Here is a 72,089-nt window from a genome sequence, read left to right on the forward strand (position 1 = left end):
GCTCGGATTGGCCGAGGACAACAAGGTAAATTTGCTCCGCTTCCTGGACGAGCTGACTAGGAGGATTTGAGGTGTGGTCGGCGAGGTAGAGTCGAGGCCGAGGGCTGGTGTTGTCTGAAGAAGGTTGAGGCCGAGGATCGGTGTTGTTCGAAGAAGGCCGAGGCCGAGGACCAGTGGGATCTGTGGAGTATCGAGAACCTGTGAAAGAAGGAATGCCAGAGGCCCTAGGTGAAGACCCAGGGCGAGGACTCTGATGGTCAAGTTAGTAGGGCGTAGTAGGGAGGGCGGAGGAGGTCCAAAGGGTTTGGACGAGGTCGCTTGGAAATTGGGGAGGTAGAGTGCAAGTTTTGGGTCTGGATCCTAAAAAATTGTTGCAAAGAAAGATCCCTTACCTTGGGAGATTGATGCCCTATTTATATTTGAGGTCGCATGATGGCGGACGTTGCGGACAATCAGGATGTGATCCATCCTTGAGCGGACGGCCATTCGAACTTGCCATATGTAGTCGTGGCATTGGTCCCTAGTTGGGCACTGACCCCTACCTTGTTCGACGTGCTGATTCGCTCCGAATCCAGCCATATGTCGACACGCGAAAGGCCCGCCAAATGCGCCTATATCAGGCCCCAACAGCCAAAGTTAACCCCGTTGCCATTACTACCAAAAAGCGTATAATCTCATTCTAGAGTATGTAATTAGGGTAACAAGTAGTTGTTAACCCGATCACCTGAATTCCATCCCACAGTAACACAGTTACCCAAACACGGTTTTTTCTCTTCCTTCCGAGTTCTTTCTTTCTTTTTTCTATCTTTTCCTGGGCAGCCGTTCAGTCCAGAAGTCATCCACGCATCCCGTTCCATTTTATTCCTGCATCATTCTTTTGCCACAAATCATTAACTTGGTCAACAATCTGGTTGAATCATCAACCTATTCAACTCGGATGACATTTTTTAACCATTTTTATTTTAATTATATTTTTTAAATTACAACAGGCCAATTAAACAGTTAAATTCCAGAAATCAGCGGCCAGAGCTATTCTCGTATCCGGTTGGTTTCTAAAACATTGTCGTTACCAACCAATCAACCTGTATCGATTAACGTTCTAAAACCTAACAAGCGCGTTGACCCAAAAAGCTTCTTGGTGGAAACTTGAAGTTGAACGGCTCAACAAATCCCAGGGCTAAGTCAGCTGTCCGGGTCTCCGGTTTGACTGCCAGAGTCAAAACCGGTTTGAAAGGAAAAACTAATAATAAGCTGCCGGGGTGCCAGACTTTTCTAAGCACAAATGATTCCAACCTGTCCAAATCGTTAGGTCTTAAGTCTGCACTTCCCAAGTTCCCAACCCCAACCAACCTTTGACTTGTTGCTATCCTGCGTATGCATTTTGGGCAGCTAAAAAACCTATAACATTTGTACACCCATAAATATACGTTTGTGGTTCTTCCTTCTTTCATATTAAATAAAAAATTCAGTGAAACAGTTACGACTATCCTATTTAAATTTACGGACAGGCCCTGTGGATTTGTGAATCCTACTACAGAATTATAAACAGTTAAAATGTCAAATGCATCAATGTACGAATTGGCATCAATTCCGAGGTAACACCTGTCCAAATGTACTTTGTGACTAAAAATTCTGATTCTGGACTGAACCGTCATTCTTTCTTAAATTTATGTCATCTACATAAACACTAAAAGATCATTTAGGCTGTGTTTGTTTTGAAAGAAAAGGCAAGGAAAGGAAATAAAACACAGGAAAGCCTATACAAAGTTTATACATATTTTCCTTTCCTTTCTTTTTCATACATTTTCCTTCAAACCAAACATGGCCTTAAAGAATCAGGATTGAACAATTAATGGACCCATAATGGGCTTTATTAACTAATTAACCAACCGATCGATAAAAATAAAAAGAAAAAAACAAAACTGACACGTGGGCTGAAAACCATCTGGTGATGCTAGTTTTCGGTGTAGGTTCTCTATATATTATTAATATATAATGACTGTTAATTCATTTTTTATTTATTTTTTGTATAAAGCACATGCAGTCCACAAACCTCTCCATAATTTAAGATTTAATTGGATAATAGTTTACCTCAAAGCAGGTGGATGGCAGTGCTTAGAGAGAAAAAGGGACAAAATAATAATATTTAAAGGAGACAAGGAAAAAATAGGAATTTTAACTGATTTATTTATTTGCAAAATAATACAATGTTCTTTAAGCTTTAGCACTCCACACGCTTTGTAACTATATTTTATAGAGTGGTTGTTGGCTCGAGACTTGTGTTGTTTAAAATTAATTAGGCTGCATGCGCATGACGTGAAACCCTAGCAATGGAATTTCCTTTTTTTTATTTTTATTTCATGATTTTCAAAATTTAAATAAGACTTGGGGGGACCAGACAGTGAATTTAGTGAAATCTCTTTGGGAGCAGAATTATAAGAATAAATTAGCAGGGCCCCGTTGAAAAACCCGAATTGCAATATGACATAGCTGGAAGGGATTAAAAAGAAATGTAAGCATTCCATCAGTTTTACTTGGGAAAAATAATAAATTAATGTAAGTAAATAATAATGTATTTTAAACTTTATTTTATTAATGATAATTAAATTGGTTAACAAAAATTATTAATAATTTAATAGTAATTTGTTAAATCATTCGTCCCATTCAATGATTTTTGGCCATTTTTAAAATTTTAATTATTTTTTTAATTTATTTTGTCAGAATAAGCTATCCATTTGGACTGAACGATTGAACCATTGACCCAAAAATCAATAGACAAAACATTAGATGGGCCAATCTACACTGACCTGACTCAATCAGGGTAAGGTTGGGCCAATCTTAATTGGGTTTTGGGTCAAGGTCGGGTTGGGATGAATCACACTGAACACACCCCATTATCCTTACAACCTTGAAATATATGAATTGAGTATATATACCTATAGTATATATATGAGGTGTGGATGCGGGGCGAGGCGGGTTTAGTACCCTATCTGCATTTAGTCAGGTTGTGTCAGGTTTAGGTTGCTTTAGATCGGATTGGATTGAGTTAAAACCACACTAAACCGGACTTGTTGACATCCTAAATACAGTCCAACTCAAACATTGCTTTTTTCAACATTTTTATCCACTGAGAGTGGGCAATTTCTTATAATTATTTATTTTTATTATCTTGAATAGTTTTTAAAAGAAAATTCTAGATTAATATAACTCAATTTAAAATTAGAATAGAGCATAAATAAGAGAGGGAAATTGATAACGACTGAACTTGCTCAACCAAAAGACTTGTTGTTGCTTCATTCTTTTAGTTGTTAAATAATCAAGTAAATAAAATTTTCGAGGGATATAACGATATACTTATCTGCTATTAAGACTTCATAACCTCCTTAAAAACTTATTTGTTGAAAGTAAAAGCAATAAGATTTTCAGTTGAGCATTTCAGCTGTTATTTGTCTTTCTTTTTTATTAAGCGTCAATATAATGCATTTGCTCATGAACTAGCTGTATGGTGTCACCGGTCGGTCAGAACATATTTTAATGAAGTATTGTCTTTTTACTGCAAAAAAAAGTTGGGTTAGGATTATATTCAAATTTGAGGTCTTAATTAACTTGGGGTTGGGTTAAAATTGAGGTTTTGATTAATTATATTCGGCCCAGCTTGAACCCAATTTAGCTTTAGACTTGTATGTATGTGCATATAGCACATATGTATATGTGTAACTATGTATATATAAATGTATGTATGTATGTATGTCAATTATTTTATGTTTAAAGATAAAGTTTTTAAAAAACATGATCCTATGCATATGCATACGTATATAGCAGGTATCCTTTACACCAGTATATAATAATGCTGAAACTAAATTTGTCTCGACTCTTCATTTTAGAAAATAAGAGAAATAGCAAAGGTAAAAAAATCGGACCAATCTAACACAAAAGTTTCAGGTGGGGTTAGGGTTGACCTCAACCTGACCTTATTTGAACTGATTTAAACCCATAATTTTAACTGTTTAATTTGTAAATTATCTCTAGGTTATATTTGATTTGAAGTAAAAGATAAGAAAATCCATACAATATTTGTTTTATTAAGTTTTCTAACTTTATGTGTCTTTAATTGTTTTGTAATTTTTAGTCCGAATGCCATTGAACATAGTTGGAGTTTGGTTTGTTGGTTTGAAAGTATCTCTCAAGTAGTCAAGCTGGGCCCATTTGATGATGTTGGTGGTTGGCTCATTAAGTTGTCTTTTGTTTTGGTTTCTAATTTCTGCCAAATCCAAGTGATTGTCTTAAAAAGACAAATCTAGGTCCTTCTAAGTTCTAACTTCACTTGGTGAAGGTAACACCCTGTGTACTTTTGTACATATCTTGATAGGACAAGGAAAATGTAGACAAGATCAATTATTGGGTGGTAAGCCAACAAAGATGGCATTTAGATAGGTGGAAATTCAGGGCAGAAAAGGCTTCCCCCCACTACACACAGAATTTTAGGGTGCATTTGGTTTGCAATTAGAGGTGAATAGAATTGGAATCAAAATCCCTCATAATCAAAATTAGAATTGAGTGTCTGTTTGTTTCATAGGAACAAGGGTTTGGAACCGGAATCGGAATGGCCTATTCTGGTTCCAACTATTTGGTTGGGTGGAATTACAATTCTATTCTCATTCTTGATGGAATAGCATTTTCTAATTTGAGGAAAATCCCATTCCAGCTGATTCTAATTTCCATTTTGCTTCCTGTTTGAACCATGCGGTTCTATTTCTAATTCGATCTGTTTGTGAACCAAATGGATCTTGATTGGAACGGGATTCTCATTTTCAAGAGGGGAAGGCAATGGCCATTCCGTCAAATTAGAGAATGCTATTCCACCAAAAATGGGAATTGGATTCTAATCCTATCCAACCAAACAGTTCCAATTCTGATTCTATATTTTAGTGTTTTAACTGAATTTAAAATCCCTCAATAAAAAAATTGGAAAACCATGATAAGGTCGCAGTCATTGAAAATCCATCTTTTCAAAGGAATTAAAATATATATGGAATTTAATTCCTATGTCTACATCATAACCCAAACAAAAGGCTGAGAGATCCGAATCAACCGAAGAGAATTTCTGCTTCATAAGCTAAACTGTTAAACAGAAAATTTTCAAATCATTGTTTAAGTCTTCTATCAATATTTTCAATTATCTTCTTCATCTTCATATTTTAGGGTTGGGTCGAGTTGATGCTCGGGTTAGGGTTAGGGTTGAAATTCATGAACCCAATTTTACTTCGAGTTGGGTTAGGGTTGACCCCTCAAGCAACCCGACTCACTCAACCCAAACCTGACTCTATAGTACATGTCATACATAAATATATGTTATACATATGATATATCATACATTGAATTGTTTAGATTCATGATAGTTGTATAGCCCCCACCACATACTCTTATGTCTTTCTTTTAAGATAATCACTTCACTTAATCCTTATCGGAAAGACAAAACCTTCTTAACATATTTTATGTTTTATTGAATATTTTATTCTTTATCTCTTCTATATTATTAACTACCCACCAAAGATCTATCATAAGTCATATTCATAATAAACTATAGTCATATCAAACATTATTTTTCTGAATTTTGTACTAAAAGAACCAATAAAAATATCAACACACAAATACTAATAATACATAAGATTAATATATGTAGTGAAAATTGAGTTAAGATCTTAGATTGAGAAGTCTTACAAGGTTTTAAGGGATGGAAAGAAGGTTAGGTTGGGTTAAGGTTAAAGCTTAGGATTGGCCTCAACCCAACCTAACCCAACCCGACCCGACTTGTAGCCCTACTTTGAACTGTCTAAAATAATAAGAATCAGACCTCTAGAAAAAAATAATTATTATTTATTTCTTGGGCAAACCATTTGATTCATATATTTACTAGTTAAGCCCTCCATATTATGATCATTATAATCATCCATGCATCATCCCAACTATATAAGTTCCGCTACGTAAATTTTGTTTCAATAATATGTTTTATTTAAATCCATATCCACCATTAAATTATTAGAATCCAAAGAGAAGAGAGGTGGGCTGATGGTCTAGTAGTTGAGATGGTAAGTTGGCATCCCGCCAAATATGGAGGCACACGATCAAACCCACATAGATATAGCGTTTCTATTGGTAAGGTCAATGTGCCTCAAGTGCACCCCTACTCTGACCCCACTTCCTTCCTAAAAAGTGGTATAAAAGAGGTTTGGTTTTTGCCATTTAAATGTAACTGAAATTGAAGTTAATTAGTAAATGACATCAGGCTGGTGATATTAAAAAGAGAAAATTTCACTTTACTATACTAAACTTTGGGGTAGTGTCAATTTAGTACCTGGGCTTTCAAATATGTCACTGTGGTATCTAAATTTTCAAAAAGTGTTAAGTTGGTCGTCCCTGTTGTTAACCGACTATCAGCTATTTATTGAAAATGTCAAAATTACCCTTCAAAAGAAGACATTGTTCATTGTTTTCTACCTTGAGATTGAACCAATTATCTTTAAAGAAAAAGAGAGAAAAACATGAAATATGATGGAGGGAAATAATAACTGAAAGAAAAGAAGTAACTAGACAAGAATGTGTTTCAGACCTAAAGGTAGAAGACAATGACTTCATTAGTTTAGAATCTCAAACACCTCAATCGGTTCAGTCTCAAGGTAGAAGACAATTGATGGTGCGTGATCTGGCTACTCCTAGTTGGAGGGCGATTTGAACTCCAAATGGGCGGCAAGCTGGATCAATATGCAAAATAGTGAATCAGAACTCGGGGTAGCTAACCCGACGAGGTCGCTCCAATGCTTAAGTCAGTACTTATGCTGTGAATGCGAGTTGAATGCTTGAGAGCTTGAGTGCTAGTGAGTAGAATAATCACGCATACCTTTGCCTTGAGATTTCAAGTCTTTATATACTGGAGTAGTCGTGGGCCTTAAGAAAGAGCTCCGGGATCTCTGGGTTGTGGAGATAAGGTTGGTTCTGTTTTTGAAGGAGAGCAGTACATTATTGAGGTTTATCATCTACCTTCGATTCAGGCAGAATCGTGATGAGTTCTTATCGTGATCTCGAGAAATTTGGGATCTATTGGCTCATCATGACCTCAAGAGATTTGGGACCTGTCGGAGAGGCCTTTGGAGTCGGTTATGCGGCATTTCGGCTCATTAGCTCTGAGCTGGAACTTTGATTATTTAGTCCCAAATTGGATTGGGTGTCGAGGTGCCTATACACCGAGGTGGGTTTTGGGTCGAGGTGGTTGAATACTTGAACTTCGAATGTTGCGAACTAGCCTTGCCTGGATGAACTATCATCCTTCGATCAGATCGTGCCTACATGTCCCCTTCTTGCTAGGTCGTGCCAAATCACCCTTCATCAATTGCCCCCACTCCTTGTGCCAGGGGTCCTAATCCGGTGCGGGGAGTTCATGAAGAGTCCATGTGGATTTGACATTTCAACCGGTTCATGAAGAGTTCTAATTGGAAGCAAAGAAGTAACTAGACATGAATGTGTTTCAGATATAAAGGTAGAAGACAATGACTTCATTAATCTAGAATCTCAAACACCTCAACCGGTTCAGTTTCAAGGTAGAAGACAATGAACAATGTCTTCTTTTGAAGGGTAGTTTTGACATTTTCAACAGATAACTAATGGTCAGTTAACAAGACAGGGACCAACTTGACACTTTTTGAAAGTTTAGGTACTACAGAGACATTTGAAAGTTCAAGTACTAACTTGACTCTACCCCCAAAGTTCAGGGTACTAAAATGGAATTTCCCTGTTAAAAAAGGCCCCAAATGCTATAACTTTTCCATAGAAGTTTCTGAAGTGAAAGGTTTTCAGAAAATCACTTCATATCAAGCAACATAGGTGAAAGCATTACTTAGCTCTTACCATGGTTCCAACCACCTACTGTTTTTTACATTTAAACCTTAAATCCGAAACCCTAAACTCTAAATTCCTAAGCCTCAAACCCTAAAGCCCTAAATTCCTCGACCCTGACCCTAAACCTTAAAATTAACATGTAAAATGCATTTGATTGGATGCTTGTCCTCCAACCAGGTAGGAGGCAAATATTTCTCCATTGGTTATACATGTATTTTTCATCTTCAATAATATTTATTTTATTTATTCTAGGTCCATTAGTATTGTCTTACTTGTGGGGCCTCTGATGCCTTCACAGGTGCTTTCCCTGTTTGCATGCTAGATGAAGGCAATTCATCTGATGGTGGACCTTTTGGGTTATTAGCCAACATTGTAGCATCTGTCTTTCTCCCAAGGTAAAAAAAAAAGGTTCTTGAGCTATATGTGCTTAATTGGTTATAGGCGTTAGTGTTTGTCTTTGGACTTGTCCTCTTTTTTCTGAATGAATGAATCTTTTTCCATAAAAAAGGGTCATAGTAGGTGGAAAATTACTGCTTTATGGAAGTATTATGACAGCATAAATGTGGATCACTTGGGTTGCCATTCATTTTTCCTATGTCAAAATTTTGAATAAATAGGATTCTAGACCTCTCCAATGACTGTTGGTTTAGTAGTCTCTTTTGTTGTTAGAATAAGGTTTTGCTAAATGAGGCATTTAGATAGAGAACCCAAACAATCCTAAACAATTGTCAAATCTTAATTTGGTAACATAGTTTGAGGTGGGGTGTGATTTCCACTTCAGTCTCCACCCACAATTCAATGGAGAAGTTTCAGCCTAGCAGCCCCTTTCACATGGACAAACCAGTCCTCTTCCTTGAGCAATTTTTAAGTTAAACAAGATATTGAAATTTTCAGAAAGTGATTTAGGGAAAGCTCTAAAAATGGTGGCATACTACTGGCATTTTACTGTGGATTAGGGAAAATATTCACTTAAAATCTAGGGGGATTCCTATTTAATGGATGGATTGATATTGCCTCCCATGTATAGATCAATGGTTTCGTGTAGAGAGGCAATACAAGTGCACATGAGCACATTTCATGCCTCATCATGTGATTTTTCTTAAGTTGTGTTTGGTTGCAGTATAAATTTTATTTGCACTGGTGTAAATGCATAATGGATGAGTGTAAATTTTGGTTTGCTTTTGTCTTGGATTTGACTGTCTGCAGAAAGTAAAGCATGAAGAAAATGAAGTGATCTCCACTTTAAATGAGCCAGAATGGAGAGAGGAAGAGGACTATGATGCAAGGTGATGTGGTCTCCACTTTATATGAAAAAGATTTGAGGTAGGAGGAAAGTGGTGCAAAATTTACTGCCAGTGAGTGTAAGAGACATAATATAAATTTTGTATCAAATAGAAATGCAAATCATAATTACAAACAAATGAAAGCAAAACTGGACCTAATACAAAATTTCCACCTGATCAAGATTTACACTACACCCAATATTCTAGTTCATGAGTAATAAAGTGTAAGTACGGGAAATGTTCCCAATGCATGGTGGGATGTTCCTGTGAAATCGATGTGAGGAGAAGATCCAATCTCCTAATTACAGTCCACAAGCTAGGGATTGTGAACCAAGGATTGAAAAATTGTGACTATCGGGCATATCAGCTGATACGTATTGTATCAGCGACCCCCCATATGTCTATTACAGTTGTTTTGGGGTCTGACCTGGTTTAAGGGGTAGATATGCCTTATTACCCCTATCCCGAGTCAATTTAAGAAAAGAAAAATTAAGAAAAAAAAAACATAAAATGCAGCATAACATAGGCCAATATGCTCCTAATAATCAATGTATCAGCCTATATCGATATTTAGAACTAACTTGGAACCAGACCAGATATATAAATTGGGTTTTGGGTTTAATAATCCCAACTCAAAAACAGTGTCTTAAAGCAGACCTGAAAATATAATTACCCTTTTTTTTCCTAAACAATATATCAATGATTTAATTATCTGAATTAAATGGGTCAAATAAAATGATGCATCGATAAGATGAACACGTTACGAAATGCCACTTTAATTCTGTCACAGACTCACTGATCATAAAGGACGAGACCCTACGCTCATTTATTTACGGTTATAATGGTTGTAATGTCCGCTACAAATCAATTACCCTTTTTCTTTCGACTGATTCATCAAACATAATTAATATACTTTACAAATATTAAACTGAGGAATGGATTGTGACCCACACTGAATGGTTGTAATGTCACAGACACATCTCTTGGGTCTAGAGCTCTAAAACCCAGAATCTGGGGCTTCAATCATCACAAGTTTTCTCCTATTTAATGGATTGTGACCCACACTGAATGTTTCTGGCTAACAAATTGCCTGCACCAAAAACCATCATCACCAGATCAATTATAACCATGTGGACTGTAATCTCTACATTTTTATGGGGCTGTGTTTTGAGCAGTATTAGTAGTAGTCTTTGTCCATTGTTCCAAGAGAATTTTAGCCTCTAGCTGATTCTTAGACTTAGAGTACATTTGGTTCATATATTTGGATTCGGAATTGAAATTCTTCGAATTGGAATCAGAATTGTCTAAAAGGGATTTCATTTTCAAGAGAGGAGGAGGAATAGCCGGATAAGAAGAGAAGGGGAATGGTCATTCCTTCAAATGAGAGAATGACATTCCATTTAATTCTGTCCTACCAAACAGTTGAAATGGGATTCCAATTCCAAACTCCCTTTTTTTTTTCTGTAAATTAAACGGGGTCCTTAATTTAACTAATCTTTTAGGACCTATTTGTAATGGCTGAAGCTTTGGTTAAACTGATTTGGAGAAGCCACTAAAAAAAGCTGCAATAGAAAATTTTCTTTCAGAAAGAAAATCAAATTTGGATGTTAAAACTGATACCCAACTCAACATCCGATCCGATCATATTGGATGTTAAAACTTGCATCCATTTGATAAATTGATCTGCTCCAATAAAAATCGGAGTCTGATTAATATAATATATAGGAGCTACTCACCATGAAATACACGGCGATTTGTTAAGGTATAAATCATTTAATTGATGAACAGCCATTGATAAAGAAATTGCTTTTTATAACAAAATGAAGAAACAGTACAAATAGGTAGGCTAGGCCCCTTGAATCAAGCTCATAGAGTCATGTTGAATTTGGACCACGAACATCTCTCTTGGTGTTAGGTGAAGATCCACAGAAGAGGCAATTCATTGACTTTCCCTGGTGTCCCACATGACTCTTCTCCCCATTCATAGTACCATCCATTATTAGCTTTGGTAAAACTCCATTCAACCCTATAAAAACACATACAAAAAAAAAAAAAAAGTTGCAGAGAACCTATTAGCTGTTTGTTTCAAATTTATTGTGATCTGTGTGCCTTAAGAACACAATTGAATCCGCTTTTGAAATATTGTGGTGTAATGCACTAATCGTTTTAAAAATCAGACGGGAAATGAAACCGTTTTGTAGAGGTGGGAATGAGTCAAGCTTTTCATGAGCTGTTCGATTTTGGCTCAGTTCGGTTTTAATCGAGTTTCGAGTCAAGTTCAAATATATATATAAAATAAAATTACAGAAAATAATATATATAATAAAAATATTATAATTCATATTTTTTAAATATCAAATAAAAAATATTATATATATATATATTTTAATTTTATAAAATATTTTTCCGCAAATCAAGCTCGAGCCTCATACTATTCGGTTCGGCTCGGCTCAAATCCACCCCTACCGTTTTGGCCACTGGTTCCCGGGTCAAACAGTCTGAACATCTAGTTTGAACAAACAGTTTGTTCTGATTTAAAAAAAACTAAAAAGTTAAAATGAAAAACAGCCAAAAACTGTCATCCGGGTCAATCCGCCTAGATCAGTGGGTCACTGATGAAATCAACAGTTTTTGGCCCCAAAACAGTTTAAGGTGAAACCAAACCGATTGCATAATCGGTTCCTGGGTCAACCGGTCCGACCGTCCAGTTTTCAAAACCATGGCACTAAGACCAGGTTATTCTCTCTCTACCTGGGATGCCAGCCTTCTCCTTTATTGCTTATTATTCAACTCTTGACTCATTCAAAGGAGACGGGGATCCCCACGACTAGGGAAGAGCTTCCATTGATTGAGACTCACATAAAGGGCCCTTCCCTTGTTTCCCAAGGGTCCTACACCTTCCATCATGTGCTCTCAACCTCAAGCTTTGCCCCAACAAGGGACAACCTAAGCTAGTGAATGGCTTTGATTGAAAGCATTCTTTATCTTAGTACATGACCAATTATATTTGGATAATGTGTGGCCCCACACCCACAATGAATTTAACTTCTGAACATACTGCTACCCTCTGATTTCTATCAGATGGTAATCAGTCTACACTGGCAATTAATCAAAGATTGTTGGGCCCCATTCCATGTATGGCCTCATGGGTCATCATGATTTAGAATGGGTCAGGACTGATCCAAATCGGACTGCATTTCTGCATCATGGAATGGTCTCTTTTGGTGGCTTTCGTTCCATTTCCATTTGGAAGGGAACCGGGGAAGGGCCCCACACATGGAAAGAATTGGATTTGGGATCAATGATTTCAAAACGCCATTGACCCGGATGGCTGAACCATTCCACCCGAGAGCCCGTCACCTTGTCAGATCTATTTATTGCAAACCGTTGATTTGGTAAACAAACCATTAACGCAGACAGTTACACCGTAGAACCATTTCATTCGGGTAAGGGCAACGGTTTATGAGCTGATAATGATAACTGTTTTTATATTTTAAATATTTCATTATGTTTGTAATGATCCCACGGTCAGACCCGTTTGAACCAGACAATTGAACCACTGGCCCAACCCAGAGGCATAAAAGGGGGTCGATTTTTAAAACATTGCTCGGAAGTTGGAAGTTGGAACCCACTTTGAGAATTGTCGATAAAAAAAGAATGTGATCGAATGCTCGTGGGCTCTTGATGATACCATATAGAACAATACACACCCTCTGATCAACGGTTTTAGAAGAAAGTATTTTGATCAGATGGTTATAAATAAATTGACTTTGTTCATAAGATCTCCTTTTAGTGAAGTCCAAGTCAGAGAGCGAAGGCGGAAGGGGTCAGGTTGGGTGGATTTTGAAGCGGAATTTTACCAAACAAAGAAAACGAGTAGAATTCAGAATTCCATCTCTCGGGTTAATTGTGAATTTGTTATGAGAAGAAAGCGAAGACGATTGGAAGGCTTCGTTCGATAATAACTTAAATTTCTCGGGAATAAACTTACATACACTTCATACCATCTGACCATCAGCGTCACATGGGAGAAGAGCCACCTCCACCGTTACACAACTTTTTCCTCCACGCCTTCCTCTCTTCCCACTCCTTCAGAATCCTTCTCCAGAGCTCAATTTAGGGTTCTTGTTGCTCCTCTGGTGCCATCTTGCTCTTCTTTTGCACTTGCAGAGCCGTTCTAATTGTTTCCGTTTGTCCCCTTCTTTGCGCGCTCATGTTATTTCTCTCAGAGTCGGGCAGAGCAGCATTCATGTGGGCTTCTTTGACGCCATCGTCGTTGTCCTCGTGTCACTGATCTTTTTTTTTTTTTTTTTTTTTTTTTCATTTCCATTGTTTTATTTTGAGTTTTTGATTTGGTGGGTCTTTGTGGATCGATGGAGGAAAGTAGATTGTGTCAGTGGAGCGTGTTTCGGTCTCTTCTTGCTATTGTTCAATGGTGGGCTTTCAATGTTACAGTGATTATCATGAACAAATGGATCTTTCAGGTGAGTAGTCGCCCTTAGTGATTGCTAAATTTCGCTCCTTTTCCAATCCTGTTAAATGGGTATGATTAAATTTCTGTAAATATTTCTGGGTGTATTTAGTTTCTCCGTTTGATGAATTTTTTCTTGTTTGGTGATTTTGAGTGTTGAAGAATGTTTTTCTTTTTTCTTTTTCCATTTTTAGTTCGTCCTTGTTTTTATCTGATTTTCTGGATGTAATTATGTTTTCTTTATCAGATTTCTATAACGAGGAACAATTATGGATTTTTATATAAAGCTCGATTATTTATGATATGAATAATGGTCACTGTATAGACCTGATAAAAGAGCGCCAATTGTTCAATTATTCTAGTTCTCAACATTTTCCTTATCCCCTTTTTTAACTATCCAGTGTTTTATGTAGAATGTAAAGCGGAACTTTCAATATTTTGTTGATTTTTAATAGTAATTACGTAGTTTAGATCAGGAAGTCCGTCCAGGTGTGCTGCTTTCTGATTGTTTTGATCTAACTCCTTTGTTTCTCTTGGATTTGGATTGCACTTGCCTTATGCAGCAGATTTGCATTCATCATGGTTTCTGCAACAAGGGTTTAATGTCTCGGAATCTTGAAAAATTAATTCTAAATAGGAGATTTCCTGATGTGCCAATTCATTGTGTTAGGGTTTACTTTGGAATTTTGGATTATAATTTTGAGATGGAATGATGTTCCATGGACCTCATTGAGTAAAATTCTCTATTGGTTGTGTGCTAAACCATTAACCTGGTAGTATATGTGCAGAAATTCTGGTGCGTCTTTAATTTTATTGTTAGATTTCTCTGGTTTTATTCATCTCAAAAGATTCTTCTGATATTTAAACAGCATGGATCTTGTCTGGGACTGTTATATCCAGAGAAGCTCATCATCTAGAATATCAGTGCATAGATTTTCTTTTAATGTTCAGCAAATGATGTTCCGGGTAAAGGAGTGCATAGATACCAATAACAAGGGGCCTCTATAAAGAATAATCTTAGCCTACCATGTCAATGTAATCTGCTCCTTGTGCTACAATGAAGATTCCATTGGTCAGCACTCCTTGATGGAAAACCTCTACTGAGAGGCCACTGAATCACAGCCTCAACCTGCTTGCTGCCAGTATTTCCTTGGTATGTGGTTCAAAGGCCCATTTAGGTGTATATAGGTGTCCAATACATCAATCTCCAAAAATCATAGAACAGGAACATCTTACATAGACATTTCAAATATATATATCAAAATAAGAAATTTAAAGTTTACTCTGACTTCACTTGGTGCATCTCTGAGATGCTAGAAAAAGTATCATGTTCATGCATAAAAGCATAATGCACATGCTTCACACTTTCAGGTATATTATGTCAAGAACATAAAAAGACCATTACCCAATTTTAGTTCCAGCTATATGGGGTCTTGGGAGGACTAGACTGGATGCTACCCTAACCTTTATTTTATTTTTCTTTTTTCTTTTCTTTTCTTTTTTTTGACAAAGTGGCCACTCTCAGACTTGAACCTGCATTTTCATCATAGTTGTCAAGGTGACGCCTAGGCAACAAGGCACCCTTTGAGGCTCGCCTCGCCTCGCCTAATCGCCTAACAGTTTTCTACTTCCTACTATAAAAAACATTTTTATTCGTTCTTTTTTGAGATTATAGTTATAAAATAGACATTATTAGTAGAAGTCACTAATTGCAGATTTAGTTGAGTTTCTTGTGAAAGGAAAGAGGGGGTAGATGAAGATTTCAGCAGTAGAGAGGAAAGGAGAAGAAGAAAAGAGTAGGAAGTCAACCAGGATCATAAATTAACCCTAGCCGCCTACTTCTAATTATATTTATATTTAACTTAAAGGATGAGGTATTACAAGGATGCCCTTAGTAGGGCGGCTACTAATATAGCTGAACAGTCACAACTTAAAAAAACATAAACTAATGGGCCTAAAGTCCAACAACTTCCTAACTAAATAAAAAACAAATTGGACCAACTCAAACTCCCCCTCAAGTTAGGAGTAAATGTCACAATTCCCAACTTGCGTAGATTGCTCCAGCTTGTTCTTTGCAACACCTTTTGTGAGAACATCAACGAGCTGCAGATCAGAAGCAATGTATGGAAGACAAACTTCTCTAGAAGTTTCCATTTCTTTGATAAAATGTCTATCTACTTCAATGTGCTTAGTTCGGTCATGTTGGACTGGGTTATAGGCAATGTTAATTGCTGCCTGGTTATCACAATATAGCATCATAGGTTTTTCTGCCTGTACACCAATTTCTTCTAATAGGGAACGGATTCAGAGAAGTTCTGAAACTTCATGTGCCATGGCCCTGTATTCGGCTTCAGCACTTGATCTTGCCACCACTGTTTGTTTCTAACTCTTCCATGAGACAAGGTTATCCCCAACAAGGGTGCACATTCCTGAAGTTGATCTCTTATCATCAAGGCATCCTGCCCAATCTGCATCTGTATAAGCCTCTAGTTTCAACTGTCCATGATCAGTAAACAATATGCCTTTCCTAGGTGTCCCTTCAGATAAGCAAGAATCTTGTCAACTACCTCCCAATGCTGGACTCGTGGAGCATGCATGTATTGACTTACTACACTTACTGCATAGGAAATGTCTGGTCTTGTCATACACAAGTATAGCAGCCGACCCACAAGTCTCTGGTATCTCCCAATGTCCTTTACTGGTTCACCTTCTGATGCATTGATTTTATGGTTATGATCAATAGGGGTGCTGATTGCCTTTGTTCCAAGCTTCCCTGTGTCTTGAAGAAGATCCAAGACATACTTCCTTTGAGAGATAAAAATTCCATGTTTTGATCTTGCAACTTCAATGCCTAAGAAGTATCTCAGTTCTCCAAGATCCTTAATTTCAAATTCTTTATGTAGGTTCTAATGGGGATGATTTGGCCCGACCTACGAAATGGTGACACGTGAACCTGACTCAGCACGAGCAACAACTCAACATCGTGGCCTATTACGACCAAGTAACGAGCCCATAAAGTAGCTCGCAAAAGGAGCTTGCAACAACGCGAGCTTTGGGTTCCCTGAGCTACCCCGAAAGGGATATTCCGAGGCAACTTTAGCTCACGAGCTAGGGAAACCAGCTCGCCCGAGCCCCCAAGCAGATAAGTCATCCCAGGGACCAATTCTACTAAGGGTAACCCTGAAGCATTCCGAGCTCGCTACAAAGTAGCTCGTGAATGAGCAGCACGAGCGTTCCTCAGGAAGCTTCTATCTGACAGGCCGTACCGATCAAACTGTGCCACATCCCTTAACTGACGGTGCAGTCCTTGTCCTTTCGACAGTTTGCACCCACGTCTCTCAGCAGGTGGAGGCGCGCTTGCCCTTTGGAGACGTGTCACTCACCTGGGCAAGGAGTACGTTGCAATGGCCACCTGCACAGCACTGGCAGGTAACGGCTGTGGCAGGGGCCCAGTGGCGGTTACGCCCGATCTGACAAGAACGCCCCTATAAAAGCCCCTAGGGCAGAAGAGAAACTTATTCTTCAGACTTTTAATCTGTCAAGCATAGTGAAAAATCGCGACCTACACTCTTAGCTACCGCACACTTCTTTTCTCTTTCCTATGCGTTCTAACTTAAGCATCGGAGTATTCTCACCGGTTAAAATCCCCAGGAATCCTTCCTTTCCATCTTCTCAGGTGCCGTCCGTCGCCAACAAGGAGCCAGTTAGCAGCCAACTAGGAGTGCCCGGATCTTGCCGCATCAGTGGTCTCTGTGAAAGCTACAAAACAAATTTTTATTTCTTTCATTGGGATTCCCCCTCAGGCGGGGTGGCCCACTTCATGTACGGGGCAAGTCGGCAAGGGGAGCACGGTAAGGATGCTCCCGAGTCCAGTAGCAGGTCGGCTGAGCAGTCACAGAGGCAGCCTCCGGAAGAGAGGCCAGTTCGGGGCACCATCCACATGATAGTGGGAGGTTCGATCGTTGCAGGTTGTACCTCAGCGGCAGCTCGGACGTCAGTTCGCGAAGCTGCTAGAGAGGAACAAAATCCTCCAAAGCGGTCAAAGACGGAGGAATCGATCTTCTTCACGAAGGACGATGCGCGCGGGGTCCACTACCCCCACGACGACGCGCTTGTCATAAAAGTAAGGATCAATGATTTCGAGGTCAGGCGCGTCCTTGTTGACTCAGGTAGCTCGGCGGACATCCTCTTCAAAGCCGCATTCGACCAGCTTCAGCTGTAGGGAAGTGACTTGAGGCCCGCAAACACTCCCTTGGTGGGCTTCAGCGGAGAAGAAGTCAGGCCCCTCAGGAAAATAACAGTACCTGTGGAAGTCGGCACATGACCCAGCATAGTCAGACTCAACCAAGACTTCCTAGTGGTCGTGACCCCCTCCCCATACAACGTCGTAATAGGCCGGCCGATCACCCATGTTCTACGGGCAGTGGTCTCCACTTACCATTTGGCGATGAAGTTCCCTACAAACTTCGGTGTGGGGGTAGCACGGGGTGACTAGCTTGAGTCCCGCAAGTGCTATGTCGCCGCCCTTAAGGGGAAGACCAAGGCAGCTGACAACCTCGAATTGGAGCGGCCTACGGAGCAGAGCGAAAAGCGAGCTGCACTCATGGAAGAAACAGTTGCTGTTCCGACTTTAGCAGCGGACCTAGCTTGGACACTTCAGATCGGTGCTTCAGTCCAAGAATATCACGCCAAAGCCTCAAGGATCCGCCTCCTCGTCTTCGTCCTCCGGAGAGTCAGGCTCCTCTTCCTCCGCCTGGTCCGCCGTCTCGGGAGACAGTCCCTTCATAGTGATGCCGTCAAGGTTGAGCCCGGAGAATTCTTCCGAACCAACCACCGACAGAGGCTTAAACCCAGAGCAATACGAACTCGAGTCGTATTCCACCTGGAGGTCGTGATATTCCTGGGAGTCCGATCCAGAAGAGTAGACTCCAAGTCTGGTCAAAATTCCGAGTCCGATCCAGAAGAGTAGACTCCAAGTCTCGCACCTGCTGTTGGAGGAGTTTCCTCTCCGCCACCACCCTCGACTCCTCCCTATAACGCGCGCTCTCTTCAGAAAGCCGGGCAATCTGTGCCTCCTGGTCGCGGACGAGCAACTCCTGAGATTCACTCCCCTTGCGAGTGTGATGGAGCTCGCCTCGAGTCTGGTCGAGCTCGCCCTAGAGCTTCTGATTGGTAGCCCGCTAGTCGATGGCATTGCTGAGGTGGATGCGCGTCTGGAGGGCCACTTGGTGACGAGGTTGTCGGGCTTCATTTTCCCCCACTTGGTGACCTCGTCGTTACAGATCGCCCTCCGGCTCTTCCGTCGAGCCACGACGTTATCATTCACCCCCTCCCAGTTCCCCACTGGGAACTGTAGATAAGGGAATGGCTGGAGAGGATTACGGGGAATCACCCCCTGCCGTGGGAGTTCCCCCTTTGAAGCCAGTCCCACTAACTCCTTCTTCGGGGGGAGGTGGTGGGATTTCAGGTGGTGGAATCTTAGGCGGCGGAGAGGATAAGACCGGCTCGGCCGATCCGAACTCGGTGCCCCCTGAGGGGGGAGTCCGATCGGAGCGCAACCTCTTCTCTCCGCGCCTCTGGTTGCTTGAAAGGAGGCGGCGCGAGTCGATACCAGACATGATGGCTGCCAAGAAGAAACCACAAAGTGTTAGTTCGGTAAGAACAAAGTATATGTATATAAACACAACGTTATGACAAGTACTATGCGACCTAAAAAGGCAACCTACCCGGGCTCAGGCCGGCCTGCACAAGCTTCTCCTCGGTCATTTTGTCCGAATAGGGGAAGCCTACTGATGCCCAGGACAACATCGTTTTCTGAGTATCGGGGTCTAGCTCGACCCCAGAGTCCTGGATGGCGCCCCTCCAGGAAGTAGGGAAGGGCCACCCTTCAGGGCTACGGACCAAAAAATAATCCCGCTTCCAAGCAGGAATCTTTTTCGGGAGCTCATGCAAGAGCTTGTAGCCATGGCGGGGAGAGAAGTAATAGAGACACCTCTTCGGTGGAGCCTCGGGGGTGGCATTCTTTATACAGAGGATGGCGGAAAAAATATCGAGATTCAAGGGAAGACAGTATTCCTAACACAAGGATATAGTCCCAACCATGTTCCGAACGACATTGGGATGGAGTTGATCGATAGTGACATTAAAGTGGTTTAGCACCTCCACTATCAAGGGGTGCAGGGGGAGACGTAGGCCAGCTTCGAGCTGCTCCTGGTAAATGACTATCTCATTGGGACCATGTTCCCACGGAAAGTTACCGGTGGGAAGGCAATAGAGGAGGCAGGGAGGTGGAAATAACTAATTAGAGACCTAAGTCTCCCCTCTGTTATGGAGGAAGGGCCAAAAGTGTCGGGCTCCCTTCCCCGGGAGGTGGAGGCTCCTTTGCCGAAGGCCTCCCTGGCCCCCGGAACTTGCTCCCAAGCTCTCCCCGAGCTCGAGGGAGCATCATCGTCCTGGTCACCGCCCTGGTGACGAATATGGTACGGATACCCCGACATGACTGACAGTAATCGAGACTCACCGGAAAGGACGGGGTGAAGTGAGTTGAGGAACTCGAGTAGACTTGACAGATGCATGACCTCAGAATCCGAAGACAGCAAGATGGCGTGAGGGAAAATGAGACCCAGAGGGCCCTCCTATTTATAGCCCCCACGTCTCCGAATCAATGGCCCAGATTAAAGCAGATCCAACGGTTCGCAGGCGTACTGACCGCATGCCTTCTGAAAACCGAAAGCGATTGGCTGCATGTCTTCCATGATTAAGGTAATGACGGCTGCACGATGTCCGGAGTTAAGAGCCACTTCAACACGTTTTCGGAATTCGAAAAGTCAGAAGATTTTATTACCATGAATGCATTTAATGTGAGTAGTCAATCAAGTTTGAATTTCGGTCAAATCAGTCCATCATACTTCATGAACTCCTCGCGCTAAGGCAATGCTCTCAGCTCGAGGAGTGGGGGGCAATTGATGGAGGATGATTTGGCCCGACCTACGAAATGGTGGCACGTGGACCTGACTCAGCACGAGCAACAACTCAACATCGTGGCCTAGTACGACCAAGTAACGAGCCCATAAAGTAGCTCGCTACATTGTAGCTCGCAAAAGGAGCTTGCCACAACGCGAGCTCCGGGTTCCCTGAGCTACCCTGAAAGGGATATTCCGAGGCAACTTTAGCTCGTGAGCTAGGGAAACCAGCTCGCCCAAGCCCCCAAGCAGATAAGTCATCACAGGGACCAATTCTACTAAGGGTAACCCTGAAGCATTCAGAGCTCGCTACAAAGTAGCTCGTGAGTGAGCAACACGAGCATTCCTCAGGAAGCTTCCATCTGACAGGCCGTACCGATCAAACTGCGCCACGTCCCTTAACTGACGGTGCAGTCCCTGTCCTTTCAACAGTCTGCACTCACGTCTCTCAACAAGAGGAGACGCGCCTGCCCTTTGGAGACGTGTCACTCACCCGGGCAAGGAGTACATTGCAATGGCTACCTGCGTATCACTGGCAAGTAACGGCTGTGGCAGGGGTCCAGTGGCAGTTACGCCCGATCTGACAAGAACGCCCCTATAAAAGCCCTCAGGGAAGAAGAGAAACTTCTTCAGACTTCTAATCTGTCAAGCATAGTGAAAAAGCACGACCTAAACTCTTAGCTACCGCACACTTCTTTTCTCTTTCCCCTGCATTCTAACTTAAGCATTGGAGTATTCCCACTGGGTAAAATCCTCGGGAATCCTTCATTTCCATCTTCTCAAGTGCCATCTGTCGCCAACAAGGAGCCAGTCAGCAACCAACTAGGAGTGCCTGGATTGTGCCGCATCAGGTTCCTTTTCAGACCATCAATCTCACTCAAATCATTCCCGGTTACAACAATATCATCCACATAAACAATTAGGACTGACACCAAAGATCCCCTTCGCTTCACAAACAAGGTGTGATCGGATTGAGTCCGAGTGTAGCCAAAAGCAATCAAGGTCTTTCTGAATCTATCAAACCATGCTTTGGGAGATTGTTTCAAGCCATAAAGTGATTTCTTAAGCCTGCATACCTTTCCCTTTTCAGTATCATTGTAAAAGCCAGCAGGAAGATCCATATACATTCTTCTTGCAGATCCCCATTTAGGAAAGCATTCTTCACAACAAGTTGAAACAAGGGCTAAGAGTATGAGGCAACAAGAGAAAGAAGTATCCGAACAGAGGTCATCTTTGCAACTGGTGCAAAGGTCTCTAAGTAATCAATGCCATAGGTCTGTGTGTACCCTTTTGCAACAAGTCTTGTCTTGTACCTTTCTATACTTCCCATCTGCCTTATATTTTACCGTGTAAACCCATCTGCATCCAACTGTCTCCTTGCCTTCTGGTAGATCCACAATGTCGCATGTCTGATTCTTAATCAAAGCTGCCATCTCTTCCTGCATAGCTATCTCCCACTCAGGTTTGGAGAGAGCCTCACTAACACCCTTGGGTATAGACACTGAATCAAGAGAGGAAAGAAAAGCACGGTAGGAAGGAGAAAGTCCATTGTAGGATAAGTACTGTGAAATACAATGAGCAGTACACTTTCTCTTCCCTTTTCTGAGAACAATAGGGAGATTAAGGTTATCTGTAACAATGTTAGTAGGATCAATGGAAATTGAAGCAGTAGCGGGACCAAGAGGAATACTTGAATCCATGTCAGCCGAATCTGGAGTTTCCAAGGAATCGACAGGAAGTGATGTGAGTTCTATTGTAGTGGAATCCACCTCCTTGTGAAGTCCCTGTCGTAAGTAATGTTGAGAAGCAGAACACAAAGGAGGTGGCAAGGTAGGTGGCACAGTGTGGTGGTCAAGCACAGGAGTAGACACAGGGACTGGAACTGGGAGAGGAATAGACTGTTGACTCACTTCCCCAAAACACTCCCCCTGAGAAGGATTCTTTGAGAAGAAGTACATGGATTCAAAAAAGGTGACATCCATGGTAACATACTGGCTTCCAGAGACTGGATAATAGTAGTAGTATCCTTTCTGATTCTCTGCATATCCAAGGAAGACACACTTCTTTGCCTTGGGATCAAGCTTCGAGCAATGAGGACCAAGGATATGTGCAAAGCAGACACACCCAAACACCCTGAGAGGAATATGAAACATCTCCCCCTGAGGAAAAAGGAGACTGAATGGAGTGCTGAATCCAAGTATACGAGAGGGCACCCTATTAATTAGATATACTGCTGTGAGAACTGCATCACCCCAAAACCGAACTGGAACTGTAGATGTGATCATCATGCTTCTTGCAATCTCAACAATGTGTCTGTTCTTCCTTTTTGCAACACCATTTTGTTGTGGATTGTAGGGACAACTGCTCTGATGGACAACACCATATTCTAACAGATATGAGGCAAGGTGTCTTTCAAAATATTCCCTGGCATTGTCGGATCTGAACACCTTTATTCTTGTTCCAAACTGTGTTAGTACCATCTGATGAAATTGCCTCACCAAGGATGGTACTTCATTGTGGGATCTCATCATGTAAATCCAAGAGTATCGTGAGAAATCATCCACAAATAAGAGAAAACAGTGATAGCCTCCCATAGACGGAACATGGTAAGGGCCCCACACATCCGAATGAATAACATCAAAAGAAGAAGAACATCTTTTATTACTAGGTTTAAATGAATGTCTACAATGCTTTCCAAGTTGACAACCTTCACACTCCAGACTCAAAAAGTTTTGGAATCAAAAAACTCAAAGAAGAAAAAGGTAAATGGCCCAAACGATTATGCCAAAGTATAATTTGACCACAGACCCTGACTCACTATCCCTACTGACATGATGACTCTGATGAGGAGGAAGTACATCTAGGAGGTAGATTCCATTCACTTCACGGCCACTCCCAATCGTCCTCTTTGAATCCGGATCTTGCAAAATATAATGACCAGGAGAAAAAATTACTGAGCAGTTCAGGTTCTTAGTCAAACTACTAACAGATAACAAATTAGTGCTCAATCTGGGAACATGAAGGACAGAGGGTAGAGAAATAGAATCACTAGTCTTGACAGATCCCTTCCCAGCAATAGGAACATGGGATCCATTAGTTGTGGAGACCCTATCTCTGCCATAACAGAGCTGGTAAGTTGAAAAAATAGTAGAGCTCTAGGTCATGTTCTCTGAGGCTCTAGAATCTATAATCCAAGGAGGTCCCTCCTTACTTGAAGTAGAAACATAATTCGCAGTGACGTGTGAACTGCCTGTGTGAGCAAAGGAAGTAGAGTGGACTCTACCAGTGCCACCTGTACCTTGCTGTCCGCTTGCGTCTGAACTGGAACTGGCTGTATCCCGCTGGTTCAGAAGTAGCCCATACCTCTCAAGTTCGGCCCTTACTACAACAATTGCAACAGACTCTAGAGCAGTTGTAGTAGGAGGGGCCGGAATGTCACCAGTAACTGCCATGTGTGTGTTTCCCTTCTTATTTTTCAATCTAGTCGGCACAAGATGTGGGTGAAGCTTCCAACAAGTATCTCTTGTGTGTTTAGGCTTCTTGAAGTAGTCACGGATCAAATCTCTTTTATCTTCCTTCTTGATTTCACTGCCACCCCAATCTCCACTTTGTTTAGGTTTCACAACACTTACCATGGCAGACTGATCAGGAATAAGGTTTTTCATCATCACATCTCTCCTGCACTCCTCCCCTGACACAAAGGCATATGCTTGGGAGAGAGTAACACTGTCCCTGGAAAGAAGGTGCTGTCGTGCAATATCATACTCAGGATTAAGGCCAACAAGAAATTCAAACACCCTATACTTCTCTAGATGTTTCTGATAGGTAGCTGCACCCTTAGTGGTTTCCCAAGCAAATGTCTTTAAATGGTCAATCTCTTGCCACAGGGTTTTAAGGGCTGAAAAATAGGCTGCAGCAGATCTATCTCCCTGCCTTGTAGAAATAATCTGATTTCTCAACTTATAAGCCCTAGCAACATTCTCCCTCTGTGAATAGGTTTTTGCAACCCCATCCCATATTTCCTTAGTTGTATTTGCTCATAAAAAAATTTTACTTATATGGGGCAACATGGAATTACACAACTAAGTCATCATCATATAATTCTCCTGTACCCACCAGGAGTTGCTAGTTTCGGGTTTCACCTCTTCACCAGTGATATACCCTAATTTCCCACGAGCACTAATGGCCATCTTTGCAGATTGTGACCATTCTAAGTAATTTGCACCATCCAACCTAACTGTAGTAATGGTCCCAACCCCGAAAGGGTCTCCAGCACCCCTTCCTACTGGTCCCATTTCACTCCCAGGCTTATTTTCAACTCCGTGGCCCTCCATGCTTCTCAAAAAATGTAAAGAAAATAACTGAAATTTGCAACAAGATCAAACAAAACACTTTTTGGAACCAACAACACCTTTCTAGTGTCCTAGACTTTTTTCCCACAAAAGATTCCTTTTCTGTGGGACGGGAGAAGAGAGAGAAGAGGCAGCCGCTCTCTCTAGAAGCCTCCAAATCAGGCAGGACTTGAATCACCCCTTACAAAAAACTCCAAGGAACCCTAAAAAATTAGGGCGCCACTTCCTAGGTCAAAATTGAAGAGGCCAACAGAAACAAAACTCTTCCCCTTTCTCCAATTTTTCCTGATTTTGATGAGAAACCCTAGACCAGCTACAGGGCATACAGATCCACCAAAAAAGTCCAAAAACTGGGCTTACCTGAGAGCTTCGATCAGCCTCTTAAATCACCATGCAGTCGGCCGATCTAGTGCTGCATGAGAGAACAACTTCAAGGAACCTTCGGCCCGCTCTGATACCAAGTAGAAATCACTAATTGCAAATTTAGTCGTGTTTCTTGTGACAGGAAAGAGGGGGAAGATGAAAATTTCAGCAGTAGAGAAGAAAGGAGAGGAAGAAAAGAGTAGGAAGTCAACCAGGATTGTAAATTAACCCTAGCCGCTTACCTCTCATTATATTTATACTTAACTTAAAGGATGAGATATTACAAGGATTCCCTTAGTAGGGCGGCTACTAATATAGATGAACAGTCACAACTTAAAAAAACATAAACTAATGGGCCTAAAGCCCTACAACTTCCTAACTAAATTAAAAACAAACCGGACCAACTTAACATTTATTAAACTAAAATAATCATTTTGTGTGTTTATATACTAATTTCTTTTTATTATTTTCTTATTTATTAGGTTTTAATCAACACAAACATTGCTAAATGCTGTATTGAACCCTCAAAGACTTTAAAAAACCTGAAACTACTTTTTTTTTTCTTCTTTTCCTATAACAAAAATAAGGGTTCAGCCCTTATCTTTTTTGAATTTTATTTTCCTTCTTCCTTTTCTTTTCATGAATATGTTGATTTTCTATACTTTAATATGAAATTTATACTTTTCTTATGAAAATCACGAATAATTATTAAAGAAATATGGTTATGGTACCTAGGGAACTACGATTTTCATGCTTGCTAGCCTGAGATTCTGATATTCCCCAAAAGAACTAGTTAAAGAATAGTTATAAGATGTTTGGGGTGCATGTTGATTTTGATTTGCATTCTAATAGTCTAGACGAAGCTATGAGAAAGCTCTTGCTATTTTGTAGTCTTTGTTTATGTAATTACTAATTCAACTATAATTGATTGATAAATAAAGGTAATTCATCAATACATTATTTTATTGTTAGTAATTCATCTATACATTCTTCTTATATAATAAGATAGTCCTTTCTTCATAGTTCTACACTAGTCAGTTTTAGTTTACATTTTTTTTTATTGAAACAACTTAAGGTTTACCTCAAGCATCAGAAGAACCTACTGCCTTGCTTCATACGTTTGTGTTTTAAAATGTTGGGCAGTACTAAAATTGGTTCTTATCACAAGACCCATAGACTGTCCTCTCTGAGTGGCCTGCCATTGAAGTCATACCCTAGAGGTTATGTCCTACAATCCATGGTTTCTTTGGTATCCCTTGGTTCTCCACAATCTCAAGTCTTTTTTTTGAAAAGGTAAAGTATGGGATTATATTGATGATTCCACTATGAGCAGCTACAAGTGTGGGCCATATACAGAGAGACTATACAGAAAACATGCCATGAACTAAAATGGCTTCTACAAATACTAAAAATGGCACTTCATTAATATTTCACTTCTTCCTCTAGAGCATGTCAACTATGATATTTGGATAGTTGTACATGCTATACACGTATTAAACAAAGTATGCACCTGATATGACACCAAATAATTCATAGACACTGCTATGGCACAGTTCATAATCTTAACTTGTTTATTTTCCAATTCTGAAAAGGGTAAAATAAATACTTTTGATTAACAAGTCATGATAAATATGCATATATTATAAGTTCAATTGAATTTGGCAATTTGTAATTGTTGAAAAATAAGTCACCTTCAAAAACTAGATAGAAAACCAATAACCTTACCTTGGTATCATAGTATTTTAATCAACACATAATCTCACCCTATTTGAGACATAGATTGATGTAACAGATTTGTGCAAAAGGTTCATTTCCTATAATAGTTAAATATATTCAAAACAATGTCAAATAGGCATAGAACTGCTCAACACGATACAGCATGGATACAAGCAGGGAATATGGCACATACAGACCATGGACATGTTAATAACTTACATTCACTTTAGATTTGAAGGGTACATGAAAATATAGGAAAAGGAGCTTAATCCTATATACCATTTCAACTACTTTCTGTTCATGAATTTATGAATACTAATTTGAATCATATAATAACAGAAAAATAAAGAAAAAATGGAGAACTAGAAATTTTCATAATTTTGACTCAGACGATGAAACAGAGTAATAAGTTGTTGACAAGACTGGAATATATGACAAAGAAGGGTTATGTTAGGAAATTAATATGAAATTTATGAAATTTTTTGTTGTTGCTATTTATGTGAATCTATGCATCCATGTAAATAATTTTCAAAGTTAATCCCTTCAGTTTTTAAAGCTTCTGTATCCAATTTTTTCAGTCTTCAAAATCCTCTTTTTAATATTGTGAGATAGCAGTTGATGGGAAAGGGAATAAACTGTTTGTCCCCACCAATTTTTTTCCCTTAAAGTTTTTTTGTTACTGTTGGATCTTACAGACTTCTGATTCATTTCCTAAATACAGAAATTGGATTTCAAGTTCCCTCTATCAGTATCATGCGTCCACTTCATTTGCTCAGCTCTTGGAGCATACATAGTAATTAAAATTCTTAAGCTCAAGCCACTGATAGAAGTTGATCCTGAAGACCGTTGGAGAAGGATATTTCCCATGTCATTTGTTTTCTGTATCAACATTGTCCTGGGAAATGTTAGCTTGCGGTATATTCCAGTTTCCTTTATGCAGACAATAAAGTCATTCACTCCTGCAACAACAGGTTAGATTGAGATCTTCCCAATGAATTTATCCTTTATTTGGATTAATTTATCAGAGCCATGTCTGACGCCAATGATGTAAAACAGTTCTTCTGCAGTGGCTGGTTTGGAGAAAATACTTTGACCTGCGCATTTGGGTTTCTTTGATACCTATTGTAGGAGGAATTCTTCTTACCTCTGTTACAGAGCTTAGTTTTAATATATTTGGATTTTGTGCTGCTCTATTTGGTTGCCTGGCTACATCTACAAAGACTATCCTTGCAGAGTCTTTGTTGCATGGCTACAAGTTTGATAGGTAGTATCTCTGTTCTTGTTTCTCTATTTCTGTTCTTAAGAGTAAGGATTGCCTCTTACTGCTGATTCAATGTATGTTCTTGTCATCTTTGGTATTTAGCTTGCTTAATACTGTTTCTCTGAAATTTATAATTCTTACTTTATAGAGGCCTGGGGAGAACCATTTCACCTCATAGACCAGTATTGTAATTTATGCTTACTTTTTAAGTTATTTTTAAAATAGTATTTGAGACATATATAATGCTTTCTGGTGCTTTTGGTTTATTTTACACCAAAAGCTCACTGATCTTGTGATTTTTATTATGTACTGTAGCCTAGTTTCAGAGTTAATCTGATCCATTGTGTTCCTAGTAGAGGACTTATTAGCTTGCTTCTCATGTGAAACCTGTTATTTGTTGTAGCCCAATCCCACAATTAACTGTACTTATGCTGAAATGTTTTATCAACCTCTGTATAGAAGAGTCATCTCAAAAACTTGTCAGACATGTGAATCCAGTTGTCTATTATTGCTCTGGGTGCAAGCTGGGCAGGCCCCAGTAGAACCTGGCGTGACTCAAACCAAGCTTTTGCATAGGTTGGGCTTCAAGTTTCAGCTTTGGACTGAACCTGTAAATTTGTGCAGTGATCTTAGTTCAGGTTGGGCTCAGGTCAAGGCCTCAGTTAACTGCAATGTTTTGAAAATCTTAATCGTATTGTAAATCGTAGAGAAAGTTGAATCAAATTGAATAGTGAATTGTATCATAAATCAAATATAGATATATGAAAATATTAAATATATATAGGAAAGGGACTTTACCCTATTTTTAATCCATATCTACCAAATATGTACTTAAAACAATAGAATTTACCACTTATACAATAGAAGCCTAAGATGATATAATCAAGTTTGACTTGAAAATCAAATAAATCTACATAAAAAGGCTCTTTAACCTACATATGATGGAAAATAAACTCAATTTCTAGTTTTAAATAATGTAAATAGATCATTTTCTAGTAAGGGCTTTAAAAAGATCTCCCTTGGCAAAACCAAATATAAACAAAAAAAGTAGAGAACTAATTTCTAATTGAATTTATGTGAATCATAGTGAATCATAGAAATCATATAAATCATAGGATTTATGAATCAAATCGTAGGATTCAAAGAAAAATTGTAAGATTTTTGCAAAAAAGGATCCAGACATAAGATTCGAATTAAAACCCTTCAAATCGTGAATCATATTGTAAATAGTGAGATTTTGACAACATTCCAGCCAACCATTTATTACTATACATACACTGACTATTGTACTATGCAAAAAAAATATTTACACAAGAACAACTCACATATTAACTATGTTTACATTATGTATAAATATGTAGAAAATGATGTTTCCATGTATATTTTTCTTTATTTTATTTCTAAACTAGATTGCACACCCCAAAATATATATAAAGCAACAAAAGATACTGCCCAGGCCTGAGTTAATCCAAGTTGTGGTAAAACTTCATTCAGCGTGGCCTTTGGCTTGTCAAGATTGGCTTTACCTAAGGTAGGTAACCTATAATGAGTGGCCAAATTTTATGGTTGGGTTTGGGTTGGCTGCAAACCTAGCTCCGTGCTTGTAAGTTGCACCACTGATTATAGACTAGTTTTAAAATTTGAAGAATTTATGATCCACCTTGTGCATGGAAAACCACCTACTGTACTTATAAGGAATAACCTTGATGCAAGTTTGGAATTCTAAAATGGCAAGGGGCTGAATTGTGGATGGTTGAAGTAGTTCAAAGGCCTCAAGTCTCACAATTTAACAGGGGTCATGACCCTTGGTAGTGTGGAATTGTGAAACAAGACTTGGCTATCAAAGCCAAAACATCTTGGACAAGGCTTTGTTGAGTTTGATTGAGTCCGTTTGATCAACCATGTTACTAGCAGAAACTTAAGTTTTTCGACATCTAGATATAATACAATGCATGTCATTTATCCAAGTAATGAATCTTGGATTGTTCTTTTTCTTCTTTTTTCTGGAGGGGATCAATAATTGTGATAGAAATATATTTGATTAATGAAGAGATGAAAGAGTACTGCTGAAAGTTTAATTGCAAGGAAGAAAGCAATTTACAAACAGCAGTTGACCAAACAAGAGATAAAAGTTTAAAAGTTACAGCTGAGATTAGTCTGGGTATTGTGACCTTCAGAAAAGGTCTGCTCTTCAAACTCTATTTACAAGTGAGTTAGCTAAGGTGTTAACCAATCTGGGGATCAACCTTAAAGACGGTCTTTTAACTAATCCTCTTCTAAGTGAATCTCATCCTATGCATTATCTACTTTGTGCATGTGCTAAAGTTCATAGTTGTAACACCCATGTAATGCATGGTAGCTTCGTTTTAATCATCATGCACCCAAGGTTTTAAAAGGCATGCCTCAGGTGCACCTAGGCACTTTTTGAGGCATGCACCTTACTTGAACCTAGGCAACCCCACTTTCAGAAGGTGCACGCCTGGCATGAAATGCACACCTAGGCTTAGGCACAAGACAACACAGGCCGGCAGGCATGCACTTTTTGCAAGTTAATTATATATATATATATATATATTTTTTTTTTTTTATATTCTAATATGTTTTACACCTGTATAATGGTCTATTTACTTCTAAATAAACCCTCTGCCTCTGTAAAGGCCCCAATCTGTTGGGATTAGAAATGTAAGACACTTAACATCACACAGGCTACTTGAAGTGATGTAAGTAGGAGATAAACAAATATTTTAAGAGTTTCTTGAGCTTGAATTGTTGAATGCCTGAAGCATTTTGGTGTAGTCCACTTTGAAAAAAGTGGATATAATTTTCTTTCTTTCATCATTTAATGAGTGGTCTATTCTTTTTCTTTCCGACTTTTAAACTTTGATTTTGACCTTCTGAATATTTGGATTATGGAATTATGGCATTGTATAGATATTGATTTATCATTTATTACAGAATATGGCTATGGATAGGTTTATATACTTTTTATTTGACTGAATCCAGATTCGTATATTCTTATTTGTCAAGTTTTTTTTTTTTTTTTTACTTTTCTGAAAAGTTGTACCTTGCTTTGTTCAGGCACCACCTTGCCTTCAGTCATTTTGAAGCCATTGCACTTTTGTTGCACCTCTCACTTTAAAACATTGCATTATCTCCTTATCAATTGCAAGATTGGGTGAGGTGGCATCTCTTACAGATGACCATGACATTAAAAGCTTGCTGAATTTAAAGGACTTCTTTGAAAATACCAAATTAGCATATTCTTGCAAAAAAAGGGTACTGTGCATTTTTTTCAAAATTTTAGGAAATGACAATTCTTATAACACATATATACCATTCGGATAGTTTGCTCCTACTAGATCAGGTGGTGCAACATAAAAATGAGGTGGCTAAGTTACTTGCTCTTTTCTTTCTGGAACGGGATGTGTTATGCCGAGGCAGCATTCCAGAATTTGGAAGATGAACAAGCAAGTTGGTTGGAGGGGATTCTTCAGGATGCCCTTTCCGATAAAAGAGAGAAGATAGGATTGAGGTGGTTCAAACTTGTTAATTAGAGATATAATGAAGCCACATGTAGCATGAGGAGGAGGAAGTAAAAAGTTTGAAAGGTTTTAAACACTGGGATTGAACCAATGAAGAGAATGAAGGAGATCAAGAAGTAATAGTGGAAGATGTGAATCCTTTTCCTAGTTACTGTTTTTGATAAAAAAAAAAAAGTGGAAGATGTGAAAGAAGGAAATGAGTGCCATTGCGCATGCCTGTTGTGCCCTGTGGAACATTGGCAGCTTAGTTATTGATGTTGATAATAAGTTGGTCTTTGTTGTCATGGTTTTCCTGGGGTTTACCCAGGCCTTGGATTTATTATGGGGCCTTCTTACTCTTTGTTGCTACTCCTTGTTCTTTTCCATAAGTATCATTATATTTTAAAAGCCAGCAAAGTGACGATTCTTTTCAGAAAATATGTCCAGAGAAGCTCACCATGTAGCTTTTGGACATTATTATTTAACAAAATAAACTTCTTGTACCTCCTCATAGGTATAAGATGTTAGAATTTGAAAATATATCCGTTATTTGAGTGTCCTGAATCCATTTCCTTTGTCTTTCTTAGTCAGACTCCCCAGCACATGTCAGATTCTGATTCTAGTTTCTTTGTTCATGTTGCCCAATAAATTCGTGCATAGTTTATTAGGTTTAGTATGTGCATAACAGTCATTTACCAATAATGTCTCAGTTCATATTTTCTTCTCTTGGGTGATATCTTATCACCTTTCATTTGTATTCTCTTTTTATTTTTAATGGAATTCTTATTTACGTTTCAAAGAAAAAACAAGTCATGTTTGACATTTACCAATAATGTCTCAGTTCATATTTTCTTCTCTTGGGTGATATCTTATCACCTTTCATTTGTATTCTCTTTTTATTTTTAATGGAGTTCTTATTTACGTTTCAAAGAAAAAACAAGTCATGTTTGACGAAATTGAGTTATGGTTTAATGCATTAAGTCATTTCTCCTAAGATTTTGCTTGCATATAAGTATGAGAAAGCTTTCTTACTATAAGACCTATTCATGCAATTCATGTTTTATGATTTTTCCTTTGTATTTTTTTAGCATAAACACAGTGTACTACATGGCACCTTTTGCAACCATGATCCTGGCAGTCCCAGCAATTATGCTAGAAGGGGGTGGAGTCATGAACTGGTTTTACACACATCAGTCTATTTGCTCTTCGCTTGTCATAATTTTCAGCTCTGGGGTGATGGCTTTCTGCCTCAACTTCTCCATCTTTTATGTTATTCACTCAACAACTGCTGTCACTTTCAACGTCGCTGGTAATCTTAAGGTGAGATAAAGATAGATCAGTTCCATCTTACTAACCTATGTAATTATCTCTACAATTTCAAGTTCTCATGGGTTTGGTTGCGCAATTTTACAGGTTGCAGTTGCTGTCATGGTTTCTTGGATGATATTCAAAAATCCAATCTCAGCATTGAATGCCGTAGGATGTGGAATCACACTCATCGGCTGTACATTCTATGGGTTTGTGAGGCACAGGCTTTCACAACAACCTCCAGGAACACCTCGAACCCCTCGGACACCGCGAAGCCGGATGGAAATGATCCCTCTTGTAAATGATAAACTAGATGATAAAGTCTAATTTAGAGTTTTCCAGTTATATATCATTTGGTAAAAAGAGTAAGTGAAAACAACCATCTGTCATGTAAACCTGCAATAGGTGAATAGTAAGATTGAGTTTTCCTTCTTATTATAGCATATTATGCCGGATTCAATTTGATGAGAAAAGTGTGGTCCGCTGTTTAAAGTTGCTTGGGCAATGCCCTTGTTCAATGACTAGATTTTATAACCTTGGTTTTGGCACCCATTTTGACTGGCATTGAAATCAATTTGTTGAGACTTTGAGACTTGTAATTTGTCCAAGACCAGGTGGAGAAGGTAAGAGATTTGTGGAGCTGTTCTTTTGGGTAAAACAAGAGATCAAAGACTGTGTCACTTGTGGTTGTGGGTTTCACGAGTCATGACCCCAAAAAGAGAGATTTATTGGGAAGTGATTTACAGACTTTGATTATCACACTTGATATTTAATTAACCTAAATGCCAGAAGGTCAGCAAAGCTCAAAATAGTTCTTCGTACAGAGTACAGACTACCAGACGGAAGCATCAAGGAAGCTTAAATTCCACCATTTAGATGATTCCAAACTGCTCTTTGATCAATTTCCTTCAATCAATTCATTGTCTTTTACTCATAGTCTTTCTCCAGACAAAAGTAACATGTAATTCTGTTTCTGGAGAGCATTGGACCTTGGGCCACTGGTCCCTTGGATGCAGTTTGGGCCCCATGATTAGATGCCTGTCCAATTCATCCATCACCACCTACAATTTTTTGGGGTCCATAGTACAAACAACCCCAGATTCTTTACTGGGTCCTACACAGTTCCTCTATTCCTATCTGATGACCAGGATTTATAGTCAAAAGAATCAAATTAAGCTGGCTTGGGTAGCTTTCATTTAAGTGGGTTCCTAACAGTTCCCTTTGCCTTAGGACACAAGATGACAAATCCCTGCCTACGAGAAATTCCTTTAGACCGGGTCTAAGATATTGACATATTTTAATGTGCTAAGCTGACCAGTTTGATTGCCAACAAAAACAAACTCATCAGTTTTTATTTCAGAGATGAATTGGACAACCTTCAAATAATTACATAAACTTAGGGAAGTCAGTGGGTCGGGTTAAGTGGTAAAGCCGCACCGACCCGACCCTATTGGGTTATGGTCGGTTCAGCCTTGATTAGTTTTGGGTCAGGTTCGATTTGAGATGGACCCATCCTAAACCCAACCCGTTGAGATATAGACTTGGTTTAGTATACACATACCATATATAGAGGTTGGATCTTGGAACTGATCAGGTCGATGCCTCCTTTTTCATTGGTATCCCTAACTAAGATAGGACCATTGTGAACCCCATCCGTTTTGTCATGTGAAACGGATTTCCAGAGTGACAATCTAAAAATCCGGATCATTTTGTCCTAGAGAGTAGAGACAATCTTTGGATTAAGGGGATGAATAGGTGGAGAGATGATTTTAATTGACTTGAGATTCTGGTTTGAGACAATCCTCTAATGGGCCCCAACTTCAGAAATATTTGTCCCTCTCACAAGTGGGTCCATTTTCTTTCTTTATTTTTTGATGGGCTCCTCTGGTGGGTCCCCCAGGCAAAGGCTTTGTTGGCATTCACGGAAGATTCAAAAGATTTTTGTAGACCGAGATGAGTAGAGACAATCTTTGGATTAAGGGGCTGAATAGGTGGAGAGATGAGTTTAATTGACTTGAGATTCTGGTTTGAGACAGTCCTCCCCAACTTCAGAAATATTTGTCCCTCTCTCACAAGTGGGTCCATCTTCTTTCTTTATTTTTTGATGGGCTCCTCTGGTGGGTCCCCCAGGCAAAGGCTTTGTTGGCATTCACAAAAGATTCAAAAGATTTTTGTAGACCGAGATGAGTCCTGTCCCCAGACTGACTCGCAGATTCATGGGCGTTCTATGCCATATTCCTTAAGACACTAGCATAGGGACAAAGAGCTCTGCTTTCTAGTACGCGGGATTACAGTGTGATGACACAACCACAGAAGCATAACTTCCGATGAGCTCAAATGTGGCACCAGTCACTCTCCCAACTCCTCGTTTTCATGGTTGCTCATGTGCAGTCCCTGACAGATGCCATGGCTGAACTGTTAGAAGCTCTACTTTCATGGCTTAACATCCTCTTTTAAACTGTCACTCTCTTGATTGTTAGAAGTTAGAACATTTTGGGTCAAAGCTTGAGAGGGACGGCCTTATTTGATGAGAAAGAGCAGAACCCAACTGGCAGTTCTCCAGGGAAGTCTCTTTAACATGGCCAAAACCGCCCTAAGATTAGCAACCCAGATCATGAGACTCAAAGATATCTATCCACCCGGAAAGTTTTTCATGCAAGAAAGAACATCTGATTTGATTCATGAGAAGAGACTAGGAAACCAAATAGAAGAGAGATGGTTTTATTGATGAATGGAGCAAGAGCTAGATTTTGGGCCTGAAATCCACATCTTGCTCCAGATTTGAACACAGTACAAGCTTTTACATAACATCTGGTTTAAAGTCACACAGAAAAACAAGTAGAACAGGAGATCTGTAGTTGCAGTGATGATAATAAATTAGAAGAAGATACACAAGTTGTCAACAAAGGGAGACCAAGAACCAGTTACACACACGTTTCTCCCTTTCTTCTATAGTTAAGTCTTGTTAGTGGCTGGTTAAGCCAAGAGCCAGAAGTTCTTCTGCCATCTGGTGCTGATAAGATAGCCACCCATGCCACTGCTTTGCTTCCTCACCCCAAATGTAAGGCATTCTGCATTGTCGATGCACTGCTCCACGAAGTCCTCCTCACTGCTGGTCCCACACAGGCTGCCAAAGCCCAGACAACAGAATTACACAACTAGGTATCAAGATTAAGATCAAGAAGGGATACTACTAGAAATGCAACTCATGAAGAGAGAGATCTACCCACCAGTTGCTGAGTGGAGAAGGCTTCTTCTGACCCAAAACCAGAACAGATACATCAAGCTTCTTCACTTGGCTGATCACTGTGGACAGCTTTGGTCCTTGTATCACTAGAGCCTCCACTTCCACCTATCAACCCACAAAGAAGTAAGGAGCAAACGATAGAAAAAAGGAAAAGCCAAACAAATAAAAGAAAAAGAAAGAAAGATAAAGAGAACCATAAAGCACAGGGATCAGAGGGATTCAGAATGGAATCTGATCCATCTGTTGAAATTCAAAGCGAGGGGAGAAAGAGAGGGAAGTAACAAGAAAAGTTAGAAACTAAAAGGAAAGAAGAAGCAAGTTAAAATATGGTTATAAAAAAGGTAAAGAAATTAAATAAAAGAAAGTGTAAAAGAAATGGACCAGCATGGAATCTGTGAGAATACAACTGTGAAATGCAAAGTTAGGAGAAAAGAGAAAGAGAAAAGAAAGAAAAATAAATGCATGCATCTCTCTCTCTCTCTCTCTTGCACAGAGAAGGAAAAATACCTCAGGTTTGCAAGCTTTGCAAAGGGACCCAAGAGAGTTGGCAAGGTAAGGAGAAGAATCAGACATCCTTTCAGAACATTTGTAACTGTGAGAAGGGGGAGGAACAATGTGGAGGAGAGTGAGCAGATCACCTTTGTTGGTGACATGTGTGAGTGCCCACATCATAGCATGTTTGGCACGAGCAGATTGGTCAACCACAACCATGACTCTCTTCCTCATCACCAACCCACCATTCTCAACCACACCTCCACACATCCTAAGCCCTTCCATTTGCTTCAGACTTCTCTGGCACCCTTCACCACCACCATATTTGCTCTTCTTGCTCCATCTGTTTGATGATGAGCTCCAACTATCTCTGCCACTCAGCTGCCTAAAAAATGAAGCTGCACTAGGCATCTTTGCTTGCTTCCTCAGCTCTCCTCCTCTCTCTCACTGTTTAAATAAATCTCCAACCCTCTGAGCAAACTATTTGAACTGATGTGGATTCTTGGGGTTCTAATGGAGGCAAGAAGAAGATGGGGAGAGAGATCTTGGAAGATTGAGACTGGAAATATGACTGGTGTACTATATGTTCTTATAGAGAGAGACAAAGAAAAGGTAGAGGAGAGAAGAGACAAAAAGAGTGAAAGGATGGGGAGGTGATGAGTCTATCCATGTTTTATACTTCTGCAGGTGAAGGTCACGGGAAATCACTCCATTTAACCTAAATGGGTATTTGTAATTTGATGGTAAACTAGAAAGAGTGGATTCTCTTTTCCATTCTCAGACCCAGACCCAAAACCCTCTCTCTCTCCCTCTCTCTCTCTCTCTCTCTCTAAATACAGAGAAGTGTGTGGAGAGAGGGTAAAAGAATGAACGTTTAGTAAGCTTTCATGGCATGCTGCAAACAGGGGTCGTATAAAGAAGACCTGATCTAGACCATTCGATCGGTGGGCCACCATACCAAACTATAAACTTTTCAGAAAGAATATCAGGACACCTGGATACAAAATTTGTGGGTCTCAGACTCTCAGTGTCTCGCATGTGTGGTCTATTAAACTAATTGGATCCAATCGGATCATTCCACTGTAACATGTGAGTTTTATCTCCTTTTTTGTCAGGGTACCTGTAATGAAGGGTCCACCCAAATAAACTCCATGCCCTCAACCGTCCAATTTAATACGGATCAGTGGTTGTGATCATTCCAAATGCTGGCTATGAAAGGCCCATTCCACAAACCCATTAAATTTTAAATAAATGGGCCCTGATCCCTACACGCCTGCCACGTGTACTTTTATTAACCCACATCACACTAGATTCGGGAAATCCTTTAATGATTTCTGCAGGCCTGACCAACTTCTGTTTCTCTTTCTATCCTACTCCTATTTCTATATAAAGTGGCCTCTGTACCATAATACAATAATATTCTAAAACCTAATTACTTTTTAAGAGGTTAAAATAGTAATTTTGTACAATTGCGCCTCTTAAATGTTGCTTCTCATCCACTCCTAAAGTTCCTGGAACTTATAATAATAATATAAAAGTGATGAGGGGCACATCTCATTTTTATAATTATTATATTTTTATATTACATGTTTCAAAACATGCAGGGTCATGTATGGGTGCAGGTTGGATACCCGATTCAAAGATTTTCCACTGCATCGGGCCTAGGTTTTTGGTAAAATCTCAACCCAATCACACGTAAGTTCTTAATATAGACAAAAATTTGATCCTGAGTTTCAATATTTGAAGCGATGCTAAGTGATTATTTCAACTACTGTGTTCAATAATTGTTGATCCCAATGGTCAGATCATTTGACTTTGAAATTGTTGATTTAGTTGACAATTTATCGAGCCCAACGGTTAAATCCGCCATTTTTATTTTAAGTGGCCCATTTAAAACATTGATCTGGATTATCGTGTCATCATCAAAAATCTAGAGTTGCAGCTTGGGCGGGCTCAAATTGAGAATATGGTAAAGTTTGGATGAACCCACCCACATGGAAGTAGCCAAGTAGGCCCATGTACGAGAGAGAGGGGGTGTATGTGTGCCCCACTTTATTAGGATGTGCCCAAATCAGTATAGTACAAAAATAAGGAGACTGTTCATTCCAACTAAGAAAAGAATAAGGGCTAACAGGACCTCGTGAAATGGGTGATGTTGAGGGGTCACCAGAGGGGTGCCGCTTTCAAATAATTGCTCCCGAATAATTCGCTAGCTCTGTCTGTCAGAAGACTCAGAACTCAGAAGATACCACACTATCCTTTACTGTTTATTATTATTTTATATTTAAAGAATTAGCAATAGTTGTAACTGTATGTGTCACTGATTTCTTTTTTCTTTTTTTTTTTTTTTAAAAAAAATCAAAATATGCTACATAGGGCGGGGGTAGCACCATGGTTTTCAAAATCGGACCAGACCGGTTTTCCGGGAACCAATTTTACATTTTCCCTATTTCTCAAAAAACCGTTGATTTTGATCAACAAACCACTGATCTGATCAGTTAACCAATCAAATGATTTTGACCATTTTTTAATATTTTTATCAGAATGAGTTGACCTATTTGGTTTTAAAAACCATAGGTAGCACATCCACGTCCCCATCAGTCACCCCAACATATGTTAACTAAATCCTAAGATAAAGATTAAATTGCACAAAGCTCGAATAAGCATGAGTTTTATTTTCAATCCAATCAGCCGCTTGATTCGCTTTTATAGCTAAATTGCGAGCCTCCACATGCTGCCCAAGCCTCTGTAGCATTAATGGTTGAAACGCAGTCCGCCATTGTTAGAGTACAAAGCATCGAAATGTATGTTGATCATATCAGGGTTAGGGGTAACCATTTGATAGTTGATACCCATCCAGACTTTATTCTCTTTGACAATATTCGAGTTTTCAAGAAGGCCATTGTATTCCGAGAAGACTTTAGAAGCTTTCTCAAGTTTCAATTGACATTTCAGCTTCCAAACCAAGGAGTTCCAACCGGTACTACAATCTGGCATTCTTTCTTATAACCCAACTTCATAGAAAACAAACCATTTGGGTTAATCCTGCAAACTAGCCTATCTTCTTTGTCATCCGATGGGATGAAAATAGATTTGATTTTATTCCAACAACAAGAGATAGGAACGAAACCATGGATTTTGTCCTCTAACCAAACCCTCCTATCAGGATCAATCACGTTATTTATGCACAGATTTTCATTTTCCCCTTGCATTGAGCTAGTACAATCAGATAGGCAAGAATCATCCATCCATCTATCCTTCCAAAATTGATAAATTCCCCTTTCCCAACTTCCCATCTTATCCCCTTCTTCAAGAGCTTTCTAGCATTTACAATACCTCTCCAAGCCAAAGACGGGGATCCTAATTTCGTGATTTGAAGCGGCCTTTATGGGGGATTTGGGCATATTACCAAATATGAAAAAAATAAAATAAAACAAGGGTATTTTACATAAAGTTATAATATACTTAAATTCAAATTTAATTTATTAATATTCGCAACTAATCATATTGGATTTAGAAGAGAGTTAAACATTGAATGTTAAAGAATCCCAATGCCACAGGTAATCTAGTTGAAATCAGCCCCCTACAAGATAGTTTCCCACATTCCCGTTGTGTATTGGGAATATCTCGTGTTGTGAAGATTGTTCCTGATGAAGGTGCTTGTGACAGACTAATGGCACGCTTGTGTGTGGTAGAGGCTGGCATACAGCATGGACCCAATAGGGATGGTGGCATGGAGCAAAAGTTGGCATGCGATGCAGGCCCAATGGCATGGCTGCATGCGGTGACCTTGGATGGCCGTGCACAGATCACATCCTGGCTATCTACGCCACCTATTCCCAGGCGGTCTCAAGTATAAATAGAGGGTGACCCTCCAAAGGTGAGGCATCTAAACTCTCTTGTTTCCATTGTGATCTCATCTGAGCTGTCCTAGTTCAGGCCTTATCCACCTCTCATCAATCCCTCACTAATTTGATTGTCGGAATCTCTCTTTCGGGTTAGCATTTAAAGCCTCTAACATCTTCTCTCCATATAAGACCATCCTACGGGCCCTTGGCCATAACGGACCTCGAACTTATCAATCAACCATTGATTCAAAAGCGAAATTACCTTATTACCCTCGGGCCATTTAAGGGTGCACCAGCTCCCAATACAGGGCGGGTGTGCTGTGGAACGTTGTGGGAAATTATGTTGTGAGGGCTGATTTGGACTCCTAATCCGGATTTCTAGAATGCACCTTTTAACATGTATATTCAGATTTCAGACTATGTACCCTTTTTAGTTTTTTTACGCGGCAATCTGTACTAAACTGCTTGAAGGTATAAGGGTCCCACCAATTACATAAGTAGCAGATCTGGAGTGTCTGGAAAAGCTATGAAACTTGATCCAACGAAAACGTTTTATCTGATGTTGGGTGCAAATCTAATGGCCTCAAAAGAGGCCTATGTATAGTGCAATGGTTTATTCCATCTAAGCACCTGAACACCGGGAAAAGAGTGAAAGAGAACGTTAGTTTATGGGAGTGTGTGTTTGTTGCCAATTAAACGCCAAACGAAAAAACAGAGATTTTGGTTTTTGAAAAGGTGAAGTGAATAGAGACGGAATTTGCATTCGGCACCTTTCTTCTCTTCTTTCGCCAACTGATCTCGTGAATGGTAAACCAATTGGCAATTGCAGCTCCACGCCTAGGGTAGCGTAGCCTCTCTTACGTGGGCCCTCCTCTCCTCTCCGGGGCGTTATTTTGTGGGCCCTATTTGACGCGTTGTACTAAAAGCGCAGCATTCGGGTCGGGTCGGATCAGGCTCAGGTCGGTTCAAGACAAATTCGGCTTAGTTCGGGTCTGCTCATGCTTCGGTACAGTACAGATAAACCCTACCCCTAAATATTCATGTTAGGGTTGATCCACATGCCGAATAGCTTAAGGCTTAAGGGTTCAACTAAAATGTTGGTGTAAAAAGAGGTGACCCAACAATGACCCGATCAAAATTGAGTTTACATCTCCTCCTCACAAGAGGCCACCCCACAATATTCCATATTGTGAACATCTCCTGATAATGATATTATTGGTTCTGATCTATCATTGGGAGATATTCCTAATACACAGTGAGAATGTGCTGTGGGACATTGTGGGGCAGGTCCTTGTGGGGAGGAGATGTTATCTCATTGAAATTTTGTTGGGATTGGCTCGGTTCGACCCATAGACTCTTCTCTACTGCTATAAATAAGATAAAATATAAATGTAAAACAAAAAGCTGGAATAGCTCAGTTGGTTAGAGCGTGTGGCTGTTAACCACAAGGTCGGAGGTTCAAGCCCTCCTTCTAGCGATTTTTTCTTTTTCCTTTTCGCCAGAAAAAGACTTAAAAAAGAAAAGTACTATCCCTAATTATATATATATACAAAATGAAAGGAAAGGAAAAAGAAAGCCTTACTATTTCAGTCTACGGTTTGTCAGTGATTGATTCATTGCGATAGGGTTGTCCTCTTTTTGGGACCGAGTCGTTTATAATTCATGGCTTCAATGATAGAGATGTACTTAAACTTTTTAGTATGGCGAGTGTCCAGAATGTCTGCTTCTATGCTGTCTACATTCTACAGTCATGGCTCCCCATGGGAATCACGGGGCTGTCGACATTGATGGATCAAAGAACCACTGAATTCTGCTTGCCCGTGCTAATTGCATTACACCTAAAAGATTTCAGCAATTTGGAACTGTTTGTAGCAATGTTTTTAAACTATGCTTCGAACCGTTTGGCCTGGAAATTGTTCAAGCAAACAATTTGTTTTACCTTAAACTTGGTTTTTGGCAAAAAATCGTTGAATTGGTCAACGATCCATTGATTTGGGCAGTCAAACTGTTGGCCCTTTCAATAATTTTTGGCCATTTTTTAATTTTAATTATTATTTTTTATTTTTTATTTTTTGTCAAAATAGGCCATTCATTTGAACCGGATGGTCAAACTGTCAACCTAGAAACCAGTGGCCGGAATGGTTCCTGATGAAGGGTGACTTGACATGACCTAGTAAGAAGGACACGTAGACACGATCTGCTCGAGGGGTGACAATTCAGCCAAACGAACCTAGTTCGTAACATTCGGAGTTCTGGTATTCAGCCACCTCGGCCCAAAAACCACATCGGCGTAGAGACACCTCGACACCCAATCCACTTCGGGACTAAAGAACCGAAGTGCCAATTCGGAGCTAAAGAGCTGAAATGCCACGCAATCGACTCCAAAGGCCTCCCCAACGGACCCCAAATTTCTTGGGATCACGACAAGACTCATCTTAGCCCCACCTGAATCAGAGGTAAATGATAAACCTTATCAACACATTGCTCTCATTCAAAAATGGAACAAACCTTATCCGCACGGCCCGGAGATCCTGAAGCTCTTTTGTAAAGCCCACGACTACTCCATTATATAAGGGCATGAAACTCCAAGGCAAAGGTACGCGTGATTATATACTCACTAGCATTCAAGCATTCAACTCGCATCCACAGTATAATACTGACTTAAGCATCGGAGTGACCTTACCGGGTTAGCCACCCTGGTCCTCTGATCTACTATTTTACAGCTTGGTCCAGCTCGCCACACAACTAGAATTCCAATCATCTTTCAGCTAGGAGTATCTAGATTGTGCACCATCAGTTCCAATTCTAGGTCATTCTTTAAAACATTGATTTGTATTGCCCATCTAAGAGAGGTATTTCATAGCGGCTTATCTGTTACATGAAGTGATAAACCTGAAAATGTCATGAAGTCATGTTTGGCAAAAATCTAAAATGCTAAAAGTAGACTTAGATGAACCGTAAAATCAACTTGATGGTGAAGCTATCTTATATAGCAATTTCTTCAAAGCAGCTCACTCAACACAAAAGCCCTCCCAAACAAGAGGTTGCTCAGTTTTAAGCATCATTTTAAAATCAACCTAAAGGTTGAACTGTTTTATTTTTGGGTCAACAAATCGGTGGTTCAATCATTAAAAAAAAAAATACATTAAGGACCTGTTTGGCATGTCTTTCTGTGTAGTCATTTAGCTGTTTTTAAGATGATCAGACCAATTTTTTGTCTATTTCCGTTTGGCTCAAGGAAGATCTAACCGCCAAAACCTAGAGTGTAAAAAAGACGCAAAAAGCCTATTTTGGGCTGATTTCAGGAAGCTCCAAATGAAGCTTTTTGTGTCTTTCGCATTTTATTCTCGTGCCGAAAGACACGAAAATACGTGCATCTACCAAACTAGCTTCGGGCTACTCAGACTTTCATGCAAAAGCTCAATGCATCTTTTAACCGTTAGAACTATCAAAATATCTTCTCAAAAAGACGTACCAAATTAACCCTAAGTTTTTCAAAAAGACTTAAAAATACCTTTGCCTCTTTTACCTTTCATTTTCTTTCAAATTAAAAAAAAAATAAAAAAACCAAAGATATCTCATCTCAATATAATGAGATTGAGTGATGACCCTGCCCAATTCAAGTCTAATTTTGGCTATACAAATTCTGACATTTGATGTTTTAACAATGGTAGATATCGCCGATACCATTTTAAACCCTATACAAATTTCAGCATTATTGATTGATGATTCCAATATCCAAAATGTGCTCTCTTATATAATCAGAAGCTCTCATTTCTCAATGTTTTAAATTAGATCTCTTTTACAACCATAAATCACATAGTCGGATCTCTTTACATCCATACGACTATTAAAACATTTAGTTCCAAATTTCAAATCTTGTTGAATAACGATTTTGGGTGTGTGGGATTTTTGCTTAAAAGACTTTTAGGTCAGTTTAAATCAATTTTGCTTTGTTTAAGTCAATTAATGAAATTTCAGGGTATATGTAAGTCTTTTATTTTATTTTTTAATTTTTGTAAATAGTGAGTTAATATGACCAAATGGGGATTTTGGTGGGTCATCAGTAGACCTGTTCATGGGCTGGGTCGGGTTAGGCTTAGGTCAGGCTTTCATTCTGTATGAACAGATTTTTCTATGGCTCGAGCTTGAGCCCAGCCCAACCATCGGGCCTACAACTTGGGCCTGAGCCTGGCCCTCATAAAAAGCCCGAAGCCCGGGCCTAGGCCCGAGCCCAAAATTTAGCCCATGCTGTTACTACTACTGAAGCGGCTGAAGAGAGAGAGAGAGAGAGAGAGAGAGAGAGAGAGAGAGAGAGAGAGAGGGAGGGAGAGAGAATTATAGAGAAAAAAAATAAAAAAATGTATATATTAAATTATAAATATATATATTTCAATAAATATTATATTATTTATATATTTTATATAATATATAAAATACATATTATGTATTTTATAAAATATATAATGCTGAGTCGAGCCAGGCCAGGCTCGGGTTGAGTTTTTTTAACAAATCCCGAGCCCGGCCTGAAACACAGTTGGGCTTACTATGTTAGGCCTGAAGTCAGGCCCACGGGCCTAATTACATGACCAAGCCTGACTAAGGTGCGGGCCAGACCGGGCCATCAGGCTACCCGACCCATGAACAGGTCTAGTCACCGGCCGGACCAGAGGTTCAATGACCAATTGAAAATAATAGGTTGATGTCCATAAGATCTTAATCATAAGAAAATGAAAGAAAAGAAAAAAAAAGTTAAAACAGTTCAAATTATATTTTAAGGGTCATTTAATAAACAATTGAAATGGTAGGATTGAATGGTTTATAATTTTTCTTGTAGTGATAAGTCATTAAGGCTAGCAGGTTGTAAGCTCCTTAATGGCTGAAGCTAAAATTGGGTTCACTACTATATTCTCAAATATTTCCATTTTGGAAAGACTACAAATACAAATTTATAGAGTACAAAACCTTGTATTTTATATTATTTTTTATGTATTTATACTATAAATATTTGTATTTGTACTCCTTCCAAATTGAGCTTAAGTAAAGAAACCATTAAATCATTCAATTCAGTCACTTCAATTCATCTCTTAGTTAGCCAAGAAAGTAGCACCATTTGTTTCGTCTTTCAACCGGCTGAAATCGAACCAAAAATTTAGTTAACCAAACCAGTCGATTCAGTATTTTTAAAACAAACTGAAGGTACTGGCTCGGTTTTAATTCAGTTAATCAATATAGAAAACTAACAGTTAACCAAACCAACCGGTATACATATATTTTTATATATTCTACGTATATTTATGTATATTATATATATTTTATATTTTTATGCATATATTATAAATTAATAAATATGCATTATATATAGTTATAAAATATAATATATTATTTATTATTTAAAATATAATATTATATATATTTTTAGTTTTTTATTATATATTTATATATTTCTATAATATATATTGTAAATATAAAAAAACCAAAAAACTCAATCGATGATTAATATATATTTCTATATTTCTATAATAGGCCCACGGTTCTAGTGATTTTTTTTTTTGTATAAATTTCAAATTTAGTAATTTTAATTATGAAAATTTCAGGTGATATATAATTACATAAAGTCATGCATTTTGTTTTATTTGCAAATAGTAAGAGAATCCGAGGAAGGTGCCTACATGTCTGCTATCACATATATAATGCAAAATTTTGGTCCATTTGTCTCCCCCTTCACCCCCCCCCCCTCTCTCTCTCTCTTTCCCAACCACCCCAAACAAGTAGACATGAAAAAAGGAAACATGGATTTTTCATGATGGGTATGTTATTTAAAGATGCCACCTGATAAAGTGGAATCATGTCTAATGTTTTATTGTGGGAACATGGGACCACACAACGGTGGAGTGTTATATACTCTACACCCAATTAGCGAAGTTAGGATTAGGATATGGACCCTTCGGTCCACCTTTTATATGTACCCACCCTCAAATAATAGCTTGCCCATGTCTTTCAGAATGCAAAAACAAAAGCTAACAGAAATGTAGTACATAACAGCCGTCCCGTCTGGACTCCAAATCGAAATTGAATTTGATTATACATTCTCTCATTCTTCTTTCTTGTTCTCTTACTCCTCTCAAGGGGGCATCAATGTGGAAATCAAATCTGCGCCCCACAACGTCCCACAGCATATATTCACGGTCTATTGAGAATATCTCGCCGATAATAATATCAGATATGATAATGTCATCACCGAGAGAGGCGAAGTCTTGTGGGGCTGATTTGAATTCATCAATGTGAGCTCCAACAACTATCAACTATGATTTAAAATCTCTCTCTCTTCCACCTCTGTATTCCCATCACCATGATTGATTATTCTTATTCATTTTAAGTCGGGGTGTATGTTATTTATATTCTAAATATATTATTATTATTAGTCAAAATATAGAGATTAGAAAATGATAACTAACTGAAACATAAAGCCTCAATCACACACAAACATTTTTGTTGGGTCCATTGCCCTTAAAACGTTTTCTGCTCTATTTAGGTGCTCAATTAATTATTTTCAGACTATATAATATGAAAGCTAAATTAAATAAATCAGTAGGAGGTCTTTTTAGTACAATTCAAATCATAGGGTAGGTTTTAATAAATACATGAAACTGAAACTATAGGGGTGTTAGTAAATTATAGGAAAAAAATAAAGCAAGTTAGTTTTGTTTCAGGAAAAAACACAATTCACGTTTTTGAAATCATCAAAATGAAGGTTTTTAAAATAAAAAACATATTTTAGAATATAGATATTGTATAATTTATAAAAGAGAATGAGAGATTATGAAAACATGTTTTTCACACTAGAAATTCAAGAACGCATTTCTGGTTTTAGTTTTGAAAAAAAAAAAACACTATACAACCAAGTACATGTTTTCCTTTTTTTTTTGTTTTAATTAAGAACCAATATATTTTCAAACCCATGGGTTTGATTTGATTTAGATACTCATAACAACAAAAATAATTCACATTGAAGAACACTCCTTATGGTATGTTTGGTTTCCATGAAAGGGATGGGAAGGGAAAAATGTTTGAAGAATATTTGATTTTCCAATTGTTTGTTTTGAAGGAAAAACTGGGATGGGAAGAGAAAGATTTGAGACGCGATTTTCCAAAAACCAATACGCAAGGTGCTGATAAAGGAAAATAGAGGCTCTTTGTGAGAAAATTTTGTTGAGCTAGCAACTTAGAGAGCGTTGTCTTCTTCTCAAATGATGTCCACTGATCATCTCACTAGCACCATCTCTGACAAACTTTTTGAAAGGTAAGCTCAGATTTGGCATTTTCTCGCGATTTTCGCCCATTTTTGTACCATTTTTGCCTTCTTTCATTGAATGAATCCCCCTTAAAATCTCACATTCGTCTACAACCATCCCTGGTCTTTCAGACCAAATTCCATTCACAGAAAAAATGGCAAATCTACTGTTAGAGGCGTTGTTCTTCCATGTTGACAGTCATTTCCGTTCATTTTAACGTCTGATCTCCAAATTTGGCTTCTGGTGTCTGCCTCTTCTAGATCTGGCAATTTTATTAGCACTAAATGTTAAAATGAAATCAAATTTACCATTTTCTGTGTTGTTTTTATTTTTGATTTGTTTTAAGTCTGGACTTTTGTTAGGTTGATAATGTTGTTAATATTGATTTCAGACCTACCTTATTTTGTGTCATTTTTAATTTTTTTGATTTGTTTTAGATCATCCTAGGCAAACAAAGAAGGTGATTTTTGGGCTGAGGTATCACTTTTACATTTTTTGTTTCATTTTTTCATTTATTTGTTGCTTTGGAATTGGATCAATAGATTGAGGTATCACTTGTTTATCATTTGTTTCATTTATTTGTTGCTTTGGAAGTTGATCGATAAACAAACAAAACAATGTTTATCATTTGTTTCCTCATTGATTCTTCAATTTAGGAAGACAACCAAGAAATTGTTGAATGTCTATGGATTTATTCAAGTGGACTAAAATCAAACATCCTGCAAAATTTTCTCATCAACCAAACACTGGAAACAGATTCTGTAGGATAATAGGTCCTAGCAAATAAATACAGGATACTGAAAATGAAAAAAATAAAATTTCCTTTCTCATCCCATCCTTTCCCATCCCATTGTTTCTCGGCAACCAAACAGATCATAGTGAAATAATTCAATCAACCGTAACATCAATTCTTATGGGTTACAAGTGTATAATCCCAGCCCAATAACTACTTTAATCCAAGATCTTGGCCCAAATATATCCCTAGTTTCGGGTGGTCTGATCCAACCAGACCACACAAGCTGGACAGTCGGGGCCTTTGTGACCAAACCTCCTATATATTGTTGGCCATGGATCAATAACATGGTTATTTTGGAATTTGGTTTAACCGAGAGCCAGAAGCAAGTCAATTCAATTAAGAGTGCTGAGAACCAGTTTTTCAAGCTGTCATTGACTTGAGAAATGGAATTATTTGGGCCTCTTTTGGTTTGCAATAATAAGGGTCTGGAATCGGAACCGGAATGAGCTTTTCCTATTCCAACTGTTTGATTAGGCAGAATCAAAATCTCATTCCCATTCCTGCTGGAATGGCATTCCTCCATTTGAGGGAATAACTATTCCCTGCCCCTCTCTTGGGAATGAAATCTCATTCTTGCTGGTTTCAATTCTCATTCTCATTTCTGTCTGAATCAAATAGATTATGAGAATAGACCATTCCAATTCCAATTCCAAAGAATTTTGATTAATGATCCCAAAAGTTCAAACCATCACCCGGGATCAATTCTGATTTAACCCCGAGATTTGGTCAAAGAACCATACATCCTGGTGATTCAGACATCAAACTGTCTTACCCGAATAACGGACCATGAGTTGTAAACTATTTTATACATATTATGTATATGGTAGTATCATAACTGCGCTTTGGAGTCATTTCTTTTATTTTGGGTAACTTTTGTGATCGTTGTAATAACCTTACTATTTTCTATAAAAAAATGCCATTTTTTTTATTTCAAATCTTAATTTTTAATATATAAAGTTAAATAAAAAAATAATGTATATATCCATTCAACTTAGATGATTGAACCGCTAAACCACAACCTAAAGGGTTCAGCCTTTGAGTTAGATTTTAAAACACTGCCCCAAACCCGAGTTAGAAGAAAAAAAAAAAGATTGATTCAATTTTGCTCAAACCAATTAATACATGCCAAACAGGACCTTGCGACTCAAGATCCAGTTGACTTCGAAAGTAGGCTACTTGGTGAAAGTTAGAATTGTGAATTGCTTCCTCCAGCGCCATCTCTAGTTGGCGTTTTACTGAATTGATCTTTAGAGCTTGTATACATCCACTCAACTTTGAGCCCAGAGATGACTACCTATTTGAAATTTTTTATAGCAATGGAGGATAATAGGACCATGATCATGATCTGATCCCACCGTCATTTCATTGAAAACCCAACCCCAGGAAAAAGAGTTCACCAATTGATGGATGCCAAACAGCAATCTAACCTCTCCCAAATTAAACCAAAGTTGTGATGATTGTTACACCAAGTGAACCACTGTCAATCGGGTTTACCGCCATCCAACCTCCTCAAGTCCAAATGTTAAAGTCTAATAGCATAGGACATAAAGCCGAGTCTACTTCCTACCTCTACTCCATGAGAAGAAAAAATCTGTCATTTTCCACTCCTTGGGCCCATATGTCTTACTACTCCATGGGTCAAATCTAATGTCTGTTCGACTCCTGGGCCCATTTTCGAAGAGACATTAGAGTCAAATCTGTCATTTTCCATTTTTATCTGACGGAAGGTCGTCGACTAAGTAAATTAATTGGGTGTTTTAATATAACTTTTGGGCTTTTGTTTTATAATGTATTTGGCATCTGCCGGTACTCCCTAAAACACACATGTTGGTTACTATGCAAAATTCCTAATTTTATTTTTTCAAAGAAGGCAAGGGAAAAGATGTTGAAAAGGATAGTTTGAGTATTTGAAAAAAAAGGTTTAATTATGATACCGGAAAGATATGATATCTAAAAAGCTTGTGACCATTGAATTGATATCATAAATGTCTTAACCAGTCAAGTGGTATTTCTGAAAATTAACAGATGGATTTTGATTGGTCAAAACTCTTCTTCTAATACCTTATCTTTCTAGCATCATAGATTTTCCCTTGAAAAAAAATAAAGAGTTACATGATGCATGCATTGACAAATTTTCCTCAATTTTATGGTGAAAGAGTAATGAAAAAGCATGGTTTTTAAAAATGAACCGGCGACTGAACCAGTCAGGGGTCTGGTTACTGGTTCGAACGGCCGGCCCGTTCTGACAACAAAAAAAAAAAGTGAAAAATGGTCAAAACTGTTCGAACGATTTGAATGGTTAACCGGCTGGTTCAGCGGTTTGCTATCCAAAATCAACGATTTTAAGGAAAAACGGAACCGATAAGGTGACCGGTTCCCGGTTTTTCCATTTTAAGGGTATTTGAAACTTTCCATATTTCAGGCACACCCCTTTTATTTTAAATACAAACATTAATTAGCAAAAAATATATTACATAAGTAATGTTAAAGCCAACTTGGAGGGAGACCACCAAACCAAATCTCCACAAAAAAGTTTGGCCCTCTGAGCTAATATATACCCAACAAGAGTAGTGTTATGTTTTTTATATACAAACTTAACATAAGAAAAGTTTCTTTAAATACTTAAAGTTTCTTCAACCCTATCCTGAAGACACCAAAAAAAGATTTTGATCTAGTTTCAGGACACGCATTGATTACTAACTATATATATATATATATAGAAGAGAGAGTTTCACACTTCCTTTTACTTTCCAAAAAATGTCATTTGTATTTTCAATCAATTCCATTGTACAAATAAAAAAATAAAAAAAAAAAGTAACAAAGGAGTCAATCTACAATGTGTTGGAAGGAATTTGCATCCTACGGACCCGTCAATCCACCTTTCACATGGATCTATCAATCATTTTTTACCAAGTCATTTAAAATTTTTTAATGAAACTAACGGCAAGAGAACGGCGGTAGAGGTGCAAATCGGACCGGCACGGCACACGGCATGATAGCTTTTGGGCTATGCCAGGCCCGATACGATGGTTCATGCTGTATTGGGCATGGGGTTTTAGGTCTATAGGCCGGTACGACATGGCATGATAGTCTACAGGCCATGTCAGGCCCAACACGATGGTCCGTGTTGTGCTGGGCTTTGGGTTTTAGGTCCATGGGCTGCCACGGCATGGCATGACCGAGCGGGCCATACCACCTGTATCCCAGCCTGGCACGGCTCGCGGCACGACCCATATATATTATTTATATATATTACATATATATTTATATATGTTTTATATATATTTATATAATATTATATAAATAATAATTATATAATAATATATAGTATATAATATATTAATAAAATAAATAACATTTTTAATTTCATTATACTAATTCATTTAGTTATTGTATATATAAGCAATTATATACACAAAATTCATATAAAATTAAAATTTTAAGTTTATTGTCAATTTTTTTAAATAAATTGCTTTGGCCCAATGTATGGCCCGACCTGGCCCAAGGCTCGGCCCACGGACCAGCCCAGCCCGTGGCATGACAGGCTTGGGCCATGGGACGTGCCGGGCTGACCCCCAAAATATTCACCGGGGAGGGCGGCACGGCCCACTTTACACCTCTAAACAGCGGTTATGCACTCCAAAGCTAATGGGAGTGAAAACCCTTTTCCAAAACCTTACTCCTATGAACTCCGACAACCAAAACCAATTGTAGCAATCTAATTCCCCCAACAACCCCTCTCTCTAGGGGTATCCATGAAAAACCGAAAAACTAAAAAATCAAAGAAAATTAAGAAAATCGAACCGCAAAATGCAGTTAATTAAATCGATGGGTCTGATTTCGGTTTGGAATTTTTAGAAAACCGAAGGACCAGTTCGGTTTTCGGTTAACCTACAAAAAAAACGATGGTTAATCGAACCGACCAGTATATATATCTTCATATGTACATTTTATATATATTTTTAATATATGTCACCCCTACCTCTCTTTCTCTCTCTAGAGAACGAGAGTAGCACCCACCTCTCCCTCTAACCTAACTCCCCCTACAACCTATCTGTTTATAATGAACGAAAGTAGCAACCACTTTTTTTTTATAAATCCAAAAGGAGCTACACAAGACGGGCACCGTCGGATCACTAAGGCCGACTTTCTCCCTTCTGCCTTTGCACTCGAGGGCCAATCTCCGTCCGGCCCGAGGAACCTTTGCACGCCTCCGTTACCTTTTGGGAGGCTACGCCCCATAGAAACTGTCTACCTGAGGCTGTCCTTTGCCTCCCAAAATACATGCCTATACTCCATACCCTTCTCTAATTGCTCCTTCAACTGTCAACAGCCTCCCAAAATACATGCCTTCCTGAGCTTCCTTGGCAGGTTGAGGCTGTGTTGTGAATATGATATCACCAGCTTTGAATCGCCCTCAACAATGATGAGATGGCCCTTGAAGTTTAGAGCCAAGTTGTGGGCTTCCCAAGCAGCCCAAACTTCAGCCAAGTTGATGGTTGTAAAACCTAGATAATAAGCTTTGAGGTCCAAAACTTCTTCAAGATGATTTCTTGCAATGCAAGCCACCGGGCCAAGCCTACCCTCAATGCACAAGGCATCAAAATTTATCTTTATCGATCCTATATTTAGGAGAGTGCCAAGCAACAAGATTCCAGGACTTTGACGCGTCGACTAACCCCTTATTATTACAATTAAAGTTCTCTAAAAAAGAATCAGTAGCCCTTTTTAAAACCATTTGAGGTGGGTCTAAATAGTTGTTGAAGATCTTCCTATTTCTATTCTTCCATATATTCCATAGAATAAAAACACATTTTTCCCATACGATTTCCTCTCCCGAGTTAATTTTGGACCACCACTCTATCAAAGGGGCATCCATATCATTTGGATCCATAATAGATGGACCCATAAGCTGCCATATTTATCGAGCCATAGAACATTTCTTGAAAATATGATCTAAATCTTCCTCCTCTCTCTCTCTCCTCCTTTTCTACAACTAACCCAATCCATCATTTTCCTTCAAATGAAAATCAATGGATAAAGTCACTACAAAATTTGGAATGGCACTGCACATTAATCATCATCGCATCCATCTCTCATTAAATAATCAATTAAATCAACATGATCTACAACTTATTCAACAATTTAATTAGCTAAAGTCAAAGTTGGGAGGGATTGAATTTTATGGAAAAACAAAATTGCATAAATGAAAAGAAGGAATCGAGAGAAAAGCAAGCAACTTCGACAAAATTGAACAAAAACAGGAATGATTAATGCTTCGAAAGCCACAAAAAGAATGGTTTATGTTGAGATTTATTTTTTTTATCAGAATTAACAACATCGTCAGTCTTGTAGAGGAAGATAAGGAGCTACTGCTTCATCTTCTAATTCCCTAATTCCAGTCTCCATAGTCTTTCCATTTGAAGAACTTCCCAAAGAAGAAGCTCTAACATCTTGGTCAACTGTATGTTGTAGGTTTGTCACCATTCACTTCTCTTTTCATACTTCAAGAAGCAAAGTTTCATACTGTGTGTTTAATAAATTACTTGAACAAGGTAAATTAGAATTGAAGTTTCTTCATTCAAATTCCCAATTTCTGAAATTAATAGATATAGAACCAAGATTCATTTCTTCTCAATTCTTTTATCAATTCTGCACAAAATTTCAAATACACACAAGGTGAGCACTGAACTAGCTCTTGACTGCCCATGTGTTATTATTTGATAAATTCATACTTCTCAACTTTCTCATGTCTATTTAGATTCTGGTCTCATTTAGTTTAAGACATATTTTCCACGTGAAAATATTGTATTAGCTCGATCGATGTATGTAAGTGGCCAATGCCATCATATTGAAAATCTGGTGACTTAATTGCAAAGGATGGAAATAGGAACTGGCTATTATAGAGACTGCCACAAAGAAAAAGACCACTTAAATTAAACTATCTAAGGTGGCGTTTGATAATACTTTTCAAATCTCTGAAATCTGAAAATGTGTTGGTTTTCAGACACTATTCATCTTCTTCTCGTTCGAACCCAGAAGCAGAGGTAGTGGTGGCACCCCTCTAAATATTTATTTACCAACATATAGATATGTCAGTTCAACCTTCTAGTTATGCGATTCATTCCACAATCCTCATCTGAAGACAATGGCCTTTTCAAAAATCTTTTCTTCGCTCTATTATATTTTCCTTGGCTTGAGAATAGGAGAGAGAAGCAAGCAGATCTCAACATGGACTTGATCTTCCCCAACTTTCCCTTTAGCCCATTGAAGATTCTGGCTTTTGAAAGAACAGTCGTCATCCAAGCTCCCTTTGCTGCTCAAATTAGTGCTATTGATGGTGAGATTCTCCCCGTTCTTCTCCGACCCAACAACCCAATCGGATTCTTTGACGGAGAGGACCCCATTGATCGGGGCAACTATGGAGTTCTAACCGTGACTGATGATCTTTGCGATGGCTTGCCGGAGAACCTGAATCAGAGACCCTTTTTTAGATCTTGGTCTAAATGCATAACCCCCATGAGAGAAGCTCCTCTGGAACTGATCAGACCCTTTATCCAAAGGACTTTAAAGCCACGCTCAAGAGGTCTAGACATGGAGCCTCTCTCGATAGGACCAGATAAAAATCCCTTGTCGAGGGGATCAAAACCCATAACTCCTCTGAAATTTCTGAACAATGGACCAGAATTCATGAGACAGCAGGAACATGTTGCAAGGAAATGGAAGCAGAGGAGGTAGAGCTTTCAAAAGCGGTAGCTCAATCAAGACTGTTATAGGAATAGAGATCAACAAAAGCTATAGAGAGAGGGGTAGACGTGTTGGCACTTACAGAAGTGCCAGAGATGGATCGAAAGGTGGTGATCTCCTTCGAGTAAACCTTGGAGGAGGAGAAACGAGAAGGGAACAGGGCAAACGTAGTAGAGGAGTGGCCAAGACCTTCGTCGAGAGGCTCGGATATAACAACAACTATGTCATGATGGCGACGAACTCCACTGGCGTCGAGGAAGCAGGAGGTGCCAAGCTTCCCGCAACCGTTACCCATGGAAGATAACTGAGAGAAAGAGAATTTTGGGCGTTACAATCCCCAGAATCAATATATCATTGCCGATATTTAGTGTCTGCTTTTTCTTGATGTACCTTTTATTTTTTATCGTTTGACAAGAGGAGAGAGAAGCAAGCAGCTCTCAACTCAAGTAATAATTAATTAAAGGGTAAATTAGGTATTTTGAAAAAATTGATCATCTCTTTAACATTTTCCGTCTTGCTCATTGACAGAAGGGAGGTATTTGTTAATTTTGTTAAAAATAGAGAGGAGGTTTTTGCTAAAATGAAAATATAGGGAAGGTTTTTATGATTGCCATAAACTTCAGGGGAGGTTTTTGTATTTTACCCTAAAATTAAAAATAAAAATATATACATACATACATACATATATATATATATATATATATATATATATATATATATATATATATATATATTAATAAAATTTTATGAATTTGCAAATTAAGATATATTTTGAAATTTATTATGAAAATAGGGACAAGAAAATCATTTTTTGACCAAATTACCCCCTCTATAAATCTGTAAATCAAATAAAAAAGGACAGAAGCTACTGTTCATCATCTTCCTCCTAGGGGTGGCCATGAGCCGTGCTATTCACTAGCTACTCGAGCTTGGCTCATGAAAAGCTCGCTACATCATCAGATCAGATAACTCCTATTCGGGATAACACTACTAGGATCGTACCCATGCAGGACACACAAGCTCATTAACCTGGACTCCTATGCTTATCTTTTAGTTGGCTTCCTTATCTATATATGTTATTGTTATAAGTATGTTTACGTATTTGTAATCAGACTCTCCTTCTCATTAATATAAATACTCCCTCTCTTAATCATCGAGGGTGTGAGATTTCCTTCCCAAGTTTAGTGTTCTCTATTATGGTATCAGAGCCAATTAACAGCCCCACCATGTCAAGTAGCAACAAAACTATGTCTGTCCAAACTTCCTACCAAGTCCAAACTCCAAGGCTACCTAGTATGAATATTATTCAGCTTGTGACGGTGAAATTGGATCATTGCAACTACTTGCTATGGAATTCACAAATTTATAATGCACTCAAGGGTACAGGTCTGCTAGGCTATGTTGATGGGTCATACCAATGCCCTATAAGATTGCTCACAAGCGTTGAAGAGACCTCTTCTAGTACCAGATCTGGTGCATAGCAAGTTGCCAATCCAGATTATCTAACGTGGGAGAAACATGATGCTCTTCTACTGAGTTAGTTGTTGTCCACGATGACAGAAGTTCTTGGACAAATGATCGGATGCACTACATCAGCCACACTGTAGAAAATAGTTAAAAGACTCTTTGCATCCAAATCACATATTCGGATGATGCCACTTAACTTCGAACTTCAACTTCTCAAAAAAGATATGCTTCCCATGGTAGATTACCTTCAAAAAGCAAAGTCACTTGCTAATAGTTTGTCTGTTATTGGAGCTCCTATTTTTGAAAATGATCTTAACCTATGTATACTAATTGGCCTGGGCCCGGATTATGAGGCTTTTGTAACTTCTATTACCACTAGATCTAAAGAACTCCAAGGGATGCTTATAAATCACGAGCTTCACCGTGAGTACTACAGAACAGGGTTAGAGGGAAATATGTTCAATGCTAATGTTGCTGTGCGAGGTCAAAATATCAAAGAAAGACCGGCACCACATCATGAATACAAGCAAAACACTCTTTCAAAGAAGAACACAAATGGGGCGCAACAATCAAATACTACCTCTCAACGCTCAAACGGCCCATGTCAAATCTGTAAGCGCAAAAATCATACTGTTGTTAATTGCTATTACTGTTACAGCAAGAAGACAGATGAACTTAAGGTGGCAAATGCAACATCTACAATAGTCTCCAACAATGATGCAGTGTGGCACCCAGACTTGGGAGCCACAAATCATATCATAGCGGACCTTAATAACAAGAAGTTACACACAAAATATCCTAGCACTAGTCAAATCAAGATTGGAAATGGAGCAAGTTTGTCTATACTCGATACTAGTTCTTCCTTTTTGAGTATTCTTGTGCGTCCTTTAGTTCTGAATGATATCCTATATGTTCCCTCCATTACAAAGAATTTGCTATCAATTGGCCAATTCGGCGAAGTGTATCCCGAGCTGTTACAAGGTCAGTTCGGCGAAGTGTATCCCGAGCTGTTAAAAGGTGGGTCAGTTCGGCGAAGTGTATCCCGAGCTGTTACAAGGGGTGAGTTCGGGCCCCCGGTAGGGAGTTCAGTCCGCTCGTGTCCCCTTGTTCCCGCCTAGGCTTGGCCCCTTTTTCCGAGCTGTTGTTTCTGCCACGTGTCACGTAATAGAGAGGTCGGGCCAAATCTTCCTTCATCAATTGCCCCCCACTCCTTGCGCCGGGGGTCTTGCCATGGTGCTGGGAGTTTCGCGAGGTAGCAGGTGGATTTGTCCCGTCCTTCGAACCTTCACTGCGCGAGATGCTTTTGCTAGGATTCTTTCGGTTTCCGAGAAGGCTGGAAACGTGCTTACTCAAGAACGCTGGTGGTTGTGACAGCGTGCGTTTTAAATTTCAAACCAATTCGCGCCGCTGAGACGTGACAGCGGGTCATTTCAAAAAGGCACGCCACTACTGTATGTGCGCGGGCGACTATCAGGGAGACGTGTGGCGCGTCAGTTTCGAAAAAGCCGCGTGTCGAAGCGACGTCGGTTTCAAAAAGACGTGCGCTAACGTTTCACTTTTTTCGGAAAGACGTACACCAATCACGCCTCGACCTTAAGGGTTGTGCGGTCGGTAATAACGTGGGCCGTCGGATCGTCATCAGTTTGCACGGTCGATTCTTGGTTACTGTAGCTATAAATAGTGGGGGACCCCAGTTGGTTTGTCACTTCTGCAGTTTATCTACTGAGTTCGCGTCCAACCTTTCAGCTCGCGTCCAAATCTTTTCCAGCTCGTGTCAAGGCTGGTTATACAGTCTTCACGGTTCTTTGGCTTCTTCTTCAAACTTTCCGGTGAGTATTTTCTTGAATCCATCTTTTCCCCAATGTCTAGCTTTGATAGCTCAGACGATTCTTCGAGTAGGGCCGACGTAGGTTCCACCAACCGAGCCATGTCCCCAGACTGCCTCAGTGATCCTGAGGTGAAGCTTGAGGACCATGAACCAGTAGGACGAGTCGCTTCGGGTAGTTTGGCGTCTACCACCCGCCGAGGTCGGATGCTAGACAGGTTTGGTCCTTCAACCATGACGCCTGAGGGGCTTCAATCCATACTTCTGTCTTACAATCTTCCTAGGGGGTACACATATTTTATTCCTTCGGGCAGATTTCCTTGGGAACACGGTCCTGACGAGATCGTGATTTTTCGAGAGCAGCTCGCCGTGGGGTTGCGACTTCCTTTCCATCCCCTTCTCGTCGAAGTCATAAACCACTTCGGTGTCACCATTGGTCAGCTTCATCTGAACTCTATTCGGAACCTGGTGGGTACAGTTTCCCTTTTTTGCGAGCAGAACTTCCCCTTAGACTTAGAGATATTCTCCTCTATCTTGATGCTCAAGAGACAGGCGGGTTCTCTTCCTGGGGGGAGACGGGCGTATTACCTTTCTCCTCGCCAGGGTTTTAAGCTTCTGCACGATCTTCCTAATAAGGTCCCGGCTTGGAAGCGGGACTACTTCAGCGTGCGAAGTGCACAAGGATGGCCCTTTCAGACCGGGTGGGGTGAGGCCGCTCCCGATTTGCGCGTAACTCTTGATAAAGAGACGGTGAAGGGTCTCCGGCAATGGGCACGGCAAGGCTTAAAGTGCCACCACTACTTAACGGAGGCCAAGCTTATTGCAGCCGGCCTGAGTTCGGGTAGGTTTCTAGCTATGCGGTTCTTGCTTGCTCTGTTCTTTTCGTTTTTTTTTTGTTTTTTTTTTTTATTTTTTATTTTTATTTTCTGATGTCGAACTCGTTTCTACAGGTGTCATGGACGCGGAGAGAACTCGTGGGAGGCGTTTGTTTCAAGGTATGAAGAGGAGGAAGCGGGTCGCCAAGCGAACTCGTACCGAGCTGCCCCTGGATGAGGAGCCTCAAGTTCTAGACCATACGCCAGAGGATCTGCCCAGGGAGCCCGAAGTGACTCCACCGGTGCACAAAACTGCCAGGTGCCTTACGCTGAGACCACTCATACGGGCGCTCCTGCGTACTCAAGTGCTCCTGCTCACTCCGGGTCTGCTCATACGCGGGCTGGGCCCTCAGGCTCGAGAGCTCAAGGGGAGTTTAGGAGCGTGTTGACGCCGAACTACGCTCTTCAGAAGAGTAGGGACGCTACGTTCCCTGAGGAGGTCGCGGCGTGGACCGATCTTCCCTTGAATCAGGTCGCTTGCCGCGCCATAACACATGCCATGGTGGTAAGTTAGATTCCGTCTTCCTTTTTTATTCTGTTGCTTCTGCTGTCATTTGCTCACTTGTTTCTTTTGGTAGGTGAATTCTTCAATTCATGCCTTGGCGGCCCAAGTGGAGAGGAGCTCGCGACAGACGCGAGCTGCTGAGGCTGCCGCTAATGCTGCTGAAGAAGCCTTCCGTGCTGCAGAGGCAAATACCCGGGCTACTGAGGCGGCTGCTTATGCTGCTGAAGAGGCTGCCCGCGTCGCGATGGCTAGGCAGGCGAGGTCTCAGCGTGACACCGAGGCCATGGGGGTAGTTGTCAAGCATATGGCGGACTTGAAGTTGGATTTGCAGCATCAAGTCGAATATCTTCAGGAGGACATCAGGGAGAGAACACAGATTTTTTCCCAAGGCATTGAAGACGCCAAGAAGAATGCAGTTGAAGACTATATTGCCTCTTTGCGTTTTGACGATCTAATGGTGGACTCTTATAGGAGGGGGTTCAAGTTGAGCCGGTGGATGATCCAGAATACGTACCCCGACCTCAATGTAAGTGCCATAACCACTTCGCGTATAACTCAGGAGATGGCCAATGCTGCCGATAGCGAGCTGGACTCTGAAGGAGAGGGCCTTCGGGTGTTGTTGAAGTGCCTTCCGACGGCGAAGAAGTGGCTCCGGGCATGTAATTTTTTTTTTGTCAATGTACTGTTTCTTGCAATGGAATGTCTTTTTCCCATTGATCATCTTCCCCGAACTGTTTCTTTGTCTGCCACTGTCCGGGTTATTAAATTTCCGCGGTCTTTTATGCCGCAAACTGGTTTTTTGCCGAGCTGATAATATGCTCTTCTTTGTTTGTCTACGCCGAAGTTCCTCTTGGCTTGCCTCATGGCACCTAGGACCTGATTTCATCCACTTCGCTTGGTGGTTTATAGATAGTATCGCCTTAAGTTCGCAACGTTCCACGCTCGATGTACTCGTTTGCCTTCCAAGGTTTCGAGTTCGTATGCGCCCCCGAGCGCTCTTTTTACTTTATACGGCCCTTCCCAATTAGGTCCAAGCTTGCCCATGCCGGGTTCGGGCACCATAATCTTACGAAGGACCAGGTCGCCGACCCGAAAGCTTCGTTGCTTTACTCTGCTATTGTAGTAGCGAGCTACCTGCTGCTGGTATGCCGCTGTTCGGATGTGCGCGAGGTCCCTTACCTCGTCCAGTAGGTCACGGTTGCTACGTAACTCATCTCCGTTCATCCGATCGTCGTATGTTTCTAATCGCAATGTTGGTATTTCGATTTCCGCCGGGATCACTGCTTCAGTGCCGTAGGTGAGGTTGAAGGGGGTTTCTCCCGTGGCTGCTTTTTCGGTAGTTCGGTGAGCCCATAAGACACTTGGTAGCTCATCGGCCCACAATCCCTTAGCTCGATCCAGACGTGCTTTCAGTCCGCACAAGATGGCTCTGTTCATTACTTCCGTCTGACCGTTTGCCTGCGGGTGCGCGACTAACGTGAAATTTTGCCGAATCCCCATGTTCTGGCACCATTCTTGGAACTTGATATCCTCAAACTGTTTGTCGTTGTCGGAGATTAGAACCCGAGGTAACCCAAACTGACATACTATGTTCTTCCAAAAGAAGTTTTGTATGTTTCGAGCCGTAACAGTTGCCAGAGGTTCGGATTCCATCCACTTCGTAAAGTAATCTACTGCAACAACTTAGAATTTTCTTCCGCCTGTTGCTGGTGGGAATGGCCCTAGGAGGTCGATGCCCCATTGTGCAAAGGGCCACGGGCTGGCGAGGTATTTGAGGTCGGAGCCAGGTTGATGGTGGATATTAGCGTGCTTTTGACACTTATCGCATTTTCTGACGAGCTCGACAGCTTCTGCCTTCATCGTTGGCCAGTAATATCCTTGTCGAAGTGCCTTTTGGGCGAGTGCTCTGCCCCCCAAGTGTCCGCCGCACAGGCCTTCATGAGTGTCACGGAGTACGAACTCGGCTTCGGCAGGTCGCAGGCAACGCAAATAGAGGAGCGTGTACAACCGCCGGTACAACCGTTCATCTATTATGATGTATTTGGCTACCTGGCGCTGCACCCTCTTGGCCGCATTGCGTTCTACAGGGAGGGTTCCGTCTATCAAGAAGCTCGCGAGTGGATCGATCTAGCTCGGCTCTGCCTCCAAGACAGGAGCGACCTCCTCTGTCCCCCCAAGAATACTAGGCCGAGGTAAGTCCTCTATGTACACAGTTCTCATATTGTTCTGACTTGTACTGGCTAACCGGGACAGGGCGTCGGCCTCAGTGTTTTCTGACCTCGGGATTTGCCTGATGATGTGTGACTGGAAGTTGAGCAGGGCTTCTTTTATTTTGGCCAAATATGCGATCATGGAGAGATTGCGTGCTTCGTACTCACCGGTAACTTGGTTCACCACGAGCTGAGAATCGCTGCAGATGACCAAGTGTTTTGCCTTTACCTTTCGCGCTAGGTCCAGCCTGGCGATCATTGCTTCGTACTCTGCCTCGTTGTTGGATGCCGCGAACTCAAAGCGTAGTGCGTATTCTAATTTTGTGCCGCTCGGGCCGCACAAGACTATTCCAGCTCCGCTGCCTTGCCGGTTCGAGGAACCATCCACGTGAAGGATCCAGGGCTCCTCATCCCAGTTCATGCTTCGCCTGACCAGAAGAGATGCTACACTGGCTGCTACTTCACGGGGTTCAGACTATGGGCTCAGGAGCTCCGGGTTCGCTCGAACTAGGGACCTCGGGCTCGACCTGTGGGGCTTTGTGGCTGAAAGTGCACTCGGCGATAAAATCTACCAAAGCTTGGGCCTTGATAGCGGCTCTCGGTTTGTACTGGAGGTCGTACTCACTAAGTTCGATGGCCCATTTTGTCAGTCGACCGGAAACCTCGGGTTTGAGTAAAACTTGTCTAAGAGGTTTGTCAATCAGGAGGATGACGGTGTGAGCCTAGAAGTATGGGCGGAGTTTCCGAGCTGCTATTACTAGGGCATATGCTAGTTTTTCTATCTCTGGGTACTTTGCCTCTGCTCCCAGTTTGGTTCGTAGGGGATCCTCGATGGAAGCTCCGATGCTTAGTGTGCGAGCTGGGTCCGTAGTCGAAGTCGGGATTGCGACAGTTTCCTCTCTGGGCGAAGCTCGTTGCTCACCTTGCCCCGCAGGCCGCTCCAGCTCGAGGTCGTCGGCCGCCATGGTTTTTCCCTTCAGGGTGGCAACATAGCACTTGCGGGACTCGAGCTGGTCGCCCCGCGCTACCCCTACACCGAAGTTCGTAGGGAACTTCATGGCCAAATAGTAGGTGGAGACCGCCGCCCGTAGGATATGCGTGATCGGCCGCCCTATTATGGCATTGTAGGGGGAGGGGGTCACGACTACCAGGAAATCATGGTTGAGTCTGACCGCACAAGGCCATGTGCTGACTTCCACAGGGACAATTACTTTTCCGAGGGACCTGACTTCCTCTCCGCTGAAACCCACCAGGGGAGTGTTCGCGGGCTTCAGCTCGCTCCTCTGTAACTGCAGCTGGTCAAATGCTGATTTGAAGAGGATGTCCGCTGAGCTGCCCAAATCTACGAGTACGCGCCTGACCTCGAAGTCGCTGATCCTTAGTTTAATGACAAGCGCGTCATCATGGAGGTAGTGGACTCCTCGCGCGTCGTCCTCCGTGAAGAAGATTGGTTCTTCGGTCTTTGGTCTCTTTGGGGGGTTCCGTTCTTCGAGGGTCGTTTCGCGAACTGAAGTCCGAGCTGCTGCCGAGGTACACCCCGCTACCACCGAACCTCCCACTATTACATGGATGGTTCCCCGAACTGGCCTCTCTTCCGGAGGCTGCTTCTACAATGGTTCGGCAGGTCTGTTGCTAGACTCGGGGGCATCCTTTTCGTGCTCCCCTTGCCGACCTGCCTTATTGTTATTATTGTTGTGCTGTACAAAGTTTCTCAAGTATCCGTGACGGATGAGCCCCTCTATCTCGTCCCGGAGGTTATTACACAGTTCGGTGCTATGACCATGGTCTCTATGGAAACTACAATACAAATTCTTATTTCTCTCGTTCGGATTTCCATTTAGGCGAGGTGGCCACTTAACGTACGGGGCGTCTTTGATCGTCATTAAGATCTCCGTCCGCCTCATGTTTAACGACGTGTAATCCGTCCAAACTGCTAGGGGGCCCAGAACGACTGGTTCGGCTTCGGCTCCCGGGTCGGGTTTTTTCTATTCACCGGGTTGGAGAGCTCGCCTTCTCTCTTTCTTTTCTCGTTCCCGCCTTCGGTTTGTTGGTTGATTTCTTCCTCTGTCCTCATGAACTTATCTGCGAGTTTGAGGAATTCGGCCACGGTGGCGGGCTGGTTGCTCACCATGTGCCATTTGAATTCTTTGTGCGTCACCCCTCTTTTTGCCGTCGCGAGCTGCACTGCAGGGTCCAACTGCGGTATCTGTAGGCATGCTTCGTTGAATCGCTTGATGTAGCCCCGAATGGATTCTCCTTCTCTTTGGACTACTCCGAAGATGCTTTCCTCTGTTTTGGGGCACTGTTGGCTGGTGACGAAGTGTGCGGTAAAGACCTGCACGAACTGGGCCCAGCACTTTATCGACCCGGGGGCCAGGTTCCTGTACCAAGTGCGGGTTACCCCCCTGAGGGTGGTGGTAAAGGCCACGCACATGCATGATTCCCTGGCCCTGGCGAGGTGCATTTGGGACTGAAAGGCGTCAACGTGGTCGTTGTGGTCGAAGGACCCGTCGTACTTGTCCAGAGGTGGGAGTTTGAAGTCTTTGGGTAAGGGGACCGCCAGGAGTTCCGATGCGAGGGGGGAAGGAACCGAGAGAACCGGGGCAGCCCCTACCTCGTCCGAGTTTGTGTCTTTGCCTCTGGATTCCGACAAGGCACGGGTGGCAGTTCGACGACTTCACCGGAGCCTTTGCCGTTGAGCGGGCCTTGTACTGGCGTTGCTGGCCTCCGTGTTACCGAGCTCGATGGGCCCGAAATGCTGGTAGCCCGCCGCCAGGGAACTGAATCGGTTTTCGGTGAGCGGGAGCTCGGGCTTGGAGCGCCGGGGTGCCGTCCTCGTGGGTGAGATTCCCGACCCACCCGCAGGTTAAGAGGCGGGGATGACACTTTTCTCTCTTCGGCCTGGGGACGAGGCCTGGCTGTTAAGGTGGTTCTGGGGCCGGGAGACCTTCGCCTGGTGGGGGCGTCCATCCTGCGGGGAGGCCTTGACCGGCCTCGGAGCGGGGTGGCGAGGTGGAAGTAGTGGTTGGTTCAGTGGCATTTGGGGGAACTGCTGTTGATAGTGATACTGGGAGATGTTGTGCAGCACTTGGTGCTGGTGAAGCTGGTGCTGCTGGAACTGTTGCATTTGGGCTTGCATTGCCCGCATGCACTGCATCAAGTCCTCCAACCGGTTTTGGCTGGCTGCCAGGGGGGCGGCAGTCGGTTCAGTGAAGGTTGTCTGAATGGGGGGAGGAAAGGGGATGCTTGTGGTAGGAGGGTTTACGGGTGCCACTGCTTGTGGCGTGTTCAAGCTGGGGATCCCATCCGCTGAAAGGGGGATGGTGAACTGTCCAACGCACACCACGGGGACTTGAAGTTGTTCCCCGGTGGCGTTTGTCTCCATGCCACGTCCTGTGTTGCTGGAAAAGGCCATGAGTGTTGGGTTTTTTTTTTTTTGAAGAAAAGGGGTTATCGAACTTTGGAGGGAGGCTTTTTGAAGCGTGTTCCCACAGACGGCGCCAATTGATGGAGCACGATCCGGTCGGTCTTAACTATCCGCGGCCTTGCTTCCGAACGGGGTAGCAGGGACCCTGAAATGGAGGAGATGGGGAAGCTCCAGGGGGAACCTGGTGTAGAGGCTCCGAAGCTCAAGTTAGAATCCTTCAAAAGCAAGGTAATACTAGATAGCGCAAAGCTTTTGCATACCTCTGTTGTCGGGTGGTAGGGGGCTCTTATAATCACTTCGTGCACTCGTCTCGGGGCCCTTGTCAGGTCAGGTATGATTACCCTTGTGCTTGTCAATTCGTCCGTCGTCCTTTCTGCTGAGACAGAACCGTCACCGCCTAACCGTCATCTAATTGGAGATGGCGGTGTCAGTGGCGGTGGCAGGTGGCCGTTCAGGGTGCTGCCGCCAAACGTCAGATCCCAAGTCAGTCAGGCGCGGCGCCCTTGGGCACGAACTTCCTTAGTGTCAGGCGTTCTTGAGCTCGGCGGTATCTATAGGGCAGGTCAGTTCGGCGAAGTGTATCCCAAGCTGTTACAAGGTGGGTCAGTTCGGCGAAGTGTATCCCGAGCTGTCACAAGGTCAGTTCGGTGAAGTGTATCCCGAGCTGTTAAAACGTGGGTCAGTTCGGCGAAATGTATCCCGAGCTGTTACAAGGGGTGAGTTCGAGCCCCCGGTAGTGAGTTCAGTTCGCTCGTGTCCCCTTGTTCCCGCCTAGGCTTGGCCCCTTTTGCCGAGCTGTTGTTTCTGCCACGTGTCACGTAATAGAGAGGTTGGGCCAAATCTTCCTTCATCAATAGTCATTGATCATACCTCCTTCAATAATGCCAACATCATTCGTTCAGTGTTTCTATATACTTTACACCTCTGTATAATAGTCATTGATCATACCTCCCGATTGTTAATTTGATTTGATTCTCGATTAAATATAGTCTTACTTTCTAAGGCTGTGTTTTGATTTGATTCTCGATTGATCATACCTCCTTTTTTCATTCTTTGTTTTTGATATTCTAGATTCTTCCGTCACTTCTTTTTTGAATTTTGTTTTTTTTTTCCTTGACTTGTTTCCCTTTTTATGGATTTTATATTTCCTTTTGGTTGTGTTGTCCAGATTTTGAATTTTCCCATTTTAGTTTGGATTTTTTATTATTAATATTTTTTATTTCTTATTTAGGATTTTCCTTTTTGAACTTTGGATTTTTTTTATTATTTTTTGCTTTTTTTTGTTTTTCTCTTTTCTTTTTTTTGGGTTTTTGGATTTTTCTTCTTTTTTTCTTTTTTCTTCTTTTTGTTTGATTTTGTATTTTCTCATTTTTTTTTATTTTATATATCCCCATTTGTTATTTTATATATTGCCATTTTTGCATTTACCCCTTTTTTGTATTTTGTTTTCTTTCTTATTTTTTATTGATTTTATATTTTTGTGTGATTTTCTCTTTTTTTTTTTTGTATTTTGGATTTCACCCCTTTTTTGTATTTTGACTTTTCCTCTTTTTTAGATTTAAGATTCTCTTTTTTATATTTTTTATTTCCTCTTTCCTTTCATTTCTAATTTTTCTTTTCTACCGTTTCTTTTATTTTTTTATTTTTAAAATTTCCATTTGTTATCCTTTAGACTTCCCTTCACTTTCCAATTTTTTTTTATTTTTGGATTTTTCCCATTTTTTTTAATTTTTTGTTTTTTGTAATTTTCAACTTTTTTGGCTTTTCTCTTTTTTTTTTTTTGTATTTTCCTTGGATTTTGGAATTTTCCTTTTTTTGTATTTTATTTTTTGGCTTTTTGACTTTTCAATATGTTTTCATTTCTATTTAATGTTGGATTTTTCTCTTAATTTTATTTAAATAATTTTTTGTCTTTTTGTTTTTACCTTTTTTCTTCTTTCTCTTTTTTTTTTCAGGTTATCATTATATACAAATCCCACATTTTACAACTTTGTTATTACTTATCTATTATCTCTCTTCTTTCTTTTCTTCCTTTTTTTTGACTCCTTGACCAATCTAAAGTGATTAATATATTTTTGTTTTTTTTTTTCATTTTTCACTTTTCATTTTATTTTTGTTTATACATATATTCTTTAATTATTTTTTTGTTTATGCTTTTAGTATTTTTCTTTTCTTTTTCTCTTTTTCTTTTTAGATTTTTAATTCTTGGTTATTTTTTATATATTTGTGCTATGATTAATTTTCTTAAATGCCCAAAAGAAATATTCAAATTGATTTTTGTTCATTTTTATTTTATTTTTTATTCATTTTTTTATTTCTTTTTCTTTCTTCATTCTCTCTCTTTTTTTTTTTTTATTTCTAATCCCTTTTCTTTTTCTCTTTCTTCTACCTTTGATGATTTTTGAACTTCTTATTTGATTTCCCATATATTTATAATTTTCTTAAATTGTTACATTATGCTTTTTATGTCATTTTTAACACATCTTTTTATTTTTGTATTTTTCAGAAAATGGTTTTTTGTTTCTTTTTTTTCTCTTTTTTATGTTTTTATTATTTTTTAATATTTTTTTCTTTTTTTCTTTTTTACATTTTTTGTTTTTCTTCTTTTTTCTTCCTTTTGCTTTTTTCTCATACATATGTAATCTTTTGCTTTCAATTATGATATTTTTTATGCTTTTATTTTATTTTATTTATTATTTTTTGACTCATTGCTTTTTTTTTGGATTTTTCAAAATGTTTTGTATTTTTTCTTTATTTACATTTTTTATATATTTATTCTTCTCTTTTTTTATTTTCCAATTTAAAAACTTTCCCTTTAATTTTCTCATCGAGTTTTTTATTTATTTATTGTTATATCTTGGCTCTATATGTAATTTTGATTTTTCTTCTTTTTTTTAATGGAAGTTTTAATTTTTCTATTTTTCATCTTTCTTTTTTTTACCCTTTTCTCTTTTTTTCTTTTTCACTTTTTTATTTGAATATTTTTTATTTGTTTTTTTTATTTTATTTTATGTATATTTGATTTGTTGTTTTTCATTTCACCTTATTACTCCTTTTTTATTTTTTTATTTTTTTTGTTTTTACTTTTTTTATTTTTATTATTATATGTATTATTTATTTTTTTTTTAATATTTGATTTTTTACTTTTTAAATTTTTTTAATTTTTTAGACTCTTGACCTTTTATTTATTTTTGGCTTTGTGTCCTTTTTTATCTTTTTTTGTGTTGTTATTTGATGTGGTCATGTGGGCCCCACAAGGGGCATGCAAGCAAACAAAACAAGGGTGGTTAACACCCTAACTAACTAGGCTGATACGTGGACAATGATGCATGAGGGAAGGGTTTGACACCTAGACTCGGTGGTTCCAACAAGGTTGCCAACCTTCAAACCTCCACCCATCAGACAAATGGGCTTCTCAGGTTGGTGGCTGGTTTGTGGGTTGTCGGTGCGGTTCAAATGGCCTAGCACGTACTGGCCCCCCTCCTAATAGGAAATAGGATGCTAAAATCTAATGCAAATGGTGTGTGAAGAGTGTGGACAAACAAACAAGAAATCACAGAAATAAAACAATAAGCAAATATCTACTAATCATCAAGAAACAAGCAATTATAATTCTAATAAAAGAAAAGCAATATAGAAGCATGTTTATATACAAGAAAAAGCTTTGAAGCCAAATGGGCCCCATGTAGGCCTCACCTATGGTCCAAGAACTCCCCAGAGGAGTCACCAGTCTGTGAACATCGAAAAAACCAGTTCACTTGCCTCTCGGGCTAAAAATAGAATCGCCACCCACTAGTTTAACACAATAGTGACTCCCGTAACCCAAGGAACTGACTGATCCAACCAGTCCGGGTAAGTCTAGGATGGGAGAGGGAAGGAGTTAGGCACCCGTCTCCCGAATCCAAAGGGGAGCAGCCCACATGGGAAATTGAGAGCAAATAATAATAACAATCAATTAATCAAATATAAAAAGATAATAATCCACTAACTCGCACATCAGAAACAAGCACCTACTCACCATCTATTTAATTTAAATTCCAATGAAGATAAAAACATAGACACAAAATAAGATCTACCATCAATTATCAACCTTCGCAAAAATACTAACAGTACTATTTTTATTAATCTAAGCATAATCATCAAAACAAAGGAATAAAAACATCAAACTACTTGAATAAAAATTCTAACTGCAAACATAAAAACAAAAGAAAATAGAAAGAAAGAAAAAAAAAAGAACAAAAGATATTAATTTAATCTTAGCATGCTTGAAGATAGCTTCGATAATGTTCATGATGGGGTGGGGGGAATTAAGAGATTACCGGAGCTTACAGGAGTTGATTCTCCTTCGGCTCTTTCCCTCTTAACCTCGACTAATCCATTGCGGAAAATCAAGGAAACATAATATGTATAGAAGTCGAATTGGAAAATAATGCTGGTTAAGCTTATTTCACCTGATGTTGGCTTGAACTGGAGATCTGAGACACATGACGAACAAGGAGAACGATACTAAAGTCTGGCGAGCCGAAGAGGTGGTTTGGATATGATCTTCGCCTGATTGGGATATCAGTCTTGCCGCTGTAAGTCGAGCCTTGAACGAAAACGAGACAAGGGAAGGTTTCAGCAAACGGCGACCTTGGTTCGTTGACCTGAGCAACAGAGCTGATAGAAAATGGAGACGTAAAGACTGAAGTAGGTGGCGATCTTCTTCTAAGTGGGAGCTCTGCCCGAATCCAACGTGATCTGCTACAGTTGGTTCTCAGGCAGATTTAGCCTAAGATGAATGCTGCGATGACGTTTGAAACAGGGTGGTGCGAATGGGAGGGCAGCTGAACGAGTATCGCCACTGCTACAACTCTCCTGCTCACGCCAGCAGTCAAATGAAGAGAGAGATGACTGATCTAGATTTCCATCGGATTCGAGTGGGATAAGGGGGAGAAATTTGCCATTACAACTACTCTATTTTCATATGAGAAGAAGGCGGATAGTGGTTCGCCAATGAGAGAAAAGATGGGGAAGAAGAAGAAGAAGAAGAAGAAGAAGAAGAAGAAGAAGAAGAAGAAGAAGAAGAAAACGGGAGGGAAGGCTGGAGATGGGGTGGAAGCCGCTCCGCCGCTGGTTCGATGTTCAAACGGGGAAGAGAGTGAATAGTATATTTCTTTTTCGAATCTGAGAAGAAGAAGAAAGAGGAAAAAGAAGAAGAAAGGAGGAAGAAGAAGAAGAATAAGAAAAAAGAACAAAAAGAAGAAGAGAGAAGGGAAAAGGGAGAGGGATCGAATGAGGTGGATGCCGGAGTTGGAGAGGTTAGGTGCCACTGCTCCGCCTGTGTTCGAACCAGGAGTTGAATCCCCCGAATGAGGAAGAAAGGCATGGTTAAATATGAGGGCAGAAGGGTAATTTCATAAATTTTGAGAACTCAGGGGCATTTTTATAATTTTGGCCAAATCGGGTCAAACCGGGGTTTTGGATGAATGGCTGAGATTTTGGATAAAAGATGGAGGGCTGAGATGGGTCTGACGGTGGAATGGGGTTGTGCAAGTGTGGGTTAACGAGATTAGCCAAAACGGAATCTTTTTGGATGAAGAGGCAAACAAGGGTAGTTTTGAATGAAATTTCATGAGGCGGGGTTTTGGATATTCTGAGTGAGTGGTCGAGGGGAAATGAAGGTGTTTTGGGCTAAGATTTCATAGGTGGGTATTTGAGGGTGTTTAGGATTTGGTTTGACCTATCTTCAGAGGGTCGAGGTTATAGGAATTTGGGCTAATGGAATGTTTCAAAATGGAATCTTGGTTTGATGGAGGGACAAATGAGGGAATCTAGGGCTGAAACTTCATGGGAAGGTGTTTTGGTGTGTTCGAAGTCTAAAGGTATGATCTGATTGGTTCAGGTGTGTCAAGATCAAGGTAATTTAGGCTCTAGGTGTTTAGGCTAATGATGAAGGTCGAAATGAAATCTTCATTTGATGAGGGGGCAAATGAAGGCGGTTTTGGGTGAAATTTCATAGGGTAGGGTTTTGGGGTGTCCCAGGTCTGATGGTTGTGTCTGATCTAATGGGTGAGGTGTGAAGGTCGATTGGGGTCATCAGATAGGTATCGGGCAGGTTTAATGGTGAATCTAAGGGCTCTCTGGGTGAAATTTGGGTTTTATAGGTTTTTGGGTGCTTCAGAGAGGTCGAAAGGGTCTGATCAAGTTTTTGGGGTGAATTAGAGGTTCAGGCGGCAGACAAAG

The 72,089-nt window shown here is 40.2% G+C and overlaps 3 protein-coding genes and 1 non-coding gene across 4 annotated transcripts in view; 3 read left to right on the forward strand and 1 right to left on the reverse strand.

Moving 5' to 3' along the window:
- The first annotated feature begins 12,982 nt into the window (after nt 1–12,982).
- On the forward strand, nt 12,983–33,603 carry LOC148874009 (UDP-galactose transporter 1). Its single transcript, XM_088964034.1, has 5 exons — nt 12,983–13,660; nt 27,762–28,011; nt 28,097–28,304; nt 32,911–33,142; nt 33,236–33,603. Exons 1-5 carry the CDS (start codon nt 13,550–13,552, stop codon nt 33,455–33,457), a joined length of 1,023 nt encoding a protein of 340 aa, XP_088820160.1. The 5' UTR covers nt 12,983–13,549; the 3' UTR covers nt 33,458–33,603.
- A 2,220-nt stretch (nt 33,604–35,823) lies between these two features.
- LOC148874010 (uncharacterized) lies at nt 35,824–37,793 on the reverse strand. The gene is made up of 3 exons (XM_088964569.1): nt 36,885–37,793; nt 36,361–36,482; nt 35,824–36,257 (listed from the first exon to the last, which is right to left on the reverse strand). Exons 1-3 carry the CDS (start codon nt 37,278–37,280, stop codon nt 36,107–36,109), a joined length of 669 nt encoding a protein of 222 aa, XP_088820695.1. The 5' UTR covers nt 37,281–37,793; the 3' UTR covers nt 35,824–36,106.
- A 4,327-nt stretch (nt 37,794–42,120) lies between these two features.
- TRNAN-GUU (transfer RNA asparagine (anticodon GUU)) lies at nt 42,121–42,194 on the forward strand. Its single transcript has one exon. It is a non-coding gene; the product is annotated as a tRNA-Asn (tRNA).
- Nucleotides 42,195–57,207: 15,013 nt separating this feature from the next.
- Nucleotides 57,208–72,089, forward strand: part of LOC148874012 (uncharacterized) — a 15,090-nt gene continuing 208 nt past the window's right edge. The window contains exon 1 of the mRNA XM_088951317.1: nt 57,208–57,856. Coding sequence (XP_088807443.1) covers nt 57,208–57,856 — 649 coding nt within the window. The remainder of the gene's footprint in view (nt 57,857–72,089) is intronic.

This window comes from Nelumbo lutea, chromosome 1, assembly GCF_056320005.1.
Source record: "Nelumbo lutea isolate HS-2025 chromosome 1, American lotus-T2T, whole genome shotgun sequence".
Taxonomy (NCBI): Eukaryota; Viridiplantae; Streptophyta; class Magnoliopsida; order Proteales; family Nelumbonaceae; genus Nelumbo; species Nelumbo lutea.

Bases quoted from the DNA above. Each gene is read 5' to 3' on its own strand.
- LOC148874009 (XM_088964034.1), top strand. From the start codon at position 13,550: ATGGAGGAAAGTAGATTGTGTCAGTGGAGCGTGTTTCGGTCTCTTCTT. The intron at 28,012-28,096 runs GTTAGATTGAGA...GATGTAAAACAG, and splicing joins ATTCACTCCTGCAACAACAG to TTCTTCTGCAGTGGCTGGTT. The intron at 28,305-32,910 runs GTAGTATCTCTG...GTATTTTTTTAG, and splicing joins CATGGCTACAAGTTTGATAG to CATAAACACAGTGTACTACA.
- LOC148874010 (XM_088964569.1), bottom strand. From the start codon at position 37,280: ATGCCTAGTGCAGCTTCATTTTTTAGGCAGCTGAGTGGCAGAGATAGT. The intron at 36,483-36,884 runs GTATTTTTCCTT...GTGGGTTGATAG, and splicing joins GCAAAGCTTGCAAACCTGAG to GTGGAAGTGGAGGCTCTAGT. The intron at 36,258-36,360 runs GTGGGTAGATCT...GGGCTTTGGCAG, and splicing joins CCTTCTCCACTCAGCAACTG to CCTGTGTGGGACCAGCAGTG.